The sequence below is a fragment of the Lactuca sativa genome, chromosome 1, assembly GCF_002870075.4.
Source record: "Lactuca sativa cultivar Salinas chromosome 1, Lsat_Salinas_v11, whole genome shotgun sequence".
NCBI lineage: Eukaryota > Viridiplantae > Streptophyta > Magnoliopsida > Asterales > Asteraceae > Lactuca > Lactuca sativa.
The window spans coordinates 85387409-85458717 of record NC_056623.2 but is presented as its reverse complement, the minus strand read 5'-3'; the positions used below and the strand labels follow the sequence as shown (position 1 = coordinate 85458717).

The 71309-nt window shown below is 39.1% G+C and overlaps 5 protein-coding genes and 1 long non-coding RNA gene across 6 annotated transcripts; 2 read left to right on the top strand and 4 right to left on the bottom strand.

Annotated features, from left to right (window-relative positions):
* Positions 1–21234: 21234 nt before the first annotated feature.
* LOC111887866 (casein kinase 1-like protein HD16) lies at positions 21235–26026 on the top strand. The gene is made up of 16 exons (XM_052771463.1): positions 21235–21953; positions 22021–22149; positions 22245–22318; positions 22418–22487; positions 22563–22618; positions 22760–22831; positions 22909–23003; positions 23101–23167; positions 23273–23402; positions 23555–23773; positions 23864–24006; positions 24743–24917; positions 25026–25116; positions 25205–25362; positions 25425–25613; positions 25682–26026. The coding sequence occupies exons 1-16, from the start codon at positions 21570–21572 to the stop codon at positions 25739–25741; spliced, it is 2112 nt and encodes a 703-aa protein (XP_052627423.1). The 5' UTR covers positions 21235–21569; the 3' UTR covers positions 25742–26026.
* A 1539-nt stretch (positions 26027–27565) lies between these two features.
* On the bottom strand, positions 27566–28609 carry LOC122197544 (uncharacterized). Its single transcript, XR_006191158.1, has 2 exons — positions 27919–28609; positions 27566–27811 (listed from the first exon to the last, which is right to left on the bottom strand). It is a non-coding gene; the product is annotated as an uncharacterized LOC122197544 (long non-coding RNA).
* A 26242-nt stretch (positions 28610–54851) lies between these two features.
* LOC111887878 (protein PHOTOSYSTEM I ASSEMBLY 2, chloroplastic) lies at positions 54852–56555 on the top strand. The gene is made up of 6 exons (XM_023884017.3): positions 54852–55009; positions 55307–55407; positions 55523–55676; positions 55811–55903; positions 55993–56124; positions 56237–56555. Exons 1-5 carry the CDS (start codon positions 54928–54930, stop codon positions 56121–56123), a joined length of 561 nt encoding a protein of 186 aa, XP_023739785.1. The 5' UTR covers positions 54852–54927; the 3' UTR covers position 56124; positions 56237–56555.
* Positions 56556–57691: 1136 nt separating this feature from the next.
* Positions 57692–59807, bottom strand: LOC111887881 (GTP-binding protein BRASSINAZOLE INSENSITIVE PALE GREEN 2, chloroplastic). Its single transcript, XM_023884019.3, has 3 exons — positions 58526–59807; positions 58289–58456; positions 57692–58155 (listed from the first exon to the last, which is right to left on the bottom strand). The coding sequence occupies exons 1-3, from the start codon at positions 59750–59752 to the stop codon at positions 57787–57789; spliced, it is 1764 nt and encodes a 587-aa protein (XP_023739787.1). The 5' UTR covers positions 59753–59807; the 3' UTR covers positions 57692–57786.
* A 1447-nt stretch (positions 59808–61254) lies between these two features.
* LOC111887874 (E3 ubiquitin-protein ligase SINAT2) lies at positions 61255–63750 on the bottom strand. The gene is made up of 4 exons (XM_023884013.3): positions 63331–63750; positions 62705–62947; positions 62056–62442; positions 61255–61880 (listed from the first exon to the last, which is right to left on the bottom strand). The coding sequence occupies exons 2-4, from the start codon at positions 62906–62908 to the stop codon at positions 61557–61559; spliced, it is 915 nt and encodes a 304-aa protein (XP_023739781.1). The 5' UTR covers positions 62909–62947; positions 63331–63750; the 3' UTR covers positions 61255–61556.
* Positions 63751–67413: 3663 nt separating this feature from the next.
* LOC111887886 (uncharacterized) lies at positions 67414–69824 on the bottom strand. The gene is made up of 5 exons (XM_023884025.3): positions 69458–69824; positions 68727–68923; positions 68291–68584; positions 68032–68109; positions 67414–67956 (listed from the first exon to the last, which is right to left on the bottom strand). Exons 1-5 carry the CDS (start codon positions 69570–69572, stop codon positions 67642–67644), a joined length of 999 nt encoding a protein of 332 aa, XP_023739793.1. The 5' UTR covers positions 69573–69824; the 3' UTR covers positions 67414–67641.
* Positions 69825–71309: the final 1485 nt, after the last annotated feature.

The window sequence follows — 71309 nt, the reverse complement described above, 5'->3', positions numbered from 1 at the left end:
ACGATTTTGGCAACCTCCATCCTCCCTCCTCTTCATCCTCTTGCTTATGGTGTTTGTGAACCATTAGAGGAGTGACACTTGTGACTCTAAGCCTTCCAAAGTCAATACAAGGAGATTTGGGACTGTTATTGCTACATAACAATCAAGGTAAAATTATAAACCTATTCTCATGTTAATATGATTATTTGAATGCTAGAATTAGGGTTTATAGTCTTGGATAACATGCATGTACAATAGAGAAACCTAGATCCAAGCATTAGGGTTTGTATGAGCACATAGGATGTTCTTAGGACCAAAACCCATCACCAGGCACATACATGCATCACACAGACAACAAGTATACTCTAACATGCAAACCATTCCTTGGGCACCCGCCCGACATCGGACCTTGGTTCGGAATATCATACTAGCAAACAGTGCCTAGGGCTAACCCCCGGGTCTTCCTACTCATAACTACATGGTCCGACATTGTGGCCTTAGACCCATTCACACAAAGGGAAACTCACATGCACTACTGAACTTGCTGATAACCCTCTTGTTGCTGACCGACAATTCTCTGAACCGCTGCTCCACTAGCTCCCCGAGCTACCAATATCAATACATATAACATTTAGATCCAAACATAACTCTAGAAGCCAACTAAGTCCATTCTTGACAAAGTCAAAGTCCTGGTCAAAGTCAACCTTCCTGGCTGACCCTACTCGCCGAGTCAGCCCGTTGACTCGTCGAGTCCTTATACTCAGAAACTCACCCAATACGCCTCAACTCGCCGAGTCACCCCGACGACTCGTCGAGTTCCACGATCTCCGAGTCCCATCCTGCCCAACTCACTGAGTCCCCACTAAACTCACCAATCTAAGTCTTAACCAGAATGGGGGGTTAGTGCTTCGCGACCTGACTCGCCGAGTCTATGGCAATCATCAACAGACTCGCCGAGTTGTTCTTCCAACTCGTCGAGTCCATGCCCATCTTCATCCAAATCGCCGAGTCCACCCATGTGACTCGTCGAGTCGTTTCAGTCCTTAATCCATACAGTGGCTTTTCGAGCCATGTAGGGGCTCCAACTCATAGATCCACTCTTCCCAAGTCTATTCCCCACATAAAGTTGCAAACTTTACGTGAAACCAAAGAGATATGTGCTTAAAACACTATAGGGCTAGGTTTTGTGACCAAGGGGCTTCACCAACAACTTATTGGCATAAACTTTATGGCTTTCTGGATCCTTAATTGCCTAGATCTGAGGTAGCAACCTCAGATCAACTCCAAACTCGAAATAAACCTCCTCCGTACTCAAAATGCCCAAATCTCAATCATAAGATATATCTAAATGCAATAAGGTCGGCTTATTACCTCATAGGATTCTGAAAAGCCACACCAACTCTGGATCTAAAGCCAATCCTTGAACCACCAAAGTTTCCCTTCCTCCTTCTTCCTTCAAATCACCCAAAATGGCAAGAAAGCTTGAATGTGCTTAAATGGGGGCTTAGGGTTTCGTGTTCTAGATAAGAGAGGCTATAGAGACCCTTAATGGAGAGAATGAGATGTTTATATTGATGGGTTTTGAGCATTCTAACACTTCCTAAGTGTACATGCAACCCTAATAACCTTGAATCTATGTTTTCTCTATATACATGCAAATTTCTTTTTCAAGGTTATTTCCTAACTAGCATGGCATGGGGAATATATGAAACATAAAAACTAGTGGAAATACATACCTTGTTGTTGCTTGGATTCCTTCAAGACTTTGTGAGCCTAGCACCCCAAATGTTGTGCCTCAAATGCTTCACACAACACCACAAAACTTGGAATAACTTGAGAGAATACTTCTAGCACTCAAAATCGGTTATGCCCTCTCTAGTAACCTTACTGGGTCCGATTTCACTAGCCAAAGGGTCCCCTTTATAGTGGTGTCACAATTTAGGGTTTTCACATGAATACTCTTAATTGTCATGACTCTTCATTTCTCATGACCCATGGGTTTGTAACTCCCATGGACTATCCATGGAGCTCCAAATGGTTACATCCATAACCCATAAACCATGGATCATTAATCCACCATAAAAGATTTGATGCTTGTCATAATCAACCCTATATATTTAATTAGTCTCACTTTGATCACCAAATTAATACTAGATTAATACTTGATCAAATACTAATTAAACAATACTATTATTAATATATTAGAACTTATAATATATTAATAACCATAAGTGCCATATTATCTCATTTAGTCTATCCAAGTATTGCAATGCCATGCAACCCAAATGCGCCTTGCATGCTTTAAATGCTTAACCCTGCTCAGTCCCTTCGTGAGGGGATCTGCTGGGTTCTCATCTGATGATACCCTCTTTGCCACGAGGAGTCCTTCTTCTATTCTATGTCTGATGAAATGGTATTTTTTGTTAATGTGCCTAGATCTCCCGTGATCTCTTGGTTCTTTCGCCAAAGCAACCGCACTTTCACTGTCACAGAAAATTTCCATTGGCTCCTTTATAGCTGGTACAACTCCAAGGTCTCCGATGAAGTTCTTCATCCATATCGCCTCTTCTGCTGCCTCGCTTGCTGCTATGTACTCTGATTCACAAGTCGAATCAACTACTGTCTCCTGCTTGGAACTTTTCCAAGTAATGGCTCATCCATTTAGGATAAAGACCCAGCCTGACTGAGAGCGGAAATTATCCCTATCAGTTTGAAAGCTAGCATCACTATATCCTTCCACTCGCAAGTTATCATTGCCTCCGAGGGTAAGGACCCAGTCCTTAGTCCTCCGCAAATACTTGAGAATGTTCTTTACCGCTGTCCAGTGTGTCTTGCCAGGGTTCCCTTGATATCTACTGACCATGCTCAAAGCAAAGGCTACATCAGGGCGAGTACAAGTCATAACATACATGATCGAGCCCACAGCGGAAGCATATGGTATCTGACTCATTTAAGCTATCTCAGCCTCTGTACTCGGACTCTGAGTCTTACTTAGCTTGACATTACTCTAGATTGGTAATTCTCCTTTCTTGGAATCTTGCATACTGAACCTCTTCAGTACCTTATCCACATAAGTACTTTGACTAAGTCCAATTAGTCTCTTACTCCGATCTCTCAATATCCTTATCCCTAGGATATAGGCAGCTTCCCCAAGGTCCTTCATAGCAAAACACTTCACAAGCCAGGCCTTAACCTCCTGCAAAGTTGGGATGTCGTTTCCTATGAGAAGTATGTCATCCACATACAACACCAAGAAGCTAACTATGCTCCCACTAGCCCTGACATACACACAAGACTCATCCTCACTCCTAGAAAAGCCAAACTCTTTGACTTTCTCATCAAAACAAAGATTCCACCTACGAGATGCTTTTTTCAATCCATAAATGGATTTTTCAAGCTTACACACTCTATTAGGGTATTTTGGATCGACAAAACCCTCTGGATGTGTAACAGCCCGAAATCTCAGGTATTGTTTAATTATGTTTTTGGGGTGGTTTAAGAGGGGACTCGGCGAGTTGGAGCCTAGACTCGCCGAGTAGGATCGCAGACTTGGTCGCAGGTCCGCGACTGGACTCGACGAGTCCAGATATGGACTCGGCGAGTCGACGCTGTTCAGCAGAAACCCTAACCGTTCAGTTTGAATCGTATATAACGCCTCTTAGGCCGTCATTTTCTGTCTTTTGATCGATTGAAAGGAACCCTAATCGTTGTGGACGTCTAGAGCAGGAGAGAAAGCTATTGGAACTTGGAGGAACTTGTTAGACAAGAAGAAGAAGAAATTGGCCAAAGGAATATCAAGGAGGATCGAGTCCTGAGGTTTGGGGGACACAGAGGGAACGTTCTCAGGTAATACTCGGATCAATTCTGTTAGTTAATGTGTTTATGAACCTAGGGTTTATGAAAAACCCATTTAGTGAGTAGATGGGTTATTATGTTATTACCCAGATGTTATACCCACAGTAATGGGATGTTTAGAAGTCCAGAGAGTCCCATGGTTGTATATCTTGGGACCATACGTAATTCAGGAAGCAGTTGCTCGTCTGCATGGCATGGACTCGCCGAGTTGTTCTTCAGACTCGGCGAGTAGCTTGAAGATTTACTGGGACTCGCCGAGTTGTTCTTCAGACTCGGCGAGTGGAGTCGGGGTGGCCCCGCGATTCTTCCAGGAGTAACTCGTCGGGTCGAGGAGGGTACTCGACGAGTAGATAAGGAATCTCATAAAGTTGGAGGACGTCTAGACTCGCCGAGTCGCCATGGTACTCGCCGAGTCCGGTCGAGTTGACCGTTGACCGTTGACCAGAGTTGACCTAAGTCTGACTTCTTACGGATAGTCACACTTAGAAGAGATGAGTGCTAATGAGATATGTGATGTTATAGGAGGGTTGTAGCTCGTTGGATTGTGCACGAGTGATTTCAGGAGTTGCTAACTTTCGGCATTTACGAGGTGAGTCTTCTCACTATAATGTACCCGGAAGGGTTTGACTGTGTGACCGGAAGGTCGGATATGATATGTGATATGTACGCTATATGTGATAAGTTATTTGTTATATGTGCTATGTATGTTATGGGCCGGAAGGCGATTATATTATGGGCCGGAAGGCAATACGTTATGGGCCGGAAGGCGATATGTTGTGTGATGGACCGGAAGGTCGGCGTGGGTAAGGCCGGAAGGTTTACCCAGCAGGGACGGAAGTCCCCTGAGACACATGGACCGGAAGGTCGGGCCTGGAAAGGCGTATGTGCGTAAGTTGTATATTGGGGAACTCACTAAGCATTTATGCTTACAGTTGTTGTGCATGTATTTCAGGTACTAGCGAGGACCGTGGGAAGGCGCCGGCATGATCGATACACACTGAAGATTGTCTTTATGATCTTGGGATTTTGAATATATGTATTTGACAGAATACTTAACTACTTATGCCTTGTTTTAAATGGAATTAATTATGTTTTAAAAATGAAAAATTTGTTTGAAAAATTCGAGTTGTTACAATTGGTATCAGAGCCTTGGTTTGAGAGATTTGGGTGCACCTTCGGGGGTAACTGAATTCAAACCGAGGATTTGAGGAAACTTTTCAAATAAAGGCATAAACGTTTGTAAATGGTTTTGTGGTAAGCAAGAAAGAAGCAGTGTGTACGATCAGTCAGCGCCCGAACGGTAAAGATCCCCAAAATACCTTACAATATTATATGATGTGAATTGTTATGCATGCTAGAAGACTAGGTATTCATGATAGGACTAGAGTGGCCTGATTTGTGATGCCTTAGTCTAGGGAAGTTTGCTTATATGAGATGCTTTGCTAGTATGCGGGTAGATAGTGCATATCAGAAGTAGAGTACTCACTATCCGAAGTTTGGGGAGGAGGACTTGGGATGAACACTGATGCGGTGTGGTCGGTAGTATTGGGCCCGTACTACCGAGGACACCGGGTCAGTGGGAGACCCAAGTAAGAATCCCTGGATATCGGGGACGGGGTAGGGTTGCGTTATCAAGTGCAATTACACTTGATGGAGTCTCTGATAGTTTTATGTTGTATTTCAGAGACATCATGGTTAGACCACGCCACGGAACGAGTACGAGCGGTGTGAGTGACGAGGATATTCGTCAGATGATTCACGAGGAGGTGGCGGCGGTGATCCGGGCTGAGATCCCGGAGATGTTTGGGTCTATCAAGACCACCCTGATGGAGACGTTCGACGAGCGGTACGCCGCATTGACTGAGGCTGCAACCGCTACAGCTACCGCAGCTGTGGCCGCCGCTAGGCCACAGGGGGGCGACTCATTGCTGTTCCGAGAGTTCAGCAACACGAAGCCACCAGAGTTCGATGGGACGCAGGATCCGATTGCTGCGATGAGGTGGATCGCAGATATAGAGGGGTGCTTCTACACTTGTTCATGCCCGGAGCACCTGAGGGTACGGTTCGCTTTGAACCAGCTCCGTCTGGGAGCAAAGGACTGGTGGAAGTTCGTGACGGCGAACTTCACTTTGGCAGAGACTGCGGCAGTGACATGGGAGGGGTTTACTGCCATGTTCAGGGATGAGTACGTTCCCCCGGTGGAGAGGGAACGATTGGTGCAGGAGTTCTTAACCCTCAAGCAGGGTACCGATCCTGTTGCGGTGATTACACGGAAGTTTCATGAGAGGGCGATGTTTTGCCCTGAGCTGGTGTCCTCAGAACAGGCTCGGATGAGCCGATACTTGGGTGTCTTGAGGAGGGATATTCGGGAGTTTGTATCAAACTCCACTTACCATACTTTTGCTGAGCTTCAGGCGAATGCCAGGAAGCGTGAGATCGAGTTGGAGACCCAGGCTAGGGAGGAGGCCGAGTCTCAGCGGGTGGACCGGCGGCCGGCTCAGTTCCAGCCGGCAGCCAAGCGGACCAAGTCCGCTGATTCGAGGACAGGAGGTTCGAAGAGTCGCACTTGCGGGAAGTGCGGCAAGAGTCATGATGGAGTATGTCGATCTGGTGCTTGCTACAAGTGTGGCAAGGAGGGGCACATTGCTAGGGAGTGTCCCAAGGGATTTACGGTTTGCTTTCGTTGCAACCAGACTGGCCATAGGAAGGCCGAGTGCCCTCAGCTTCTTCAGGGATCTGCACCTGCTGCCGGAGTTACTGCGACTCGACCGGTGAAGGCCGAGGCCCCGAGGGCTCGGGGAAGAGCCTTTCAGCTGACTGCGGAAGAGGTCCGCGCCGCGCCCGATGTTGTGGCAGGTATGTTGTAATTCATGTAATTATTTTAATGTCGATATGTTATGCTTATGTTATTATGCGCGTAGGTACTTTCCTTGTGAACTCTGTGCCTGCCTTAGTGTTATTTGACTCGGGTGCGAGTAGGTCCTTTGTGTCCTTAGCCTTTAGTCAGCATATCGGCGTTAGTGGTGAGTCGTTGAGTCGACCTTTGAGAGTTTCTATAGCTGACGAGAAGGTGATTTGTGCTACGGAGGTTCTTCGGGGATGTGTACTAGAGATTTTCGGGGTTGGATTCCCGATTGATCTGATTCCTATCGCGATGGGGGATGTCTGTGTCATCGTGGGCATGGACTGGCTGAGCCGATTCGGCGCTGTCATCGACTGTGAGCGTCAGTTGGTGACTATACGAGACCCTAGAGGGGGAGTTCTTTCGGTGTACGGCGAGGGTACCCGTTCGGGATCAGCTTTTTGTTCGGCCGCTAGGGCGAGGCAGTGTCTACAGCAGGGCTGTAAGGGTTTTGTGGCGTATGTGTTGGATATGCGGGAGATCGCCGAGAGACCGAAATCAGTGGAGGAAGTTCCTGTGGTGTGCGAGTTTTCAGATGTTTTTCCCGAGGAGTTGCCGGGAGTACCTCCTGTGAGGCAAGTAGAGTTTAGTATCGATCTGGTTCCGGGGGCCGCGCCTATTGCTAAAGTGCCCTATCGTCTTGCACCTCCAGAGATGCAAGAGTTGTCCTCGCAACTCCAGGAGTTGCTGGGGAAGGGATTCATTCGGCCGAGCAGCTCGCCATGGGGAGCACCTATTCTGTTCGTCAAGAAGAAGGATGGTTCACACCGGATGTGCATTGATTATCGGGAGTTGAACAAGCTAACGGTCAAGAACCGTTACCCGTTGCCGAGGATCGATGATTTATTCGATCAGTTGCAGGGAACATCTTGGTTTTCCAAGATCGATCTGAGGTCAGGATACCATCAGGTGAGAGTACGGGATGAAGACGTCCAGAAGGCAGCGTTTAGGACGCGATATGGGCATTATGAGTTTGTGGTGATGCCTTTTGGACTCACCAATGCCCCGGCTGTGTTCATGGATCTCATGAACAGGGTATGCAGGCCGATGTTGGATCGGTCAGTGATTGTATTTATCGACGACATTCTGGTGTATTCGAGATCTAGAGAGCAACATGAGGAGCATTTGAGGGAGGTCCTGGAGGTATTGAGGTCGGAGAAGCTTTATGCAAAGTTCTCCAAATGTGACTTCTGGTTGCGGGAGGTCCAGTTTCTAGGACATGTGGTTAATCAGAAAGGGATATTGGTCGATCCGGCCAAGGTTGAGGCGGTGATGAGTTGGGAGGTGCCGAAGTCACCCTCTGAGATCAGAAGTTTCCTTGGGTTGGCAGGGTATTATCGGAGATTTATCAAGGATTTCTCCAAGATCGCAGTGCCACTCACCAGATTGACCCGGAAGGGTGTTACGTTCTCATGGGGCCCGAGCAGCAGACCTCCTTTGAGACACTTCGCCAGAGATTGTGCGAAGCCCCGGTATTAGCTCTCCCAGAAGGGATGGAAGATTTCGTGGTATATTGCGACGCATCGATTTCGGGATTGGGTGCAGTGTTGATGCAGAGGGGTCATGTGATAGCTTATGCGTCGAGGCAGCTGAAGCCTCATGAGACGAGATATCCCACGCATGATTTAGAGTTGGGGGCAGTAGTGTTCGCTCTCAAAATTTGGCGTCACTACTTGTATGGGGTTCGATGTACGATATACACGGACCATAAGAGTTTGAAGTATTTGATGGATCAACCCAACCTAAATATGCGTCAGAGGAGGTGGTTGGATGTGGTCAAGGATTATGATTGTGAGATCCTGTACCACCCAGGCAAGGCTAATGTGGTAGCCGATGCATTGAGCCGCAGGGCGGAGAGCACTCCATTGCGAGATGTATGCTTGAGACTGACTGTGATGACCCCAGTATTGGACGCTATTCGTGGGGCCCAGACTGAGGCTGTACGACCAGAAATGCAGAAGAAAGAGCGGGTTGTGGGGTTAATCTCAGAGTTTGTTAAGGATAGTCGAGGGCTTATGACGTTTCAGGGTCGGATCTGGGTACCGTTCACGGGCGGTACGCGTACTACTTTGATGGAAGAGGCTCATAGATCGAAATTCTCGATTCATCCCGGTGCTACAAAGATGTATTTGGATTTGAGGAAAGAATATTGGTGGCCCTGTATGAAGAGGGACGTGGCATGGTTTGTTGAGAGGTGCTTGACCTGCCGTAGGGTTAAGGCTGAGCACCAGAGACCGCATGGCAAGTTACAGCCATTGGAGATCCCCGAGTGGAAGTGGGAACAGATCACTATGGATTTTATCACCAAATTGCCAAGGACTGCTAGGGGAGTTGACGCAATTTGGGTGATTGTGGATAGGTTGACGAAGAGTGCACACTTACTTGCCATCAGTGAGAGTTCTTCAGCGGAAAAGTTGGCGGAGATATACGTGAAAGAGGTGGTATCTCGGCACGGGGTGCCGATCTCGATTGTGTCAGACCGCGATGTGCGCTTCACTTCCAGGTTCTGGAAGAAATTCCATGGGGAGCTGGGTACTAAATTGCATTTTAGTACCGCATACCATCCCCAGACAGATGGTCAGAGCGAGCGGACGATTCAGACGCTGGAGGACATGCTCCGAGCGTGTGTGTTAGACTTCGGGGGTAGCTGGGATGCGTATTTACCATTGGCAGAGTTTTCCTACAACAACAGCCATCATTCGAGCATTGGTATGCCACCTTTTGAGCTGTTGTATGGTAGGAGGTGTCGGACCCCCATTTGCTGGGGAGAGGTGGGACAAAGAGTGATGGGCAGCACGGAGATCGTGCTCCGGACGACAGAGCAGATTCAGCAAGTGAGACAGAGGTTATTGACTGCCCAAAGCCGACAGAAGAGTTATGCAGACAGGCGCCGATCCGAGCTTGAATTTCAGGTCGGCGACTTCGTTCTCCTGAAGGTCTCTCCTTGGAAAGGAGTGATTCGATTCAGGAAGAGGGGCAAATTGGGGCCCCGGTACATTGGACCATTTCGTGTGATTGCAAGGATAGGCCGGGTAGCCTATCGGTTGGAGTTACCAGCGGAGTTGGGTCAGATCCATGACACTTTTCATGTGTCGCAGTTGAGGAAGTGCATAGCCGATGAGTCGGCAGTGGTTCCATTGGAGGATATTCAGGTGGATGCGAGCCTGAATTACGCGGAGAGACCAGTGGCGATCAGGGATCGGAAGATCAAGGTTCTGAGGAACAAGGAAGTACCTCTGGTGTTGGTTCAATGGCAACACCGTAAGGGATCAGAAATGACTTGGGAGCCGGAACGTGAGATGCGGGAGCAGCATCCGGAACTATTTGCAGAGTGAGACTTCGAGGGCGAAGTCTAATCCAAGTGGGGGAGAGTTGTAACAGCCCGAAATCTCAGGTATTGTTTAATTATGTTTTTGGGGTGGTTTAAGAGGGGACTCGGCGAGTCCAGATATGGACTCGGCGAGTCGACGCTGTTCAGCAGAAACCCTAACCGTTCAGTTTGAATCGTATATAACGCCTCTTAGGCCGTCATTTTCTGTCTTTTGATCGATTGAAAGGAACCCTAATCGTTGTGGACGTCTAGAGCAGGAGAGAAAGCTATTGGAACTTGGAGGAACTTGTTAGACAAGAAGAAGAAGAAATTGGCCAAAGGAATATCAAGGAGGATCGAGTCCTGAGGTTTGGGGGACACAGAGGGAACGTTCTCAGGTAATACTCGGATCAATTCTGTTAGTTAATGTGTTTATGAACCTAGGGTTTATGAAAAACCCATTTAGTGAGTAGATGGGTTATTATGTTATTACCCAGATGTTATACCCACAGTAATGGGATGTTTAGAAGTCCAGAGAGTCCCATGGTTGTATATCTTGGGACCATACGTAATTCAGGAAGCAGTTGCTCGTCTGCATGGCATGGACTCGCCGAGTTGTTCTTCAGACTCGGCGAGTAGCTTGAAGATTTACTGGGACTCGCCGAGTTGTTCTTCAGACTCGGCGAGTGGAGTCGGGGTGGCCCCGCGATTCTTCCAGGAGTAACTCGTCGGGTCGAGGAGGGTACTCGACGAGTAGATAAGGAATCTCATAAAGTTGGAGGACGTCTAGACTCGCCGAGTCGCCATGGTACTCGCCGAGTCCGGTCGAGTTGACCGTTGACCGTTGACCAGAGTTGACCTAAGTCTGACTTCTTACGGATAGTCACACTTAGAAGAGATGAGTGCTAATGAGATATGTGATGTTATAGGAGGGTTGTAGCTCGTTGGATTGTGCACGAGTGATTTCAGGAGTTGCTAACTTTCGGCATTTACGAGGTGAGTCTTCTCACTATAATGTACCCGGAAGGGTTTGACTGTGTGACCGGAAGGTCGGATATGATATGTGATATGTATGCTATATGTGATAAGTTATTTGTTATATGTGCTATGTATGTTATGGGCCGGAAGGCGATTATATTATGGGCCGGAAGGCAATACGTTATGGGCCGGAAGGCGATATGTTGTGTGATGGACCGGAAGGTCGGCGTGGGTAAGGCCGGAAGGTTTACCCAGCAGGGACGGAAGTCCCCTGAGACACATGGACCGGAAGGTCGGGCCTGGAAAGACGTATGTGCGTAAGTTGTATATTGGGGAACTCACTAAGCATTTATGCTTACAGTTGTTGTGCATGTATTTCAGGTACTAGCGAGGACCGTGGGAAGGCGCCGGCATGATCGATACACACTGAAGATTGTCTTTATGATCTTGGGATTTTGAATATATGTATTTGACAGAATACTTAACTACTTATGCCTTGTTTTAAATGGAATTAATTATGTTTTAAAAATGAAAAATTTGTTTGAAAAATTCGAGTTGTTACAGGCTGAGTCATGTAAACATCCTCAGCCAACTTCCCATTAAGGAAAGCGGTTCTGACATCCATTTGCCATATTTCATAGTCATGAAATGCAGCTATGGCTAACAACACTCTAATAGACTTAATCTTAGCTAATGGTGAGAAGGTCTCATCATAGTCAACTCCCGGAGTTTGAGTAAAGCCCTTCGCAACCAGTCGCACTTTATAAGTGTGTACTTTCCCATCCATGTCGGTCTTCTTCTTGAAGATCCATTTGCACCCAACTGTCTTACGACCTGATACATTGTCAACCAAGTTCCAAACTTGATTGTATTACATGGACTGAATCTCGTTGTCCATAGCCTCCTTCCATTTCGCAGACTCAGGGCCTACCATGGCTTCCTTATAATTATTAGGTTCATCCAAATCTATAGTGTACTATCACTGATAAATGTATCACCTTCAGTGGTGATGTGATAACCATAATAAAATTCAGGTGTGTTCCTCACCCTAGTGGAACGTCTTGGAGGTACAGACTCGTCTATCGGCTCAACAGGAGTTTCCTCCTCAGGTTGGCTGACAGCATTTGAGGTTCCTTCACCACTTGACTCTTGAAGCTCTTCAAGGTCAATTTGCCTCCCACTGTCCCCTTGGCTTACGAATTCTCTCTCACGAAAGACTCCTCTTCTTGCTACAAAGACCAGATTGTCACCGGGTCTGTAGAAGAGGTAACCAAAGGATCTCTGTGGGTAACCGATGAAAATACACCTCTCGCTTCGGGGTTCAAGCTTGTCATGAGTCTCACGCCTCACAAAAGCTTCACAACCCCAAATCTTGATGTGGTCCAAATTGGGCACTTTCCCAGTCCACATCTCGTGATGTGTTTTGGAAACCTTTTTAGTAGGGAATAGATTAAGGATATGGGCGGCAGTCTCTAAGGCATACCCCCAGAAAGAGATTGGTAACGAAGCTCGACTCATCATGGAACGAACCATATCCAACAAGGTTCGATTGCGCCTCTCTGCCACACCATTCAACTGTGGTGTCCTGGGAGGTGTCAATTGTGAGACAATCCCACATTCCTTAAGATAGTCAAGGAACTCAATGCTAAGATACTCTCCTCCCCAATCGGATCAGAGCATCTTGATGTTCCTGCCCAATTGATTCTCAACTTCCTGCTTAAACTCTTTGAACTTTTCAAAGGTTTCTGACTTATGCTTGATTAAGTAAATATATCCATATCTACTGTAATCATCAGTAAAAGTCACATAATAACGATTAGCATCCCTTGTAGCAACTCTGAAGGGCCCACACACATCCGTGTGTACAAGGTCCAACAAACCTTCACCCCTATCACAAGTACCTGTGAAGGGCGACTTTGTCATTTTTCCAAGTAAACAAGACTCGCAACTATCATCTGACTTGAGGTCAAATGATTCCAAGACTCCAGCCTTTTGGAGTTGACCTATGCGGTTCTTGCTAACATGTCCAAGACGACAATGCCACAAGGATGCTTTATCCAAGCTACCAGAAGAATCAATATACAACACATTATTTCCTAGATTGTCTACAACATTCACGGCTTCATATACACCATCACAAGGTATTGCTTTAAAGTAAAATACATCATTGTAATAAACATTAATAGCACCATTTTATTATCAAATGAAAATGTAAAACCTTGTTTGTACAAGTCATGAAAAGAAATAATATTTCTCGCCATTTCGGGAGAGTAACAACACTTATTCAAATTGTAACGACCGAAAAATTTCAACCAATTTAAATTTTTCAAAAACAATCCGATTTCATTAAAATCATTACAAAAAGGTTTTCAATACAAATTATTTAAAGTATTCCCAGAATCACATCGCGACCAAAAACATGAGGAGCGGTACGATCACGCCTTCGCCTTGCCACGGTCTCCTGAAGAACCTGAAAAACATTTAAACCACAACTGTAAGCCCGAAAGCTTAGTGAGATACCCCCAAGATACCAACCACATATACGCCCTTCCAGGCTACGACCTTTCGGTCCATAACATATTACCTTCCGGCCCATAACATGAATAACACACATAACATAACAAAACATAGAACAACCATGCATATCGGGTCTACTGTGTGACTGGCCCGCCGTATCGGCCTTCAATCCACCCTCCGTGTCTAGCCATATACATCGAGTCTGCAGTGTGATTGGTCCGCCCGCACCAGGCCTTCAATCCACCTGGTCCACTCTCTGAGTCTACAGTGTGACTGGTCCGCCCGCACCGGGCCTTCAGTTTATCTGGTCCACTCTCCGAGCCTCGGCACGTCTGGTCCGCCCTCTTGGGGCCTACAACCTATCCGGACCACTCGCTGGGCCTTCGGGACAACCGGTCCGCCCTGGGTATCTTGGCCTACAGCACAAAGCAGGACCCGCCTCAACCCGTCTCCAGTCCAAACAAACATGTGCACATAATCATACAATAACAGTTCGCAATCAACAAGTCGATCAAACAGATCACATATCATATCATCATCCTAACCAGAATACCGACCTAACAGGTCACTAGCATAGCATCTCCCTATCTCTAGGAATACCGACCTCAATCAGGTCTCTAACATATACCATCCTAACTCTCAGGATGCAAACATATCACAGTAACAACATAACAACAACTACCAGGATCTCAATCCGATAAGGGCCGGCCTTGGTGCCTTAGACCCTGTTGATATAGTGAGGATAACTCACCTCGCACTGCCGAAACTCTGAACTGAAGAAGCAGACTCTCGAACCACCAACTCACCGCAAATCCCGAACTAACCAACATAACAAGCATAAGCATAAGGTCAAACATACTACCACAAATCAGGCCAAGACCAAAGTCCAAAACTCACACAAAGTCCAACATTGGCCCAATTTACCAAATTGGGCCCACCTTACCAAATGGACCTAGATCCAATATCCATAATATTAATTGGACCCACAATACTCTATTCATAGTTTCCAGACTTGGCCCAAACACCAACAACCGACAAATGGCCCAACACAAAAGCCCAAAAGGAAGTCCACAGGAGGAGTACGTTGGGCGGGGCGTACTGCAATGATCGCCAAAAGAAAACGGGACATTGGCCCGCTACGCGGGGCGTAACTGCGAGATCCATTAAGTCCTTTAACATCTTAATGGCTTAAGCTCTTAAGCCCAAACTCCAGATCCATAGGCCAAATATGATTGGAAATCATAAAGTCTCAGACTTTATCACTTGGGACGTCCTTAAGCTCCAAATCCAAGGTCTTAATCCATTAAGACCTATATAACTCTTACAAGAAACAACTACAGCCCTTGGGACCTCATTTTTATCATTCAAGACCTCTCCAAAGGTCTGAAAGGACATATAATCTTGACCAAATCGAACTATGCAACAAGATGAGGACTTTTGGGACAAGAATGATAACAAAGCTTCAAAATACAAAGATCTATGCAATATGAAGGTCAAGCAAGAAGCTTTATACCTTAAACCAGCTCCAAAGGGTGTTATTACTTCAGATCTACAAGCTCCACACGTTCTTCTTCTTCCTTGACAACTTCCCTTTTCTCCTTCAAGCTTTTCTTTTGCCAACAAGATCTTCCCAAGGTCAAACACTCTCAACTATGGAGGGAATACGAGTTTTAGGGTTCTCTAAGGTTGAAGATGAGTATAAGGAGGCTGAGGGGTGAACCAACATGTTCCTTATATAGTGGCTGACCCAAAATTAGGGTTTGGAGTTTCTGAGAGTACGCTGGGCGTACCTCTAGTACGTCGGGCGTACTAACCCGGCCAACGCGCATCACTCATACACTTATGCTGGGCGTACGTCCAGCTTACGCTGGGCGTACGTCCAGCTTACGCTGGGCGTACCCAGCCACCTTCAAAACCAAAAGCATGCATGCATGCCATGCATGCATGGGACCATCTCCTTCTCATTACACAAAGGGCTATGAACAACGATCAACTTCAAAACACCTCAACTCCTCTAATCTAAGCCTGCTCCCAAATAATGTTACATTCATGCGAGGGCAACGAGAAGCCCAATACCACTAACACACATACCAGCCCGAAACCTACTCGGATGAAACTCATTTCTCGCAAAAGGACCAGAATTAACCTTCCTCTAAATTCTTGGGGACTCATAGTCACACACTTAAAGAACGGGGTGTTACACAAATCTAACATTAACCCATTATTAAGCAATAAAGAATAAACTCCTATCTTGGTAACATGTGATGCTTTCCTATTGCCCATGACTAAGTTTATCTTCCCGTGCTCTACTTGCTCACTTCTTCTTAGTGCCTGCAAATCAGTACAAATGTGAATACCACACCCTGTATCAAGCACCCAAGAATTAGCATTAGATGAGTTGTTAGACAATATTGTGTAAATACCTGCATGGGTGGGTTTAACCTTCCCATCCTTTACATCTTGTAAATATTTGGCACAGCTTCGCTTGAAGTGTCCCTTATCTTGGCAATAGAAGCACTGTGATTCCTTTGGGTTCGAAGAAGGAGTAATGGGACCTTTCTTTGTCCCACTTGAAGAGGAACCATCAAGAGTCTTACCCTTGGTACCCTTTGAAGGGCTTTTCCTCTTCTTACCCTTCCCTTGCCCAATTGCAAGAACAGGGGCTGTTAAAGGAGTAGAAGTAGCAACCGCTTTACCCTTAAGGCCATTTTCAGTTGTCCTTAAGAGTCCTTGAAGTTTGCTAAGTGTGACTTCCTCCTTATTCATATGATAAGTCATACGAAACTAATCATAACTTGAAGGTAAGGAATGGAGAATGATGTCAATCGCCAATTCCTCAGGGAAGTCAACATTGAGCTTTAGCAACCGGTCAACGAACCTCTGCATCTTCTGCAAGTGACCGGTGATGGGTTCACCATCCTTCATCCTTGCGGTTATCATGGAGGAAATGATTTCATACCTCTCTTGACGCGCGCTCTGATGGTACCTTTCCATCAGATCTAGGTGCATCTCATAGGGGTAGAAATCTTCATAAGATTTTTGGAGTTCCGAAGTCATTGTGGCCATCATGATGCAGGACACCTTGGTGGCATCCTTTTCATGTGCAATGAACTCCGCAAGCTCTTCTGGAGTAGCAGTGGCTTCATTAACAACCTTAAGCTCCCTATTAAGGACGTATTCTTTGTCCTCATAGCGGGTAATCATCCTGATGTTTCTGATCCACTCATTAAAGTTGGATCCATCAAAGATGACCTTACCACACAAGTTCATTAGGGAAAATGAGCCTGTAGGGTTTGAGCCAGCAACGTTATTGGAAGACATCTGGAATAAAAGGAAGATAAATTTCATTAGATTAAGAATCCTTAATAAGTCACCTAAATGAAATATTAAGGCTAGGATCCAACAAACTATTTATAGGTGGAAGAGGGATGCCGTAATCCACACTATAAAATATTTGAAGGTAGGTAAATGACGATTTACCAATTTCCACCATAAGAACGAAATATTTTATTATTAGGCTTTATTGGTTTTGAAACTCCTAGATCTTTTGAGATACATTGAACTTTTCAATGGCATGTTTGAATCTCGAATGTGCCCTCTCAAGTTTGTGACTGGGATGCCGAGGATCACAAACAAGGTGTGAATAACCATACAAATTGACTTGGTACCCTTAACAATATTACCTAATCGATGTGCCGGTTAACCACACACGCTCCACCGATCTATAATAAAGTCAAGTTACCCTTTGCCACTCTTACTAGTCCATGTTAGTGTGCCGGTTAACCACACACGCTCCACTAACGACTTGGTAAGGTACAAAGTGTAATTTTATGGGCTAGCACCAAATTCACATTTTCCTAAAGTAACTAAGATTAAGAATTTATAATGTATAGTTACTTTATAATTCATTATACTTTTAATGATAATTTAAAGTCATACCCTACCTGTTCGGCTAACGACCCTCCACCGATCAAGGAAGCGGTGGGTAAGAGTGGACACCCATTAAGTCACCATTTTATAGGCAACAACCTTATACCCCCCTTATAGACCGACTTCGTGAATGAGGCCTACTAACAGTAAGAACGACATATTCTTATACATATCTATATAATAAAATTATAATAATAGTATAAGTGTTGATTTTTAAACTTTTTAAAAATCCAAGGTTTAATTTGGAATTAAATTATTAGAGGGTAAGACTTTTCAAATTCCAAAACTTGAATGCAAGAATTGAAACTATTCCAAGTCTCTTCAATTTGTAACTTAGGAGTTTTAATGGTTCATAAAAATGAAGACTCTTCATTTTATGAAACCTCTTTAGTTCTTTAAACACAAATTAAAGAAGTGACTTTTGGTTATCCATAAATTGAGGACAAGTTATGAACATCATCATTGTCATTAAGATCATGAATTAAACACACATGGAGGTTACACATAATTCCTATGATCTTCTAAAATCTCATAAGAACACAAATTCATGTCAAGCAATTTCAAGAATCATATTAACATATACAATACTTGAAAATTGATAAAAGTCATGCAAAATGGATTAACATAATCATTATCATTTTGAAAAACAGATTTTACAAGTCCAAAACAGATTGGGATAATGATTTTAATCCATTTCCAACAACAAAACACGAAAAGACTGCCCAGCACGCACCTACTCGTCGAGTGCATGATCCTACTCGACGAGTAGGATGAATTTGTACATGGAATCGGCGAGTCCTCCCCATGAACTCGGCGAGTCCAGTCGACAGTGAGCAGAATTTTCGATTTTCAAGCAGTTTTGCATCAAGTATACAGAAAACAATCATAGTCTCTGATACCACTGATGTGTTTTGAGCATTCTAACACTTCCTAAGTGTACATGCAACCCTAATAACCTTAAATCTATGTTTTCTCTATATACATGCAAATTTCTTTTTCAAAGTTATTTCCTAACTAGCATGGCATGGGGAATATATGAAACATAAAAACTAGTAGAAATACATACCTTGTTGTTGCTTGGATTCCTTCAAGACTTTGTGAGCCTAGCACCCCAAATGTTGTGCCTTAAATGCTTCACACAACACCACAAAACTTGGAATAACTTGAGAGAATACTTCTAGCACTCAAAATCGGTTATGCCCTCTCTAGTAACCTTACTAGGTCCGATTTCACTAGCCAAAGGGTCCCCTTTATAGTGGTGTCACAATTTAGGGTTTTCACATGAATACTCTTAATTGTCATGACTCTTCATTTCTCATGACCCATGGGTTTGTAACTCCCATGGACTATCCATGGAACTCCAAATGGTTACATCCATAACCCATAAACCATGGATCATTAATCCACCATAAAAGATTTGATGCTTGTCATAATCAACCCTATATATTTAATTAGTCTCACTTTGATCACCAAATTAATACTAGATTAATACTTGATCAAATACTAATTAAATAATACTATTATTAATATATTAGAACTTATAATATATTAATAACCATAAGTGCCATATTCTCTCATTTAGTCTATCCAAGTATTGCAATGCCATGCAACCCAAATGGACCATGCCGGGTCGGATCAAGTACATACCAAATAAAGTTATGGACTTAGACACTATATCCAACATATATAGTGCACAAAGTCCCGGATTTAGGGTTTTCCTCTTCGGACCGGACTCACCGAGTTCTCTTGCCGACTCGTCAAGTCGGTACCTTACTCCTTGACCCGGATCCTGCTCGGACTCGTCGAGTTCCACCCTGGACTCGACGAGTCAACCCCCTTGACTTAGGGTTTTCCTTTCCTTTCTTGGTCTTTCTGATTATGGGTGTTACACTTACTGAAGTAATTCAAACCATCAGACATGCATGTGTCTTTGCTCTTCTCCATTGACTTAAACTAACCTGTATTCCAAACTTCCTGATGACCTCCAATTTCAATTGTCTAATTGTTAACTTTTGTCTATGCAAAATTTCCTTAATCTAAAGTTTTCCTATCCAAGAGTATGTAACAATTGATCCTAGTTTGTAGTTTCTAGCACAATTATGCTCAATCTTCAATTACTTGATTTGAAATGACACCTCCTGCCTCATCCATGTAGCCCATAACCTGAATGGGCAAGCTCCTTTGCAACACACCACCAACAACCTTTTATGATCATTCTTCTTGAAGCCTAGTTGGTATCCATTTGCCACGACATTGTTACATAACATATTTTTCAGCTGCTTTGGACTTTCAAATTTCATCCCAATAACAGGTACTTGTCTCTTCCATTGTAAATCAGTGTCGAAAATGGAATGGATCTCAACATCTTCTTCTTCAACTTCATTGTCACCAGTATCACATTTTGGAGGACATAACTTACTAAGAAACTCATCCCCAATCGTCTTGTTCAAAGGTATTTTGTCAATGTCAATTACTTCATCTTCAAGACCTACTTTGGGATTGGTTTCATCAGGGGTAGTGTTTCCTTCATTTCTAGGTACACCATCATCTTCAAGGCCACTTTAATTACCTTTACTAATAACTAGATTCATGTCATCATCCCACCATTCTTCCAACCCATTCCCATTACGATCAACATAAACATAAATGTCCACGTATTCAAACCCGATATCTATAAACTGGGCAAAATCCAAATCATCTACAATGGGACGAATCCCTCTAGATAAAAGTCCCTTACATCCATAGTATCCCAATAGCTCTATCAATAAAATCAAAAAAGTCCCTTACATCCATACTTGCCCAATCAACATCAGTGAAGAGGAAGTGATTCCCACCAACATATCTAGAAGGATGTCGAACAAATACACCATTGCAGTGTAGATGAACTCTCGGATATACAACTTTGTTATCGTTCTCAGCCATGCAATAGCGAAACAATCATTAAAGAGTAGAATACCTTCGACAACAACAATGTAATCTCGATAGTGGCTAAGATGGTTAAAAACCCTAGTTCAAATCTTCATTCATCTTCTTATAAAACGTACGACTAAGGAAAATAAATAATGTTTTATCCGTCTTTACACTCTGGAATAACACACTTGGCACAATTAATAATTGACCATCTAAGTCAACGGCCACGACACCTATTTTACCGGCTAAATAAATTCGAAAATGAATAAGGGTATGAGAGACAAATAATTTTCGAGTTCGAGGGTCCATAAAGGCAAATAATAAAAAAAACAATATTTGTCTTTTAAAACCAAATGTAAAAGGTTGTTGGGTCTCCGAGACAAAAACCCAACTTCTTACAAGATAAATACAAGATAAATAATGTACTTCGAACCAAAAAACATCTAGTTCAACAGTATCAGTTGATGTCTTTTCTTCTTGAGATTGAATGTTCAAAACTCTTTAGAAATATATGTGAATTTAGAAGTAGTTTACAGAGAAATTAAATATCCTCCTAAACATATCAAATGACGACATATGTCATATTTAGTTTTTCTTAATAAAATTTTAATCTACTTGTCACCATAAGATGATATTTAAATTTATTTTATAAGATTAAATTAGTTTGCGTTAAAAAAATATATTTCGAATTGAATGAAAAATAAATGTTTGTAATATTCTTACAAGATAAATAATGTATTTGGAATTAAATAAAATTAAATGTTTGTAAGAAGTTCTTACAAGATAAATAAATCGGAAAATCTACGGTACTATTTTGAAAAAAAAGAGGGGGTATATCTTATCAAAAAATTCAAAGCCAAAATATCTCACGAATTTAGGGAACCCACGCGCCCCTCCACCTTCTCTTTCCTCCAATGGCTTCTCGAATTTGACCTAGCTCATACATGCAAAAACTTCTATCTTTTTCAGAGACCATCTCAAATCAATCACAAATAGTTTTGTGTTCTTCTTCATCATCATCCGTCAATCTTATCTGAACCCCTCTGCGGAAATCGGTTGTTTTTATTTCTGTTTAGGTTAATTTATCGAGGGCCAAGTGATTATGCTTAGGGTTTCAGCATAGATGATGGTAGATTCAGTAATTAGTAGGTTTTTGTTATTATTATGTATCAATTGTATGGATAGAGAATGCCGGAGGTGCGCAATGGAGTACGCCGTGCACGTGCTCCTGTAGTCGAGAAGAATAAGAGAGAAGGTAGGCCCAATAAGCGATCGGAGCATTTGGTGGGTAATCACGTTAAGACTCGAGCGGCTGCAGCTAGGGAAGCGGCGGCGGTTGGTGTTGAACCGAAGCAACAAAAGAAGCCGCGGCTGCCGACTAAGAAGAAAAAAGAGGGTTTAGCAAAAAAGCCGGTGGTTGTCATTTCTGAAGCAGAGGAGGATAAAAAACGAACAGAGGAAACAGGAGAAGAGACATTCAAAGTAGCAATGGCGGATGGAAGCGGTGGCTTGAGCGCTAACAAGGTTACAGGCCAGGAAGAAGAAGGGAATACCGCCCCTTTTCCTGAAAGGGTATGTTCTCTATTGTTCCTTCGATTTTTACAATGCTTCTTTACTTATAAAACGCCTTGATTTTCAGGTTCAAGTAGGTGGATCACCTCAATATAAGGTCGAAAGAAAATTAGGGAAAGGTGGATTTGGTCAGGTATTTGTTGGTCGTCGTGTATCTGGTGGAACTGACCGCATATCAGGTCCTGGTGCTACAGAGGTAATGTTATTCCATCAAGCAATCAAGCTTACATTTTATATGAAATCTGATTTCTGCAATTCATTTTCTTTAATTTTGGTTATGACTTGTGACAGGTTGCTCTTAAGTTTGAGCATAGAAACAGCAAAGGCTGCAGTTATGGTCCTCCATACGAGTGGCAAGTTTACAAGTATGTGCATATTGTATTTTAGTGATTAGTAAAAACAGATTAACATTGTTCTTTTTTTGAATTTAAAGAAGTGGATTTGTGTTTATTTTGGTGAAACAGTACTCTGGGTGGGAGTCATGGAGTGCCTAAAGTTCATTATAAAGGAAAACAAGGAGATTACTATGTTATGGTATATGCTAATACTTAATAAGTTTTTAGTTTATTTAAATTATGAACTACATAACATTTCTTTTCTCCATTTTAGGTCATGGACATGTTGGGGCCTAGTTTGTGGGATGTTTGGAATTCTTCTGGACAAACGTGAGTTCTCCATAAACCTATGAACATCAAATGATTCTTTCCTCTTTTTTTTTTTTTTTTTTTTCTTGTGGTTTACTGCATTTTGATTTAACCCTTCAAAAATTGGTAACTTGTTTACTATTGTTGTATTTTGTTTTCCAGGATGTCATCAGAAATGGTGGCTTGTATAGCTGTGGAATCTTTATCAATTTTGGAAAAGATGCATTCAAGAGGGTATATATACATTCCACTATATAAGATGTTTTCCCTTTTTCTTATATTCATTACAAGAGTTATGTTTGTATTTATAGTTATGTTCATGGAGATGTAAAGCCAGAGAATTTTTTACTTGGTCAACCATCAACATCTCAAGAAAAGAAACTATTTCTTGTTGACTTAGGGCTAGGTAAGTCATTTCATCCAATTCCCTTCATGGGTTTTCCATTATATATATACATTTCCATTAACACATTCATTGACATGATGATATCTATCAAATGCAGCAACAAAGTGGAGAGAAAGTACAAATGGTCAACATGTTGACTACGATCAAAGGCCTGACATGTTTAGGTGAAATCTCATTCTCCTAACTACTTCATTTGATCATTTCATATTATATTGTCTTTTTTTTTTTTTTTTTTTTAATAAATAAATAATTTTGGTATGTTGTAACAGGGGAACAGTTAGATATGCTAGTGTGCATGCACATTTAGGAAGAACAGCAAGTAGAAGAGATGATTTAGAGTCTCTTGCATATACACTTGTATTTCTACACCGTGGTAGACTTCCATGGCAAGGGTATCAGGTATATTTTCCTTAATTACACCAAAATCTCCTTTTCAACAATATATTTACATTTCTTCACCTCTTATAGCAACATACCTACATTTCTTTAACAATAATAATGAGAATATGTAACATAATCTGATACTAAAGAAAGTTTTTGTATATTTTTAGGGTGACAATAAATCATTTCTAGTTTGCAAGAAGAAAATGGCGACATCTCCAGAAATGTTATGTGTGTTTTGCCCTGCTCCTTTAAGGCAATTTCTTGAGATAGTTGTGAACATGAAGTTTGATGAAGAGCCTAATTATTCAAAGTTAATATCTTTATTTGAGGGACTTTTAGGTCCAAATCCTGCAATTAGGCCAATAAACACAGATGGAGCTCAAAAGGTGATTGCTTTTTGTGAAAAAACGCTTCTTTTGTCTTTTTCTGAAAAGGGTATTTACTATCTATCTTTTTTTAAAATTTTTGTTTTTTAGATTATAATCCAAGTTGGGCAAAAAAGAGGCAGATTGAATCTTGATGAAGAAGATGATGGGCAGCCTAAAAAGAAGGTCAGAATGGGTGTTCCTGCAACTCAATGGATTTCAGTTTATAATGCCAGACAACCAATGAAACAAAGGTATAATTTATAAATTATAATATATATATTTATTTGGGTTAATCTTGTAAAAGACCTTATATTTTGTCTTTTCTGGATTAAACCTCAATTTATTTTTTGTCTGAAAAAGATCTTTAATTTTTAATTTTTTTTGAAAAAAATCCTCAACCTTCTATATGCTCTCAAATAAACCCTCAACTTTTTTAGTTTTTCTTGAAAAAAGCCTCACATTTTACAATTTTTTTGGGTTAGTCTCATAAAAGACCTTATATTTTGTGTTTTTTTTTTTTTCGGATTAAACCTCAAATTTAATTTTTGCCTGAAAAAAGACCTTGTATTTTTTCATTTTGGGGCCATTTTAGTCATTTTTTCCAAACAAATTGTAAAATGTGATGGGTTTTTTGAGGAAAACTAAAAAAAATTAGGGTTTATTAGGAAGCATTTAGAAATTTGAGGGTTTCTTTCAAAAAAAAAAACAAAACAAAGTTGGCTTTTTCGGAATAAAATTAAAAATTAAAGGTGGTCTTTTTCAGGCAAGAAATAACGTTGAGGTTTAATCTGTTAAAAACACAAAATATAAGGTCTTTTTATGAGATTAACCCTATATATTTTAGGGTAGGAAATAACAATGTACTTTTATTCCCAATAAAACCAATATCTACTTACATTTATTTACCCATATATACTTACAATTCTTCACTTATAATATCAATATATTACAATTTAAGTAAATAATTGTAAAAAATTCTTTATTTAGGTATCATTACAATGTTGCTGATGCAAGATTAGCACAACATGTTGAGAGAGGAAATGCAGATGGATTACTTATAAGCTCTGTGGCTTCTTGTTCTAACTTGTGGGCCCTTATAATGGATGCTGGAACAGGGTTTTCAAGTCAAGTTTATGAGTTGTCTCCTTTTTTCTTACACAAGGTAATTAAATAAATAAAAAATGATCCACCTTTTTTTTTTTAATTATTATTATTATTCTTATTATTGTTTTGTGATTGTTATTGTTTGGATTTGTTTGTGTTATTGTAGGAATGGATTATGGAACAATGGGAGAAGAACTATTATATTAGCTCAATTGCAGGTGCTAATAATGGAAGCTCTCTTGTAGTCATGTCAAAAGGTTTGTAAACTAAGTGTTTGGTATGTTGGAATCAAATTTCAAAATGAATTAATTATATAATAATTAATTAATTAATAACAATGTGTAGGGACACAATACTCTCAACAATCCTACAAAGTAAGCGACTCCTTCCCTTTCAAATGGATAAACAAGAAATGGAGAGAAGGCTTCCATGTCACCTCCATGGCCACCGCCGGGACCCGCTGGGGTGTTGTCATGTCCCGCAATGCTGGATTTAGTGATCAGGTAAAATTAATTTATTCATTTTTTTAAAAAAATGATATATTTAAATTAAATTTGTTTTGTAGGTGGTGGAGTTGGACTTTCTTTATCCAAGCGAAGGCATCCACAGGCGGTGGGACAACGGCTACCGCATCACTTCAACCGCCGCCACGTGGGACCAGGCGGCGTTGATCTTGAGCGTCCCCCGCCGTAAGCCCGGGGACGAAACTCAGGAAACTTTAAGGACTTCTCAGTTTCCAAGCACACATGTCAAGGTTGGTTTTGATATTAAAATGACGATTTTGGCCTTGATGAATTTTAATTATTGTTGTGGTGGTTGCAGGAGAAGTGGGCGAAGAATTTGTATCTTGCTTGTGTATGTTATGGAAGAACTGTGTCTTGATATAATACACTATGTTATGATGATAGAGGATGATGATGACTGTATGATGGAGGAAGCCATTTGTCTTTTTGTTATATATTTTTTTTAATATTATTAAAAGAAGGTGTTGTTTGTTGACTTGTTTTAAAATGGTAAAAGAAGTGATCGATGGATGTAATGTTAGGAGTTTGGAATTTGGGAAAGTAGACTAGAGTGATTGATGATGATGTCATCTCATGTGTTGTAAAACGATTGTTATATTTAATTTTGAAGCTGTATAGTTGGCTGACTCCTCCCTAAACTAAACCTATTGTTACTTATTTATATGTTTGATAATACTCCCATCATTTGTATTTTGTAACACCCAAATTTCTCAAATACAAAAGATAATAAAATACATTTTAACATCGGCTTTAACTGTAGCGGAACCAATAAAAAGTTAAAGTAATTTCTAGGAGTGTTACGTCTCTCTGGAACTGCTGTTGTCCTTCTCTATTTTATTTTGACTGCCGCTTGCAACAAGATTCATTGGGTTCTGTACATTTAAAGTTCTAAATGGATAAGTTGAGGGTGACGTTAAGAGGTAAAACAATGCAACAACATTATCAAATATAATTATTTTTCCTTTTTCTTTCTTTTCCACTACGAGTGACACATATTAGGGAACTAATATATCATGTTCAAAGAACAAGAGAACAAAATAAAAGAAAAACAAAAACGGGTTCGTGAAACCCAATTCTCTCCACATGACACAACAAATATGCTCGTGGCTAAATAAACCAAAGGCTCTCCACCAAATAAACCAGAAGCTCTCCACTAGGTACTTACACAATGTTAAACGACTAATCATTCAAGGCCATGTAGTAAGTCATTACACCTATTCCCTAAGTATGTGACACTCTAAAGCTTCCACATTTTACCAAAAATAGTTCATACAATCAACATCAAAACACTATAGCAATAACAATAAAATGTAATCACAAATAAGGTAAGAAAAAAAAATTCATGAATTTCTTAGTTCATTCTAAGCATTGCCTAATAAGATATTTCAAGACATTTGATTTGGTGTTTTACTTACATTTGATGTATGAAATTTTACACCTCATGAACATATTGTCAAAGCATTTTCAAAAAAAAGATTAAGACATTCTAGAAGCGGTTTTTTTGGTTAGAGGGATAATGGATGTATTGAAATCTTTAAGAGACACACGGTTTGCTAAACTTTTTTCGAAAGTATTCTCTTTTTGTCGAAAACATAATATTAATATTGTGGAAATGACGGGAAATTATGTCACATCGAGGGGCCGTAATACTAAAGTTACTAATCAGTTTCATTTTGAAGTTGAAATTTTCAACACGGTTATAGATATGCAAATTATAGAATTCGATGACCGATTTAGTGAACTTAGTACCCAATTAATAGAATACATGAGAGCTTTGAGTCATTGTGACAAAGTTAAAGTTGTACAAAAAATATTTTGATGATGCGGAAAGGATGCAACTTGACAGTGAACTTTGCATAAAGATGATCAATTCACTAGTTTATAAAAATTTTCTGAACTTTCTTGTTTGATGGTGGAAACAAAGAAACTTCAATCTTATCTTATGGTTTATAGGTTGTTGTAGTTGGTTTTGCTTTTCCCCGTCATTACTGCGACAGTCAAAAGATGTTTTTCTGCGATCGAAGTTTTCGAAGTTTAATGTAATAGTACTTTTCAATTTTTTTATATATATTCTTTATGTTATTATATTTGGAGAAAAAAATAATAATTTATGCCATTGCTATCGTACTGCCTATCAAGCATAGGACGCATCTATAATTGCCTCCCACTCTGAACGAATATATTTTTAGAGTAAATTATAGTTTATTTTCATCATTTAACTCTTAGTATAATGACCTTTATGCCCTCATATGACATTTTTCCTATTTGGTCCCTCCGGTCCTCTCACCAAAGCAGACACCCTCCCCTTAAGTCACTCCCAAAGCCTCGTCCTAGATTTCCACCACCACATCACCTCCCATAACCGCCGTCAGCCTCCCCCTACCCCCCCTCCGGTCACCGGCTGCCATGTTAAGACCTCACTTTCAACCTAGTGAATCGAAATCACAGCCTGAGAAGGATCCAGTTCAACATATTCTATCGAATTTTTCATTGACCATTTCGAGTAAAGACCAAGGCCTTGCATTTCTATCTCACCTGGTTTATAAATTTACTAAATCGAGTCTTGAAGCAAGGATCATAAAATCGATTCAACTGAATACATGAACTTCGATTCAAAACCGCTTGATCATTACAAATCATATAGAGTTCAACTGCATATAGAAAAAAATCAAAAACAAAAGACATCGCATCCTATACACAAGAAAAAGAAACTTCACAAACATTTACACTAACCCTACACAGATTAATTTCAATTTTCAAGTATCAAGCAGAGAAGAAACCATTAATAGTTGCAATCCCGATCTTCGATTTAGGCTCATGAACCAATTTATTCATACGAGGCTTCTTCTTCATCCACCATACTCCAGAACCCACAGTAGATAAAGGAAGCAACTCCAGATCTTCATGATCACTCGACATCTTCTTCATCATCATCATCTTCTCGTATTCTTCCGCCATTAACATCGCTACATCCGTCATTCTCTCTCAATTAATTTGGTGTGATTGATGTAAAAGTGTGGGTTTTATTATTTATAGGGGGCGGGAGTAGTTAAATGGGGGAATGGATATGGATGAGGATTCGGTTTTTCTGTGGATTTGTTTAGTGAGTGTTATTGTTGTGGTTTTGGAATATTGCCCATAGGATTCTTACTTGCAATTCTTGGGTTGTTGACTTGTTGTATTGAATATTGATAGTGGTCTCCTTTTCATCCAACTGATTTCCTATTTTTCGCCTGAGTCATTTTTATTGGTATTATTTGAGATTAATATTTTTTTAATATATAGTTGCCTGTTTAAAAAAATTGAGATTAATATTAACGAGCTTTTTTGGTGCAAATAACTAGAAAAAAATTCTAGTGGCTTCATTTTTTTGCCCTGTCTGTATAGCATAATAGAGGTTTTAACGATATATTAACTAGTTAGTACGAGGGACGATCTCCATAACGAATCCAAACATAAGGATGTAATTGTTAGATTTTTTTTGAAATGACAGGGGCAATTTTTGAACAACCATTGGGCCATTTTTGTAATTTACTTTTTTAATAATAATAATAATAATAATAATAAAAAAAGAACTACTTAAAGCTATAAACTATAATTTGCTTTTTAATAATAATAATAATTTAAAAAAAACTACAAATTAAGGCTATAAATCTATAACTATTTACAAATTACAATGATAAAAGAAATACAAAATATCAAGTAGTTATACATTTGTATATAAATAAGCATCAAGTTGTCAAATATAACATTAGATTGGAGGAAGTAGTGATACATTGTTTTTTGGTTTTTTGTGTGATATATCACCATCATATTCGTTTTGCAAAACAACATGTTCAACTTGTCATGTAGAAAGGATGTTAACATGAAGGTTATTTTTATTTATTTTATTTTATTTTATTTATTTATTTATTTATTTTTGTAAATTTGAACAACTAAATTTTGTAAAAAAAACATTTCATTAATTGAATGAAAAATTACACCATTTGAAACATAACCTATGACTTAAAATACAACTTTTTTGCAATTCAACATTCATTCTCGGACAAGTGAGGAACGTATTTTATTAAGAGTTCATAATCACAAGTATTTTCTTTTTCATATGCAATCATCAACAATTTTTCGATATTCCTATTTAATTTGTCGATCCCCAATTTTAGATCATCACTTTACCTTGAATCATCTTCGACACATTTTTGCTTTTTTTCTTGATCTATTCCCATTTGACGATCAGGCCTTGAAATCTATTTTGGTTTAATGTGACCATCAAAAACTATGGGTGGTTTAAGAGGTTTTGGTTATTTTAGAACCACTCGTAGTGAAATTTTCCGATGTATTTACTTGAAGACATTTTTTGAATCCTTCACAACATTCTAAAAATCACCATGTTTGAAAAATAATCTTATCTTTTCTGTAACATCCCGGAATACCAAGAGTAGAGTTGAAGTAGGGGCTAAAAGTGTAAATGGGAAAGGGAAACTCGGCGAGTCCACGAGTGGGCTCGGCGAGTAGGGTCGCGACTCTGGTCACGTGTTAAGTGGCCAACTCGGCGAGTCGCAGGATGGACTCGGCGAGTAGGCGCTGAGTAGAGAAAACCCTAATTTCGGAGGATGAGCCCTATATAAAGGACATTATACCCTCTCCCCAGCCTCTTTACCCTCTCTTGAAGTCCAGAAAACCCTAAGACGCGATTGTGAGGGATTTGAGTGCATTTGAGCCTTGGAGAAGAGATTTTGGAAGAGATCTTGGAGAGTTAGGAGGCTTGGAGCAAGGGGCTTTGCTAAGATTCAGATTTCTCTTCTGTTGGGGCTTCCTTTTGAGGTATTACTTCGTTTCTTGGGCTGTTATTCTTCTAGATTCATCCTTTTGGAGTGTGTGGAAAGTTTAGCTTGTGGTATTTCGAGTTTGAAGGTTAGATCTGAGGTTGCTACCTCAGATCTGGAATGGAGAAGGTCTAGAGTGCATTAAAGTCCCTGTTCTTGAGTGTTTGGTGAAGCCATCTTGTCCCAAACCCTAGCCCTAAAGTGTAAAATGCCTAGATCTCTTTGGATTCACGTAAAGTTTGCCACTTTACGTGATGGATGGGTTGTAGAAGGGTAGATCTACGTTTTGGATCAATTGCATGGCCTGGAAGGCTTCTGTATGGATTCAGATCTAGAGATACTCGACGAGTCACATGGGTGTACTCGGCGAGTTGCTTGAAGATAGGCTGGAACTCGGCGAGTTGGAAGAACAACTCGGCGAGTTGGATGAACATGGTCAGGAACTCGGCGAGTTGGAAGAACAACTCGGCGAGTTGGTTGCAGATAGCCTTGGACTCGGCGAGTCTGTTCTTGGACTCGGTGAGTTTGGTCGTGAGGTCCTAACCTTTCTTCTGGTTGAGCTGTGAACCGGTGAGTCAAGGGATGACTCGGTGAGTCGAGTGTGAAAGGACTCAGAGTTGTTGGACTCGTCGAGTCTCGGGGTGACTCGGCGAGTTGAGTCGCGGATTGGGGAAGTTTTGTGCATGGGGACTCGGCGAGTCATCGGGTTGACTCGGCGAGTAGAGTCAGTCAGGGGTTGACTTTGACTTTGACTTTGACTTTGACCAAGGGTTGACCAGTTGACTTCCAGGGGTATTTTGGTAATTGTTGGCATTTGTTTTGAGTTTAGTGTTTTGGTGATTGGTCAGTGGTGGAGATCGTATCAGCGGTCGGAGCAGCTTGGGTTATTCTGTTCAATCTGCAGTTGCGAGGTGAGTTATCCTCACTATATCAATAGGGTCTACGGCACCAAGGCCGACCCTTTTATCAGATTGTGATCCGGGTATCGTTGTTATGTTTTGTTTGTTGTGATTTCATCCTGGTAGTTAGGATGATATATGTTAGAGACCTGGTTAAGGTCGGTATCCTGGTATATAGGATGATGCTATGCTAGTGACCGGTTAGGTCGGTATCCTGGTTAGGATGATGTTATGCTATGTGATCTATTAGATCAATTCAATTGGATGTGGTGTGCAATATGATTGAATGTTTATGTGCACATGGTTGTTGGACTGGGGTTGGGTTGAGGCGGAACCTGCTTTGTGCTGTCGGCCAACATACCCAGGGCGGACCGGTTATCCCGAAGGCCCAGCGAGCGGTCCGGATAGGCTGTAGGCCCCAAGAGGGCGGACCAGACGTGCCGAGGCTCGGAGAGTGGACCAGGCCGACTGAAGGCCCAATGCGGGCGAACCAGTCATACTGTAGACTTAGAGAGTGGACCAGGTGGATTGAAGGCCCGGTGCGGGCGGACCAATCACACTGTAGACTCGATGTATGTGGCTAGACTCGGAGGGTGGACCAGGTGGACTGTTGGCCGGTGCGGCGGACCAGTCACACAGTAGACCCGAAGTGCACGGTTGTTCTGTGTTCTGTTATGATATGACATGTTATGCGTGTATGGTATATGTGGTTGGTATTTTGGGGGTATCTCACTAAGCTTTCAGGCTTACAGTTGTGGTTTAATGTTTTTCAGGTTCTTCAGGAGACCGTGGCAAGGCAAAGGCGTGATCGTACCGATCCTCATGATTATGTTTTATGATATGTTTCTGGGAAGACTCTGATAATAATTGTATTGAAAACCTTTTTGTAATAACTTTGTGAAACCGGATTGTTTTTGAAAAGTTTAAATTGGCTTAAATTTTTAGAGTGTTACAAGTTGGTATCAGAACCTTGGTTTGAGCGAATTGGAGGAACATTCGTGTGAATCCAGTCTTAAATCGAGGAGGATTTTCAAAAGAGAATTTAAAATGGTTTTCAAAATGAGTAAAGGAGGACGCGGAGGTACGATCAGCCGGAGCCAGTAAGTAACCCCAAAATACCATACATGATATTTGTTTTGAGCTTTGATAGAACAACATGCTAGTACTAGGCTAGGGATCTTCAGGATTTCATGATAATGTTGCTTGATTTATGATGCCTGTTAGCCTAGGGTTTCCTATGTGGGAGATTTCCAGTGTTCCTCTTGGAGTGAGGGTTGAGTGCTTGTTATGCATGTTTTTCGCTAGGGTGTTGTGGTAGTACTTAATACAAATATGGGTAGGTGTGGAAGGTAGTATGAGCCCGTACTACTGAAAGCACAGGACCCATACACATATCAGGGAAACCATGACCCTAGGGTTGGATTGGGAGTAGGTTCCCGGGATAGCGGGAAGTATCTGAGATCTTGTCGTGTTTTCAGTATGGAGATTCCGAGGCATGCTGGGAGTGGATCCGGGTCAGGATCGGGAGCAGGAGAGGGAGTTCAGGGCGGGTCAGTACCGCTCGAGGTTATTGGTCAGATGAGCACGTGCGAGTTGGATGCGAGGATTCGTGAGATCCTGCATGATGAGGTTGCTACGTTGTTCCGGGCTGAGTTGCCGGAACTGTTTGGGTCGATCAAGACCGCTATGGTTGAGTATTTTGATGAGCGCTATGCGGCCCTGATAGAGACGGCTGCCGCGGCGGCTACAGCGGCTGTAGCAGCGGCAGGGGGAGGAGCTGGTCGGGGTTTTAAGTATCGAGACTTCGATAATACGAAGCCTCCTACCTTCGACGGGGTTCAGGACCCGATTGTTGCTATGAGATGGTTGTTGGACGTGGAAGGGTGTTTCTTCACGTGTTCGTGCCCTGCTAATCAGAGGGTGAGGTGAGCTCTGAACCTGTTAAGGCTCGGGGCGAAGGATTGGTGGAGATTGACCACGGGGTCGTATTCGGATGCGCAAATAGCTGCGGTTTCATGGGATCAGTTCCGGGAGATGTTCAATACTGGTTATGTTCCGCGGGTTGAGAGAGAGAGGTTGGCTCAGGAGTTCCTGGAGCTGAAGCAGGATTCGGAGTCGGTGACGGAGATCACCAGGATGTTCATTGAGAGGGCGATGTTTTGCCCTGAGTTCGCTTCGGAGCAGGCTCAGATGTCCCGATATCTAAGTATGCTCAAGAGGGATATCAGGCAGCTTGTGTCTATGCAGAGGTGTGAGACTTTGTTGGAGTTGCAGGAGGCCGCCAGGCGGCGTGGGTTGGAGATTGAGTTGCAGTTGCGAGAGCTGAGGCAGGCTCCGGTGCAGTCGCAGCCGGCGCTGAAACGGTCTAAGACCGTTGATTCTAGATTGGGAGATCAGAGCAATCACACTTGTGGAAATTGTGGGAAGGGTCACACCGGGGTCTGTAGGTCCGGTGGTGCATGCCGCAAGTGCGGAAAGGAGGGGCACTACGTGAGGGATTGTCGGCAGGCAGCCCCGGGTCGGGATTTGAAGATTTGTTATCATTGTCATCAGGTTGGACACTTGAGGGACAACTGTCCACAACTAGCTGCACGACCGATGCAGGCTCCAGCACCGACCACATTGAGGATCACGGGCAGAGGTCAGGGTGGAGTGGAGCCCCAAGGGCTCAGAGTCGTGCTTTTCAACTTATAGCAGAGGAGGTCAGGGCAGTGCCGGATGCAGCTGCGGGTATGTTCCTTTCTTGATGTCTTGTTATCTTATGATTATTGTGGAGTATTGTATATTTGCTAGTCTTGTTGTGTGATTTCTGGTATTGTATTCGTTGTTCCTTGCGGGTTATGATATGGTTAAGGGTTTGGTGTTGGGAATTTCATTGGTTATCGTTCATGAGGGTTATTAGTGGGAATTTGGCTTTTAGTCCAAATGTCGGGTATCATCTGTAATCTGAGGAGTGGTTGCGGAAGGTCGGGCTTCTTTTGAGCCAAGATGATTTGTGTTGATATGTGATTTTGTGAAGGTTGCTCGTTCTAGTGGGAATCAGTTCGCGTGTAAGTGTTTGTGTTGTGTAGGGTTGTTGAGGGAGGTCGGTGATGGCGACCGGTGGTTGATAGTCAGTGCTCTAAGTGGGGGAGAATTGGAAAATTCTCCGGAAGGTCGATGGGCATGGGAGGTTGCTTAGCTGCTTGGGATTCAGCAATGGTTCTGTCAGCCAAGAGTATAGGCTGGTATGAGTAAGTGACAGGTATGCGGGGCGGGATACAGACCAAAGGTGATTGATTGTGGAAGGCCTGGGATCAGGCCGGGGTGGAGATAGAGTTCGGAACCCCTAGAGGGCTAGAACAATATGCATGAGAGAGTTTTCCCGGAGGAATAATTCGGGATGTTGGATGCTGGTTGAGCGGTCCGGATAGACTGAAGGCCGGTGGGCGTACCAGTCAGGCCGAAGGCTCGGAGAACGGTCCAGACAGGCTGAAGGCCCTGGAGGGCGGTCCAGACCTGCTGTAGGTTCCAAGAGTGGTCCAGATGGGCTGAAGGCCTGGAAAGGCGGTCCAGTTATGCTGAAGATTCTGCTTGTGTTGAGAGATCGGTATGAGGATATGGATTGAGTATGTCGCGATGTGTTAGCGTCAGAAGGTCTGGCCCCGGGTATTGATCATGGTGAGTGGAAGGTAGAGCATGGACTTGAGAGTCCTTGCGAGTGAATCTAGAGTATGTGTGGTGCATGAGATAGTGGTTATGCTATAAGAGAATGGTGTAGTATTGGGTGAGCGTCGTGGCACTTGTCATAGTGACAAGGCGGCCAGGTGGATTTCCTTGCTAAGGAAAGCGAAAGGAATGTAGCTCCGAGAGGGAGTGTAAGTTCACGGAGGGGAAAGCAGTAGTGCAGAGTTATGATTGGGGTGTTCCAATCACGGTTGATGAGCAGTGTGTCTGTGGCTGTGGTATGGAATCACATCCGGGTTGGATGTTTGCTGAGGCTTGGAAGAAATGCAGGAATGGTATCTTGGATTTCCAGTTTGGTTTCGATCAAGGATTTATGTATATGATGGAAATTCATCCTGGGGGATGTTTGGAGGTGCTGTCAGTATATCGGGTTTTCCTAACCCGAAGATGCTAGAGCCAGTCCAGCATGGGTATGAGATAGCAGTGGAAAACTCATGGGAGTTGCTCTGAGGCTGAAGGATGTGTCATCCTGTTAGCATGGAATGGATAAAGTTGGGCTCAGACTGGGAATTTCAGTGGTTCATGGTTATTTCTAGCTCGTTGAGTCGAGTGATTGTTGTGAGTTGGAGCGGGTGAAGTATCATGGAATGATACTCAATTGATAAGTTGGTAAGTGTCGTTGTCAGAGGGCGAGGCCAGTGGCCGGCTTGAAGCGGTGGTCAGAACACCGCGGGAAGGAAAATTGGGTTTTTGAGTTTCGGTGGTTGTGCTTTGAGGAACCTGGTCTGGTTAATGCCAGGTGGTGCAGTGCGAGAGTAGTTCTGGAGTTGTGTTGCCGCAGGCTTCGATGACGAAGCCTAATTTAAGTGGGGGAGAATTGTAACATCCCGGAATACCAAGAGTAGAGTTTAAGGGGCTAAAAGTGTAAATGGGAAAGGGAAACTCGGCGAGTCCATGAGTGGGCTCGACGAGTAGGTTCGCGACTTTGGTCGCGTGTTAAGTGGCCAACTCGACGAGTCGCAGGATGGACTCGGCGAGTAGGCGCTGAGTAGAGAAAATCCTAATTTCGGAGGATGAGCCCTATATAAAGGACATTATACCCTCTCCCCAGCCTCTTTACCCTCTCTTGAAGTCCAGAAAACCCTAAGACGCGATTGTGAGGGATTCGAGTGCATTTGAGCCTTGGAGAAGAGATTTTGGAAGAGATCTTGGAGAGTTAGGAGGCTTGGAGCAAGGGGCTTTGCTAAGATTCAGATTTCTCTTCTGTTGGGGCTTCCTTTTGAGGTATTACTTCGTTTCTTGGGCTGTTATTCTTCTAGATTCATCATTTTGGAGTGTGTAGAAAGTTTAGCTTGTGGTATTTCGAGTTTGAAGGTTAGATCTGAGGTTGCTACCTCAGATCTGGAATGGAGAAGGTCTAAAGTGCATTAAAGTCCCTGTTCTTGAGTGTTTGGTGAAGCCATCTTGTCCCAAACCCTAGCCCTAGAGTGTAAAATGCCTAGATCTCTTTGGATTCACGTAAAGTTTGCCACTTTACGTGATGGATGGGTTGTAGAAGGGTAGATCTACGTTTTGGATCAATTGCATGGCCTGGAAGGCTTCTGTATGGATTCAGATATAGAGATACTCGGCGAGTCACACGGGTGTACTCGGCGAGTTGCTTGAAGATAGACTGGAACTCGGCGAGTTGGATGAACATGGTCAGGAACTCGACGAGTTGGAAGAACAACTCGGCGAGTTGGTTGCAGATAGCCTTGGACTCGGTGAGTCTGTTCTTGGACTCGGTGAGTCTGGTCGTGCGGTCCTAACCTTTCTTATGGTTGAGCTGTGAACCGGTGAGTCAAGGGATGACTCGGTGAGTCGAGTGTGAAAGGACTCAGAGTTGTTGGACTCGGCGAGTCTCGGGGTGACTCGGCGAGTTGAGTCGTGGATTGGGGAAGTTTTGTGCATGGGGACTCAACGAGTCATCGGGTTGACTCGGTAAGTAGAGTCAGTCAGGGGTTGACTTTGACTTTGACTTTGACCAAGGGTTGACCAGTTGACTTCCAGGGGTATTTTGGTAATTGTTGGCATTTGTTTTGAGTTTAGTGTTTTGGTGATTGGCCAGTGGTGGAGATCGTATCAATGGTCGGAGCAGCTTTGTAACAACCCAAAAATACGACCCAAAAATTTCATTTTTTTTTATATAACCAAAACCATAATCTGAGTGTCATATCATAAAAACCATAAGTGATGTATCCCAAACAAAATAAAAACAACACTGTGCGGAAACTGTATCATATCCATGTCATATAAAAATCAAAAACTAAATCAACTCCCAGGCTAAAAGCTGAAGCTGTGGTGTGTGTGATGCCATCACCCCGAGCTCTTCCCTCTGCTAGCGGAAGTACCTAAAACCAAAACTAAAACTGTAAGCACGAAGCTTAGTGAGCTCCCCCAAACTACCACATACCATACAATACACATAAGCACATACTGGGCCTTGCCCACTGCATCAGACCGAAGTCTGGAACTAGCTGCATCGGACCGAAGTCCGGAACTGACTGGGACCTTGTCCCCTGCATCGGACCAGAGTCCGGAACTGACTGCATCGGACCGAAGTCCGGAACTAACTGCATCGGACCGAAGTCCGGAACTGACTGATCATGGCATAGCATAAAACATAACAACTATTATAAACACATAAACTGCATACTGCTTCGGAACAGAGTCCGGAACACATAACACAAACATGCTTGAATCACAAATACATCAAGCACTATAGCTACTGCATCAGACCCAAAGTCGGGGACTACTGATAATTAAACGGGCCGGCATTGTGGCCGTAGACCCGTTCCTACTGAAGGGAAACTCACCTCGTGAACTGGCTGCTGAGTGAATAACTCTGAGGGCTAACTGCTGCTGCTCCGGTATCTCCCCGACTGCAAGTCCATAAATACACTCAATCAAATACTAAACACTGCACTGGGTAAAAATGACTCTTTTACCCTTGGTCAAAGTCAACTGTTGGTCAAGGTCAACTCTCAGTCAAAGTCAACCCACAGTTGACCTGACTCGCCGAGTTGGGCCGCCAACTCGCCGAGTCCTTATTCTCACTCCTCGACTCTACTCGCTGCTACTCGTCGAGTATGGCATCGACTCGACGAGTACTCTCCCGATCCAAGAATTCAGACAATCTTCATCCGACTCGCCGAGTCCTATGAACAACTCGACGAGTTGTTCTTGAGCTTAAGAAGATTGCCTTGGACTCGCCGAGTTGTATGAACAACTCGCCGAGTTCCTCCATTACTGAGTCTACCCTCAAACTCGCTGAGTCCACTCCACTACTCACCGGTCCCACTCGACACCGCTCAAAAGGAAGAAATCGGGGACTCGCGACTAGACTCGCCGAGTCGTTCTTCCGACTCGCCGAGTCACCGCTATGCAACTATTCTACACTCGATTCTGCTCGAATCCAATACATACAAATGATAGATCTGAGTCCAATAAGCTGATTTACCATGTAAAGTTTCCAACTTTACGTGTACAAACGCATGAACAAGGGAATAAAGGCTAAAAGATGCTTAAAAGGGGTAGATCTAGGGTTAATATGCAAAATAGCTCCATAAAGGCAATAGATCTGGGCTCTACAACTCCTAAATGAACAGATCTAAGGTTATCTCGGCATAAGAGAGCTTCCATATCAACATAAAGCTTTGAGAAAGGCATTAACAAGATCTAGAAAGGGTTTTAAGGCATAAAAGAGAGGGAAAACTAAAGAATACCTCAAAGAGCTCTTGCTTTCCCTTGAATCTCTGTTCTGAAATCCTTTTCCTTGCTCCTTTCTTCTTCTCCTTCTTCAAGCCTTCACAATAGCACACAAAATCACTTAGAATCACTCAAGAACGAATTAGGGTTTTCTCACAGCTTTTGAGGGTGAAGGAGGCGAGATTAGGGGCTATAAGGTGGCTTAAATAGTGGGCAACCCGGGGATTTAGGGTTTCTCCCAGACGGACAGACTCGCCGAGTCCGGAATATGGACTCGCTGAGTCGCCAGCTAACACGTGCTCGAAATCCCGACCCTACTCGGCGAGTCAGGCTATGAACTCGCCGAGTCCCTCTTGCAAAACTTCAAAATAAATACCAAGGAATTATCATACCGGAGACGGGTCGTTACAAGTTTGGGTTATTCTGTTTAGTCGGCAGTTGCGAGGTGAGTTATCCTCACTATATCAACAGGGTCTACGGCACCAAGGCCGACCCTTTTATCGGATTGTGATCCGGGTATCGTTGTTATGTTTTGTTTGTTGTGATTGCATCCTGGTAGTTAGGATGGTATATGTTAGAGACCTGGTTAAGGTCGGTATCCTGGTATATAGGATGAAGCTATGCTAGTGACCGGTTAGGTCGGTATCCTGGTTAGGATGATGTTATGCTTATATGCTATGTGATCTGTTAGATCAATTTGATTGGATGTGGTATGCTATATGATTGAATGTTTATGTGCACATGGTTGTTGGACTGGGGTTGGGTTGAGGTGGGACCTGCTTTGTGCTGTAGGCCAACATACCCAGGGCGGATCGGTTATCCCGAAGGCCCAACGAGCGGTCCGGATAGGCTGTAGGCCCCAAGAGGGCGGACCAGACGTGCCGAGGCTCGGAGAGTGGACCAGGCCGACTGAAGGCCCAGTGCGGGCGGACCAGTCATACTGTAGACTCAGAGAGTGGACCAGGTGGATTGAAGGCCCGATGCGGGCGGACCAATCACATTGTAGACTCGATGTATGTGGCTAGACTCGAAGGGTGGACCAGGTGGACTGTTGGCCGGTGCGGCGGACCAGTCACACAGTAGACCCGAAGTGCACGACTGTTCTGTGTTCTGTTATGATATGACATGTTATGCGTGTATGGTATATGTGGTTGGTATTTTGGGGGTATCTCACTAAGCTTTCGGGCTTACAGTTGTGGTTTAATGTTTTTTAGGTTCTTCAGGAGACCGTGGCAAGGCAAAGGCGTGATCGTACCGGTCCTCATGATTATGTTTTATGATATGTTTCTGGGAAGACTCTGATAATAATTGTATTGAAAACCTTTTTGTAATAACTTTGCGAAACCGGATTGTTTTTGAAAAGTTTAAATTAGCTTAAATTTTTAGAGTGTTACATTTTCGGTAAAGTTCTTAAGTCTTGGTTATAATGATTGCATCATTTTCACCGCTCGGTTATTGTCGCTTCATGTTGATAAACAAAACCATTAAACTTTTGTTGGTGTTCCTCCACTTCAAGTATATTTGATGGTGTGTTCGATAGTTGCCTTTCTTCATTTGGGCAATGAAACATTTTCATACTTTCTTATAAAGAATCATCCCACTTGGTCTTCTGAAACGTCAATTCATGATTATGTCGATGTCTTTTGTCTCTTCTATACGTCCAGGTCCACAATATATTTAGGGCCTTTTTTTTGTTCCAGTTAGGTTGACCATCAGAATCGGCTGATGAACCGATTTAGGGTTGAGGTTGGGGTTAGATTGAGATTGGAATTGAGTTTTTTGAATTGTCTCAAATGGATTAAAATCGGATAGGGATTAAGATGGGAATTAGTTTTGGTTCAGATGGATTATAAAATAGACCATTTTGGCATAATGAAACATTGTTGGTGAATAAACTTGACGATCCAATTGAGGTTGGTACCACCAGGGTGATGAAGGGTTTGGAGAACAAGGGTTTGTAGTTTTTTTTTTCTTGTTTCTCCTTCTAGTTTTTTAGTTGCTTGCAGAAGACATTTGAAGCTTGAGTATGGAGGGTTTTAGAGAAATAATTGAAATTTTGAAGGTTAAAATGTTGTAGGAAATGGATGTTGATGTTAGTATTTATATTGGTTAATAATTATAATTTTTTGATTAAAAATGGCTAGTTTTTTTTATTGGACATGGATAAAAAAAAGTATTTTTTTTCTTTTATCTTCAAGTTGGTGCTGTTGGGAGATGCCGATCTTGACATGGTGCAAGTATGGGATGGTGTTTACCTAAACCACCTTAATAATGTCGAGGCCACAACCCTAGTCTTATAACCTAAGAAGATATTTTTTGATAAAACTGCAAGAATGGTCATTGTGGTATGTCACAACTCGCAATTTTGGTCCAAAAAGATTTGGACTCGTGTCAGTGGTCCAAAAGTTTGATTTTGTTGCGAGTTTGTTCCAGTTTGTTTTGAATTTTTTTTAAATGCCGTTTTTGCCCTTTTTATTTTCTTTTTTCATTTTTTTATTATAGAAATAACAAAAAATGAATACCCACCTTTCTTTCTCTCTCTCTCTCTCTCTATCTCTCTCTCTCCCTTACATCCACATATATTCAAAACACTTTAACATTTAAATCATACACATATTCATATAAACACTCAAGAACACCATCGTTGGCCACCAGTTTCCGTGGAAAAAATAAGAACGTCACCACCGACATTGTGTCTCTCCTTTTCCGGCGACATTGTCTCTCTCCTTCACCTTTCGCCTTGTTGCCCTTCTAATTTTACGAAACCCTAGCGTCGCCACCTTTCTCATCCGAAACTAGGGTTTTCATCTTCTAGATCTGATGAACATCAAGGGTGACAACGAGAAAACAAATGTTCAGATCTCAAAGATGGTTGAGGGTGTTCCTTCTTCTCCTACGTCAATGTAAGATCTGAGAAAGGGGGCTGACGGCGTAGATCTGAGAAATGAGTGACGTAGATAGGATTATTTTCCGTTCCAACTTCTTTTTGTTGTCAGATCTGCTTTAGATATGTTCATCGATTGGTATATTTTCTGTCTGTTTGTCACCGGAGTTCAGACCGCCCTTTTCTGTCTTTCTAGATTCGAAATAAAAACTTGCCAGAGAGAGAGAGAGAGAAAGAGGTTCTGGTTTGGTTAGGGTGTGTGTTCCTCAGATTTCGTGTATATGTTTATCTAATTTTGTGTGTGTGTTCATCAGATTTCATGTGTGTGTGTTCATCTGATCTCATTGTGTGTGTGTTCATCATATCTGATTTTTATGTGTATGTATTCATCAGATGCGGGCGAACTAAAAAAAACCCATATTTTATGTATGGTTATTGTTTTTAGGATGATTTTTTGATGGAGATGGAGGTGGCAGACGGTGGTGGTGGAGGAAGATGTTCTTGAGTGTTTTTGAAGCTATGAATATGTTCTTTGTTGTTTATCAAACACAAACCCGAAGAGAGAGAGAGAGGGTGGGTATTTTTTCTTTTTCTTTTTTTTATTTCTGTAATACAAAATATTGAAAAAGGTAAAATAACAAAAGGGCAAATATGTCTTTATAAAAGAAATTTAAAATTTAGACCAAACTCACTACAAAATCAAACTTTTGGATCAAACTTGCGAGTTGTGACATAACATAGAGATTATTCTTGCAATTGACTTTTTTTTCTCTGTAGGATCCCAATTGGCTTCCATGTAGATAAAAAGCTATAAAATTGATTCTAACCTATTACAAATACCTACTACATGTATCATATAAACTTAATTGGATTATGCATACCAAAAGAAATCCTAATTGGTATCTTTTTAGTCAATATTATCAATATGAATTACTAACATTTGAATAAAAAATACATGAATAAATATTGTAGTTTAGAGAAATTTTAATGTTTCATTTACATCTTTCATCTTTCTTGGGTACCATTTTTGTGGTATTTTCTAGTGTGGTTTTCGTCACTGACAGATAAAAAAGGACTATACTAACTTTACTTTTTAAAAAAAATTAGGTTGATTTTGAGGTTTGAATTTCAAGTTTGGTTTGGATTTCATGCTTAAGGTTTGATTTTGGTTTAGTTTTATTATATTTTGTGTCAGTGATGAGTGTTAGTGGTTGTTGGAGGTGAAAATGGTGTCGTTGATGGTTGCTTGAATAAAGAATGACGAAGTTAGTGTAAGCTTTGTGGGTCCAATAAAAAACACAAAATAATATTTAGAAATGGCAATACGTTAATTAATATGTAACATGGATGAAAACTTGATGTAATAATACTACATAAACAATCTAAAAAATAGAGACAACTTGTTAGATGCATTTCATGCATCCATTTTGTAGTTTTACTCCATGAAAGTGCATTGCATATAGGCTTATACTCATGCATTTTGCATGTTTTTCGGGATTTTTTATGAGGCAATTTTATTCACACATTTTTGTGATATTTCAGGGACTTTTGGAGGTTGGATCTTACTTGAGGAGATAAATAAGAGGTAAATGATGTTTTGGGATTTGCGGAGCACCAAGGAGGAAGATGTCACACCCCCAAACCAGAACGGCGGAAACGTTCGGGGGCGGATGACTTCATGTGGTAGCATAACAAATGAATACATAGTAAAGAAAGCAATACAACCATCATATATATAATTGAAAGTTTACATTGTTTAAAAAGTACATGTTCAAAACCAATTACAATATGATGCCAAAATATGAAGTTAAACTGACGACGCAACGTCCCTTCTTCAAAAGCTGTTTGATACCTGTAATTACTGAATCCCTGGGACATACAAGTAGTTTTGAAAGAGTAGATCAACATTTAAGCTGGTGAGTTTCATAAGTATTAAATGACAATGTTTGTATGAAATGAAATGTTTTGTTTTTATTTGTTTGTTCCTAGAAAATCCCATATTTTCTACTAGTATAAATGTAGCCTTCTATCAAGACTAATGTTTGTTTCTAGAAAATGTATGTACGTATAAAATATCCAATATGTTTGAAAAACCTCGTAAATCAATGTATGTTTAATACCCCATGTGAGTTTTATAACCATGCTATTGACTCGGATTGCCTATACACAACGTTCTTCAGGCATTGGAATGTTCTGACGTTTGTCACCCCAAACGGTGGACTGTAGCTAACAGTCAGGGCGCGGGTTGTCAAGCCCGTATAGATCTATACACAAACACCATGCTCCCCCTCCAAGGGATTCTGGTATATAATACAGGACTTGAAATGTGTACTCGAACGTACGTGAAGTTAATGTCTCACAAAACTTAGTATAAAAACATATTTACGTGTTAAAATGCTCGTTTGTTCTTGTATGTGAAAGTGACTTCTTGAAAATCGCGTTTCTAGTATGTAAAAGTTAGTAATGTTCTCGTAAAACTATACCTATTATAGCTTTCTAAAAGTGTGTCTCATTTGTTTAGAAATCCCTAGAAAATGAATCCCTTGTTATGAAAGTATAGATTTTTATAGTGTCTAAGTTGGACGCATATACATGCAATCTAAAACAGAGTGTTTAAACTATACCTATATAACAACATTTTTCGTTTCAAAAGATATAATGTTATCGTGATATATTTTACATACGAAAGTTCCCTATAAAGTTTATAAATCACATATGATTCTGTTGAATAAAAATGTATAATAAAACTTTATATAACACACGATAATAATCTGGTGTTTTACTTGTATTCCCCCCCCCCCTTGAAAGCATATAAAAGCATTTATAGAATATTTAAAAGGGTTAATTAAGGGGTATGAACTCACTTGAAAGATCGAAGAAAGGCGAGATGAAAACCGGGCAGAATTTCTTCTCGAGAAAACGGATTTTCTCGGGAATATCGGAAGTACAAACGACCTTCGGGACTTAAGCAAAGTGACCGGGGCTTCGGGTTAGCACGGGCACGGAAAACGAGGCAACAACGCAAGAGAAATGGGAGAGAATGGCCCTTTTCTTTGGAACCCTCGCATCCCTTTTATAGGGGGTGGGAACCGCCTCGGTACGCTGGGCGTACGCGTGCGTCAAGCATGACCGGATCCTCGACTGCCTCGGAGTTCGGATGGGACGGGTGCTAGCTTCGCATAGGGCCAGACGTGGACGATCCGAGGCCTAGGCCTTGAGTACGCTGGGCGTAACTCGGCCCTATCTGATGACTCGCCTTCGGATAATACCAAGATTAAATAATAAAATTTATATTTTATTTATTTAATAAACTTCTAAAATTCATATCTTCTTCATACGAACTCCGTTTTCGATGTTCTTTATATCCACGCGTAGGTGAGACTACGCTCTACAACTTTCGTTTAGATTCCGTCGGCAAATTTTGAAATTATTTTTATTATTTATTTTTAAAAGGTCGCGTTAAGAGAATTTCGTTAGAAATTCATAACTTCTTTATCTGACGTCTGTTTTTGCCAGACTTTTTACCGTTGAAATACCATTGTCGAGACCTTTGATTCTCGTTTAGGGCAATCCGGTCAAAAGTCGTTCGATCTCCGATTCGAGTTTTTAGCTGTCTGTCGCTAAGCCGAACTTGTAAAAATCATAACTTCAATATACGAAGTCGGATTTGGGCGTTCTTTTTACGTACGATCATGGTTTAATGACATCAAACATAGTAGATAATTAAATAGAAACTTTTTGGACCTTTTATTTTCGAAGCTAATTTCATTATCACAAAAGTGGTTACAACACTTGACTTTTAGGTCATTACATAGAGTTGAAATATCGGGTTGTCACATCATCCCCCCGTTAGAGGGAATTTCGTCCCAAAATTTAAAGTAGTAAAGATACCAGTGAATCAGAGAAAAAGATGAGGGTACTTTTCTTTCATCTGATCTTCGCGTTCCCATGTGAATCCAGGTCCCCGCTTGGCGTTCCAGCGAACCTTCACGATGGGTATGCGACTTTGTTTCGTTTGTTTGACCTCTTGGTCCATGATTTCTACCGGTTCTTCCACAAAGTTGAGGCTCTCATTGATCTCGATCTCGTCGAGTGGAATAACAAGAGTCTCATCGGAAAGACACTTTTTAAAGTTCGAGACATGGAAGGTTGGATGTATGTTACTAAGTTCACGCGGTAGATTAAGCTTGTAAGCCACAGGGCTGATTCTAGCAAGAATCTCGAAAGGCCCTACGTATCTTGGATTTAGTTTCCCACACTTTCAAAGCGTATTAAGCCCTTCCACGGTGAGACCTTTAATAAAACATGGTCTCCTACCTGGAATTCCAAAGGTTTCCTCCTTTGGTCAGCGTAGCTTTTCTGTCGGTCTCTAGAGGCTTTCAATCATTCACGAATTTGAACGATCTTCTCTGTCGTTTCTCGTATGATTTCCAGACTGGTGAGAGTGCTTTCAAGAACTCGTCCTTTAGCTAACTGGGTGTCGCCAAATTCCGTCCAACACAGAGGGGACCTGCACTTTCGACCATAGAGGGCTTCAAACGGAGCAGCCTTTATGCTTGTATGATAACTATTGTTGTATGAAAATTCGACAAGGGGTAAATGGACATTCCATGCTTTTCCAAAGTCAATCACACAGGCTCTCAACATATCTTCCAAAGTTTGTATTGTTCTCTCACTTTGCCCGTCTATTTGTGGGTGGTAGGCTGTACTCATGTCTAGCCTAGTCCCCAGGGAACTTTGTAGTGACTGCCAGAATCTTGAAGTGAATCTACTATCTCTATCGGAGATAATGGATATCGGAACACCATGCAGTCGCACTATTTCCCTTAAATAAGTTCTTGTAAGCTTTTCCATCTTGTCAGTCTCCTTGATTGGTAGGAAATGCGCGGATTTGGTCAATCTGTCGACGATGACCCATATGGTATCGAGTCCACCCGTCGTCTTGGGCAACTTGGTTACGAAGTCCATAGTAATCTGTTCCCATTTCCATTCCGGGATCTCCGGCTGTTGCAGTAATCCTGACGGTTTCTGATACTCGACCTTAACCTTAGCGCAAGTAAGGCATTTACTTACGAAGGTAGCAATTTCTGCTTTCATGTTAGGCCACCAATATAGTTTCTTAAGATCAAGATACATTTTATCTGAACCTGGGTGAACGGAATATCTCATGTTGTGTGCTTCGGTCATGACTACGTCTCTGAAACCACCATGTTTCGGTGTCCAGATTCGATCTATGAGATAATACGCTCCGCCATCCTTGATTTCTAGATTCTTTTCCATTCCTCTCAGGGATTCACCCGCCACATTTTCAGGTTGTAATGCTTGCAGTTGAGCCTCCTTAATTTGTGTGGATAAGTGGGAATGGATAGTCATAGTCAGAGATTTGACTCTCCGCCCAATGTATTCTTTTCGACTAAGGGCGTCAGCTACCACGTTGGCCTTGCCAGGATGATAACGAATTTCACATTCGTAGTCATTGAGTAACTCGACCCATCGTCGTTGTCGCATGTTGAGCTCCTTCTAATCAAAAATGTGTTGAAGGCTCTTGTGATCGGTGAATATAGTACTCTTGGTTCCATACAAGTAGTGCTTGCCAAAATCTCAAATTTTGTTATAAGTTAGGACCTCGGCAAAAAGTTTTTTAAATTTCTTAAACTTTGTAACCGGAGACCCTTATAGGGGTCAAATTTTCGTGATCATTGTATCAACTATTATATTAATATAAGTGGCACTATTATTACTACGTGGGGTATTTCATTCAATCCTGAAAAAAGTTATGGAAAAACCAAATGCTTGTTTCATATTTTCAGTCTTACATATAACTTTCATTCTTCTATTTTGAGACTCGTACTATCATCTGTTGTTAGGCTATAGCAATTTAGTTCATGAGACACATACAATTTCTATGCTATGGAATTCTTATCTTTATCTTTTCAACCTATAGTTGAAGGATGCCTCCGCGTAGGAACCCAAGACGAAACAACGGTGGGGAAGCTCCTATACCACCACCACCTCCACCTCCTCAATTTGATGCTGTCATGTTCCAGGCAGCAGTCACCGTAGCTGTAGCAGCTGCCATGTCACAGATCAATAACTCGAGTACTACTGGCTCGGGAACTGGCACACACCCATCCAACCATGGCGAGAGTCATGGGCAATCCCGAGAATGCACCTATAAGGAATTTACTAATGCCAAACCCCTGATGTTTAATGGAACTGGTGGTGTGATGACTCTGAGGCAGTGGATCGAAAGGACAGAATCAGTCTTTGAAATCTGCTCATGTCCCGAGCACAACAAAGTCAAGTTTGCAACCTTCACACTTACTGATAGGGCTTTAACTTGGTGGAATGGCTACGTTAAGGTACTTACCCTGATAGTGGCAAACTCCATAAGCTGGGAGATCTTAAAAATCATGCTGATGAGAGAATACTGTCCACGAGGAGAGATTCAAAAACTCGAGCACGAACTCTGGACTCTTGGAATGATTTATACCGACATAGCAACTTATACCAACAGATTCTGCGATCTGGCAATCCTTTGCCCAGATATGATTGCTCCTGAGAGCAAGAAAACAGAGAGATACATTTGGGGACTGTCGCCCCAAATTCGATCAAGCGTGTTAGCTTTAAAACCTGACACTTTTGAAAGTGCCAAGGAACTGGCACAATCTCTTGTTGATTACGGAGGTCATCAGAACTCAACGGTTTCTACACCAGAACCACAAAAGGGAAACAACAACAACAATAACATGAAGAGAGTATGGAATAAAGGGAAGGGTGGGTCTTTCCAAGAGTCCGCGAAGAAACAACAACTGGTTTCAGTGAATGCTGCTACTGTACCTACTACCGTTCCTACAAATCCCTAACCAACAAAGCCTTATGGGGGTAAACTTCCAAAGTGCACCAAATGCACTTATCATCATCATGGACCTTGTCGGGAAATGCAGTGCTCCAACTGCAACAGAAAGGGACACACTGTCTGTTTCTGCAAGGATCCCGCGAAGCCGATCACTCAAGTTCCCAGCGCGGGTGTAGGCCAAACTTGCTACGGTTGTGGCGAGGTGGGCCACTACAAGAGAAACTGCCCAAAGGCAGCAAATACCGGTGGGGTGGGACGAGTGTTGGCTATAGGCCACGATGAAGCCGTAGCTGATCCGACTGTAGTTGCTGGTACGTTCCATCTCGATAATTCATATGCATGCATATTATTCGATAGTGGAGCGGAGAGAAGCTTCGTGAGTCAAAACTTTATTCACTTACTTAAACATAAACCTAGCAAGTTAGAAAAATCATTCACTGTAGAGATGGCAAATGGAAAAACGGAAAACACTAACTGCATATACATGGACTGTACGTTAACTTTAGACGGTCATTCTTTCCCAATCAACCTCATGCCGGTCCAAATTAAAAGTTTCGACGTCATAGTCGGCATGGATTGGTTAAGTCTTGTTCGTGCCAACATCATGTGCTTTGAGAAAGCAGTTCGTCTTAGTCTTCTTAATGACGAAACATTAGTGATTTACGGCGACAAATCAAGTACAAACCTTCGCATCATTTCGTGCATCCAAGCTCGAAAGTGTTTGCGGAAGGACTGTCATGCATTTATTGCGCACATCGTCGATACGAGTCATGAATTAAGAGACATCAAGAGCATTCCTGAAGTATGCGACTTTCCCGATATCTTTCTAGAAGAACTACCGGGATTACCACCACAATGCCAAGTCGAATTCAGAATCGACTTAGTTCCAGGGGCTACCCCGGTAGCGAAATCGCCTTATCGCCTAGCACCAGCAGAGATGCACGAACTTTCCAGTCAGCTTAACGAACTCCATCAAAAAGGATTCATTAGACCAATTTTCTCACCTTGGGGAGCACCGGTCCTATTTGTAAAGAAGAAAGGCGGATCGTTCCGCATGTGCATCGACTACAGAGAACTAAACAAACTTACTGTAAAAAATCGTTATCCTCTACCCCGCATTGGTTGCGCTTGGAACTTGACTCCGCATCCGATTGCTTCGATTCCATTAGACGCCTATCAAAGGCGGCTTGTTGTTCCCTTAATTTGGCGAGGGCTGCAATCATTTGTGCTTGGAATGCCTCGGTCTGGAGTTGGGCATTGTCCTGAATCCTGTCCAGCCTACGGATGTCAGAAGTGTGAACCTGTACTTCCACGTTGACATCCCGAATCCGGCTAGCTTGAACTCCGGATTGGTAGGACTGATTGGCTAGTTTGCCCACCATTACTGGGAGTACCCGATCAGCCGAACCTCCGCCGTGGACATCGTAGAAGTCTCGGCACATGCCGTAGGGAGGGCGTAGGTTTTGTTGTTGGCTCCAATGGTGGAGGTGACTTCCCCAGACGGGAGTCGGTCCTTGAAAGTTCCTTACAAAGACAGGAGGTTGTGCGGGTGGTGGGTTGATCACTTCCGGCTCTAAGTCGGTTCCGGAGTCATCATCCAATTCTATGGGTTCTTCGTCCTCCTCGGGATCCTCTTCGATCCATCCCCCGTTGCCTTGGTTGGGATAGTAGGGGTCGCCGGGGTGGTGAAATCCCGCCATTTGACTGTACGAGAATAGGGTTTATAAGAATCGAATAATGTTTGGAACATGTAAGACTAAACAGGTATGTTAAGCTATTCTAAGTAATAAATACTCCTATAGTATTTAAATTCGTGTGTTTGATTCTCGTGATGTTTTGGTAAGTTTTGACTTGTTGTTTACTACGAGCAATCCTCGATATATATTGGTCCGATCTCGGACAAATATAGTTGATCATGCTATATTTGTCCCAAATCCGATTACATATATCGAGTCTTAATCGTAGTGTCCAACTTGTCTAAATACTTCTTGTATAGTTATAATCATGAAAATAAGTTTGTTGTATGCAAGTATTTGTACTTGAATGAACTAACATTATAAGTTAAACGAAACGCGGCTTAGGCGTAAAACAAAAAAAATGTTTTATCAGAGAGTATTAGTCCCTTAAGCATTTATAGTTTGTATATCTTATGTGGTTCGATATACTTAGTTCACTATAAACATTGCTCTGATACCAATTTGTCACACCCCCAAACCAGAACGGCGGAAACGTTCGGGGGCGAATGACTTCATGTGGTAGCATAACAAATGAATACATAGTAAAGAAAGCAATACAACCATCATATATATAATTGAAAGTTTACATTGTTTAAAAAGTACATGTTCAAAACCAATTACAATATGATGCCAAAATATGAAGTTAAACTGACGACGCAACGTCCCTTCTTCAAAAGCTGTTTGATACCTGTAATTACTGAATCCCTGGGACATACAAGTAGTTTTGAAAGAGTAGATCAACATTTAAGCTGGTGAGTTTCATAAGTATTAAATGACAATGTTTGTATGAAATGAAATGTTTTGTTTTTATTTGTTTGTTCCTAGAAAATCCCATATTTTCTACTAGTATAAATGTAGCCTTCTATCAAGACTAATGTTTGTTTCTAGAAAATGTATGTACGTATAAAATATCCAATATGTTTGAAAAACCTCGTAAATCAATGTATTTTTAATACCCCATGTGAGTTTTATAACCATGCTATTGACTCGGATTGCCTATACACAACGTTCTTCAGGCATTGGAATGTTCTGACGTTTGTCACCCCAAACAGTGGACTGTAGCTAACAGTTAGGGCGCGGGTTGTCAACCCGTATAGATCTATACACAAACACCATGCTCCCCCTCCAAGGGATTCTGGTATATAATACAGGACTTGAAATGTGTACTCGAACGTACGTGAAGTTAATGTCTCACAAAACTTAGTATAAAAACATATTTACGTGTTAAAATGCTCGTTTGTTCTTGTATGTGAAAGTGACTTCTTGAAAATCGCGTTTCTAGTATGTAAAAGTTAGTAATGTTCTCGTAAAACTATACCTATTATAGCTTTCTAAAAGTGTGTCTCGTTTGTTTAGAAATCCCTAGAAAATGAAACCCTTGTTATGAAAGTATAGATTTTTATAGTGTCTAAGTTGGAGGCATATACATGCAATCTAAAACAGAGTGTTTAAACTATACCTATATAACAACATTTTTCGTTTCAAAAGATATAATGTTATCGTGATATATTTTACATACGAAAGTTCCCTATAAAGTTTATAAATCACATATGATTCTGTTGAATAAAAATGTATAATAAAACTTTATATAACACACGATAATAATCGGGTGTTTTACTTGTATTTCCCCCCCCCCCCCCCCCTGAAAGCATATAAAAGCATTTATAGAATATTTAAAAGGGTTAATTAAGGGGTATGAACTCACTTGAAAGATCGAAGAAAGGCGAGATGAAAACCGGGCAGAATTTCTTCTCGGGAAAACGGATTTTCTCGGAAATATCGGAAGTACAAACGACCTTCGGGACTTAAGCAAAGTGACCGGGGCTTCGGGTTAGCACGGGCACGGAAAACGAGGCAACAACGCAAGAGAAATGGGAGAGAATGGCCCTTTTCTTTGGAACCCTCGCATCCCTTTTATAGGGGGTGGGAACCGCCTCGGTACGCTGGGCGTACGCGTGCGTCAAGCATGACCGGATCCTCGACTGCCTCGGAGTTCGGATGGGACGGGTGCTAGCTTCGCATAGGGCCAGACGTGGACGATCCGAGGCCTAGGCCTTGAGTACGCTGGGCGTAACTCGGCCCTATCTAATGACTCGCCTTCGGATAATACCAAGATTAAATAATAAAATTTATATTTTATTTATTTAATAAACTTCTAAAATTCATATCTTCTTCATACGAACTCCATTTTCGATGTTCTTTATATCCACGCGTAGGTGAGACTACGCTCTACAACTTTCGTTTAGATTCCGTCGGCAAATTTTGAAATTATTTTTATTATTTATTTTTAAAAGGTCGCGTTAAGAGAATTTCGTTAGAAATTCATAACTTCTTTATCTGACGTTTGTTTTTGCCAGACGTTTTACCGTTGAAATACCATTGTCGAGACCTTCGATTCTCGTTTAGGTCATTCCGATCAAAATTCGTTCGATCTCCGATTCGAGTTTTTAGTTGTCTGTCGCTAAGCTGAACTTGTAAAAATCATAACTTCAATATACGAAGTCGGATTTGGGCGTTCTTTTTACGTACGATCATGGTTTAATGACATCAAAAATAGTAGGTAATTAAATAGAAACTTTTTGGACATTTTATTTTCGAAGCTAATTTCATTATCACAAAAGTGGTTACAACACTTGACTTTTAGGTCATTACATAGAGTTGAAATATCGGGTTGTCACAGAAGATATCAAAGAAATGATGATTTTGGTTTTTCAGAGGTTTACACGGCCGTGTAAACGAAGTCTCTCGAGCATTGTAGTTTGAAAGCCTGGCCAATTTTCGCAGTGTACTTTTTGCATTTACACGACCGTGTAAATGTTTACATGGCCGTGTAAACGTGGTCACGAGTTTAAAATAGGTTTTCTTTTTTCTAAAAAGGGGCAACCGGTTCCAGAAAAATGGGGGTCGATTTTGTGAGTTCTAGAGGCGATTTTGGGGAGCATTTTGAAGGCAATTGTTGCTTGAAAACACTTGGAAACATTTGATTTCATTTTGTAAGAACTTTAATTTCATTTTCTAGATTCTTGATCTTGTTCTAGTCATGAGTGGCTAAAACCCTAGATTCTCCAACTTTATGTCTTGACTTCTAGTTGTGATTTCAATCATATGACTTGATGTTTGCTTTCAATTTTCTATCTAGTGAATTAGCTTTTGTTTCAATTGAATGTTTGATTCTAATTGTGATTCTTATTGGCCATTTGAATTAGGATTAGATCATTCAAGTTATCTAATTGCAAAATCCGTAATTGTTTTGTAAATTGGACTAGGTAACAAGCACTAAACTGATTTCTATTCAATGAATTTAGTGTAAATCTTATTCATGTATTGTTATGCTCTCGAGCTTATGAGGAGTATTGAGTGTTGTTGGGAACATTCACATAAAGTTTAATGCAATCTTTCAACCTAATTCTAAGAGCTTGTTTAGATTAGATTGGTAAGGTTAGGAATAATCAAAGAGCTTATTTTGGTTAATCAATGTGGTGAATGGGAGGTGCTAGAGCTTGTTACCATTTCCATGTACCAACTTAGATAGAATTGAACAAATATCATTTCATCCATGGAATCACATTGCTAATTTGTCTTGCATAGAGTTGGAGTACTTACAAATATTTAATTTATTTCACTTAATCATTTGCTTACTTATTAATTCAGTTCTTTATTTGAATCATTGCATTTAAATCCCCTCTCTTTTGTGATCATATTTGTACCTTACGCAAAAAGGGTATAAACATTTGTTCCGTGTCTCTATGGATCGACCCTACTTAGCTTGTATTACCTTTTTAGTGCAAAGTAGTAGTGTTTTTTGGAGTCATTTGTACCCCTTTATTTGTTGGGTTTGACACGCCTAACACAACTGCATGGAGTGGCTCGGTGCCATCTCTCGGCAAGATGACATGAACTCGGTAGTGTCGAAGGAATCCTGTCACCTGCCTCAACATGATGAACTCAACAATTTCTTACATAAGAGAGAGAAAGTCCAAAATTCAGATATGTTCCCATTTTTTTCCAATAATTAAAAAAAAAAGGCTCAATATGTTATGAGAACACACCCTTTCTAAATGAAAAAATGTTGAAAATGTAAGACAAATATGACATGACACCTACATAACAGAAAAATTAATACGTCAAAAGTAACGTTAATCCTCTAGCTTTAACTCAATGCTCAAATCCATTTGAGCGATTTGTGTAATTTACTTAACTTTTTTGATACAAACGAGTGCAACGAGTCGCGCATTATGATGTTACGACCCAATATCTATGGACATAGTTTTTAGAAGAATTAGTTTTGTAATTCAGTAAATGATGACGTCGTAACTTGTTGTCCATTTTTCTTCCTTCTCACTGTAATTTTATTTTGTTTTCTAGATTTGAACTTTACGGAAAATTTCATATTACATTAGATTGGAAAACTAACTTTTATTATCATTATAACAAATTTAAAGTATAGACATATAACTTAAGGATTCAAAAGATGAAAGGTTTGATTTGAAATTTGCATATTAAATTAAGGGTTTGAATGAAAAATAACAGTATATCAATTTCTAGAGTAATATCATAAAGGCGACGCGAATTTGATGATCATGGATGTCAGGTTGACGAACAATGACATATAAAGACAAATCTTCTTATAAATATTTATTTGATGTATCCTAAAATAATAATTTAACTCTTAACTAGCGGGAAAATGCGGTCTTTGCCCCAGGCCAATTTTTTATGTGTTTTTATGAAAAAATATAAAAGTTTTGGCTATAAGGACTAAAAATGTCAAAACTTCTTTAAAATGTAACAAGTTTCGAGCATTTGTAACGTTTGGTTTGTAAGTTAATTGACGGTTGGTCATAGGCCACGTCACCCCTATCATATCCATCAATAAACGGTCTTCCATAGCTGCTCATCTTCTCCAAACAGAGCCTCTGTCGAGAAGGACGAAATGGCGTTTAACCTTTCTTCTCCTTCTCCCTCCGCAATTACACCTCTATCTGCCCATTCAAACCCTCGACATGCTCTACAATGTAAGTCACTCGCTCTCTTCTTTACCAAATCGAACAACCTAGGGTTTCTGAAAACACTCTTCACCTTTCTTATTCTACTCAGCTTCTGTGATTGTTTGCGATTTCCGCTGCCTGTTTGTGAATAACGTTGATATTTACTCCAACTGAATCAAATTGGAACGTTTTTGAACTCAACTTTTTATTTGATTGAATCAATACAATTTCATCTCATCAGTTTACACATTGAAAAATAGCTAATTTTAAAAGTCGGAATTTCAGTTTCTAGCGTTTACTTACATTTCTACTTTTGGTGATTAGCCAATTTGAAGTCGGTGAGCTATCGCGTGAGATGTAGCTTAGAATCAGAGAGCTCTTCAGCAGATGTTCCAGACACCTCACCAGAACCTATCACGACAAAGGTCTGTACTCTGTAGACTGTATCTATTCATTTTTTTCTTTAGATATTTCCGATTCCAACTATGATTGATTGATTGATTGATTTCTAAATCTAAATCTAAATCATCATCTTCACAGACTCAAAACCATTTGACATCACGAAGAAGATGCCTAGCATGTTTAACTTCATCAATAGCTTTAATAAGCAATTCAAGTAGTCCCCAGGAAAAGGCAATCGCATCTGATATGAAACCAGGGTGTCGGAACTGTGGGGGCAGTGGTGCTATTATATGTAAGTTTTGCTTTTTCTTCACAACAATCAACACTCAATTTTGAAGATGGAAGATTAACTTGATATGATTGAAAGATTATTGTTCTTGATTTTGGGTTTTTACTTGGTATATGAGATGTTGATTTTGTATCTAGGTGAAATGTGTGGTGGAACTGGAAAATGGAAAGCTTTGAATAGAAAACGAGCTAAAGATACATATGAGTTTACTGAATGCCCTAATTGCTATGGTATAATTCTTTTTGCATTCATAATAATTGTATTTAATTCATTGAAATTACAAGTGTTTGAGAATTTATGTTCTTGATTTTGGAAACAGGTAGAGGGAAACTTGTATGTCCTGTTTGTTTGGGTACTGGTTTACCTAACAACAAAGGTCTTCTTAGGAGGCCTGATGCCAAACAATTGCTTGAAAAGATGTATAATGGGCGCCTACTTCCAAACTCTTAAGGTCATTTTCCAAATTTCTATAAAAGTCAACTTTGTATTTGATTTTGACCCTAAAAAGTCAAAATGTAGTATCCCAATCTTAATGTCATATGTTTAATGTTTCTGCTTTTTAGGTGTCATTTGGAATTGGGTTTTGGGGTGATTCTTGAATATGGTAAATAGAGGAGCAAAAACTGTTTGGTATATAGAAGCGGCTTGAGGGCAAAAACGTAATTGTCTTTAAGTTCAAGCTGCTGTTGAGAGGTTGAATACAGGTTTCAGCTTTGTTCATCTATAAAATAAGATGAAACGACTATTTTATTATGTATTATGTATCATGATATGATGAAAGGAAGATAGATTAGCAATCTGCTGAAACCTTCTATAGAATTTAAAATGTAGCTTATTGGATACAAATTTTGCACTAACAAGAATGAAAGTTTATGGTTATTACATGGAGTTTTCCATTTTGGGCAATAATCTTTAATAGAATGGAAATGTACTTCCACTTTGTTAAATTTTATTCCTTAGACAATGTGTGTTTTTTTTCCTTAAAAAATTGTACTATAACCCATTATTATTTATAAAAAATTTAATTACCCCAAAATCCAAATGACACCTAGATACGTGTATACATTTTTTTTAATAAAAATGTATTTGTATACAAATATATTTATTATAAAATAGGTGTTTACATATTTCTTTTTTATAAAATACATGTTTGTATACATTTGTTTTTATAAGAAAACGGATTTATTTATGTACTTAATAAATTTAACGACCCCAACCCAAATGACACCTAAATACTTGTATACATTTTTTTTTATAAAAACGTGTTTGTATACAAATGTATTTATTATAAAATAGGTGTTTACATATTTCTTTTTTATAAAATACATTTTTGTATACATTTGTTTTTATAAGAAAACGGATTTATATTTATGTACTTAATAAATACATACTTTACAATAGATATTTCACATAAAAAATGTTTTTTTTTTTTTTAAGTTTTTATATAGACAAAAGAAGGTTTTTATGTGAAAATATATATATGTTTTTTTGTACAAATGAGATTTTGAAAAAAAAAAGATGTAAAACAAATATTCGAAACAAATTTTTGAAAAAAAAAAGATGTAAAAAAGAACTAAATTTAAAATGAATTTGTAACAAAATTTGAAATCTATGCAAAAAGTGTAAAATTTTAAACTAAATTTGTAATAAAATTTAAAATCTAACTCAAAAGTGTAATTTTTAAAATTTAGATGACATGTGAACCGTAACATGGTTAAAATGAATATTTTTCGGTTTTTATGACTTAATTGACTAAAAAAAGATAAGAACAAAATCGATTATGAGGTCTAAAGACTAAACATAAAACTTTTAAGTAGATTTCTCTGTTAAAAGAAACACCAAAAAATGAGAAACTAAAACATATTGTTCATAACACACCCCATTAAAATAAAAGTATTTTATGAATAAAACATTCAACAACTTACTTTTGATTGCATTTTTTTAAAACCATGGTATACTAAAAAAGAAAACAAATAGTTACTTCCTTAACCTAAAATTCAAATGAACAACTCATTCCATTTACCTAAAACCATTTCATTCCTTTATAATCCCCGTAATCTTTGCATTGTGCATTGAACTTGTTGAGACCATAAACCTCATTACAAATAAATCTTCACTTTATAATAAATAATTCGCATGATAAATCCCCAACTTTCCTCTTCTTCTCATTCTCATTCTCATTTTGCTTTTGCCTTTGCTTATTCAAAGATTTATCGGCTTTTGATACAATTTTTGAAACAGTAAACCCCGTGACTTCAAAGGTATGAGATCGATGAGGAATCAAAGCATTGCGAAGGGTGACATCAACACCATCATATGTCCAAACACCAACAACCGCCTCTCCTTTTAATCCAATCGCAAACCAACCAAGACCACCACATGCAATATCAACGCAACTCGAGTCCCACCAATTCCCACGCACACGAAATTCCTTTCTTACCCATCTTCCAAGCTCCTCCACTCTTTGCTTCCCAATTGGAGGCTGAGGGTATAATCGGAAATTACAACATCTTATTCCCATATGACAATTACCATTACAAATTACGATGACAAAATGACATTTAGATCTAAATTATCATGATTCATGAACACAAAATCTTGAATTATTATTGTACCTGTAATTGACGACCAAAATGATCTTCCACCATTGTTGATGCTTTCTCTGTTTTTCCCATGTGAAGAGGAAGATGAGGAGATGCCCAAACAGTTACATATATAGAATCAACCGATGATTCTTCAATATCAAGCCTCATAAGTCCCCCAATATGCACTGAATGCCCAACCTAATTCATAACAAATTACAACACAAATATCACAAAAACACATAATAAAGGGTATATTTGGAAGATCACCTTGATCCTATAAGTCCTTGGTTTCAACTCTTTGCTGATGTGGACTAACTTCTGTTCCTCCGTAGTCAACCGCGTGGTAATCTGGTGTGGATGTAGTAATCCCGGTGTATCAAACAACTTTGTTCCACCAGGAAGCACACCCTCCACCCGAACAATCCCTAATGTAGTTCCGGGTATTGGAGCCTCGGTCAAAATGGTCATTTTACCACCTATGGATTTCCCCATTGCATTAATAAGTGTTGATTTTCCAGCATTTTGTGCACCAATGACCCAAATATGCCCTCGTGGTCCAGCTAATGACACCATATCATCTGCGAGATTCTTTAATCCCCAGTTTTTTACAGCGCTTACAAGATGAACTTTGGTTAATTTGGTAGCTCCTCCTTCTCTTGCCCTAGTTCTAACCCAGTGTTCGAATCCAGTTGGGGATAAAGATGAAGGGAGAAGATCGATTTTTGTAACGACTAACACAATTCTAGGTAAATTACCTGATTTCCCTTCTTTCCAAGATCTAGAATGAACGTCGATTGTGTTGGAAACTAACTCTGCGACTTTTCTGGGGAATGATCCGTCGAAATCGACGGCGTCTACCACCATTACGACGACAGTTCGTGTACCTGAAACCGAATTCAACCTCTTTCCGACTGTATGATCGAAGTCGAAATCGGGTAGCAGGTTTTCGACGGTTTGATCCTTCACTTTCCCGTAGTTCCTCAAGCTGTGGCACCTCGCGCAAACGACTGGTCTCTCGGGAGATTTGGGGGCAGGGTTTTCGAGGGTTTCATCGGGTTCAATTAAGATTCCTTTTTTGAGAGAATCTGGAATGTGGGTTTCGTCTGCTAAGGGGTTTTTGTCGATTTGTTGTTTGTAAGTTGGATCTTTGACTGAGGGTGTGATGAAGAACCCGGGTTGTTTAGCGTCGGAGTCCTGCATTTGGATTCCACATCCAGGGCAAATTCTGCGGCTTTGGGAGGTTGTTTCATCGTAATTTCCGTCTCTGGAGAGGGTCGGAGGTGGAACCGAAGTGTGATTTGAAGAGAAGAGTCTGAAATGGAGGTTTGGCGTTGCTAGGGTTTTAGCAGGGTTTAAGAGATCTGAAATTTTTGGGGGGTTTATGATGGAGGTGAAACTGGAGTTGGATACAGATTGTGTGTATGCATAGGTAGTGAAGGGAGAGAGGGCAAGAAGGTTCTTGAGCTTTGATTGAGTTAATTTTCGAGAAATCATTTCTGTGTTTGAAGCTCTACTTCCATGGAGGTTTTGGTAGTTAGGGTTTGGCAGACTAGTGAGTAATGAATGATAGTGAATACTTCCAATAAGATCCCTTAAGATTGGGAATAATCCTATAATGGTCCCTCGAGTTATTTTAAATTAAAAAATATTCCCTTTCGGTTCATATTTATTTGGTATTTTGTTAGAAGCAATTAATTTAACTTTAAGAAAACCGTTTTTTTTTTAGAAAATGGAAGGTATTTAGGCCCGTTATCGTATACTTATTAATCCTTGCCTATGTCTCATACTCTAAAGTCATAGACAAACCTCCATTATAGACGAATCTCTATGACCATATGACTTAATAGTGTCAGAAGTTGAACATTAGTTATTAAGTTAATCACCATATCTTTTGACATCTTATAATGTATTAATATATAAAACTCGATAGAAATATGATGTGATTGAAGATCGAGATTTACATTTTGATATTTTATAAGATAACAAAAGGATAACATATACCATCTATGTCGTCATTGACATCATATCTAATCGTCATGTAATTTAAATGAAACCTATTAATAGAGTTGTACTAAAATTTGGATGATATTGATAAATAAAAATTAGTATTTTTTTCTTAACAAAAAAAAAACATATGAGTTCTTTTGGTATATACATACATGTTATGTTTTTTTTTTTTGTATTTTATATTTTACCCGTAATATAATGTTAAAACATTAATTAAGTATGTAATATAATATTATATAATATTTAATAGAAAAATCAAAATAATATAATACTCCTTCCGTCCCAATATTATTGTCCACAGACAAAAAACACACAGATTAAGAAAATCATTAATTACCACTAACTTTATATAATAAAATGACAGTTTTGTCCTTACTTTGCATTTAATGGAACATTAAATGCTTAGTTGTTTAAATAATAATGAGGGAGTATTTTAATAAAACTGTAATTTATTTTTAGAAATGAACTATTATTTTGGGACAAACGAAAAAGAAAAGATGGACTATAATTTTGGGACGAAGGGAGTATTTAATATTTAATATATAATATAATATTTAATTAAGTATGATTTTAATATAAAAAAATATATACGTTACAATTAATTTACTAGTGGTGTTACTATGGTGAAAAACTAATCTCAAATCATTATTATTTTTTTATATATATTTTTATGGCTATGTTATCCCTTAGATAACAAGAAGTTGATTTGGTGCCTCGTGAATTTTTTCTTCTTATCGATTTAGTATTACTTCAAATTTTAATTATTAGGTTGATTATTTAAAAGTCATTGTATTCATAAAACTTTTAACATTTCCGAATGAATTTTACTATTTGAATTCAAGATGTCATGAAAATGATCAAAAGCCTTCAAGTCTTGGCATAGTTGGTTTTTGGCATAGTTGGTTTCTATATGGTATACTTGCATTAAAAAAAATAAAAAAAAAAAGGTCAAAAATATCGCATGAGTTTAAATTTTAATATAGATTAGATTCCTATAACAAACGGTTGTATAACTGATTTAAAGTTGCCAGTAGAATAACCATTTTCACAGAAAAATGATCAAAAAGAAAGCTTACATTCTCTCGCCTTAAGATCATCCACAACGCAAAAATGTTTCAAGTAACAAAACTAACCCTTCAAACCCCAATCTAAACCTTTACATAGATATTGCATATAATTATAAGCCCTAAAAACCACCCTTCTTTCTTTCTATTTCACAAAAACAAAAAAACGAGGTTGTGCGAGGCGGTGTGAGTGGCGGCAAGTGGTGGTGGTGGTTCAACTTCAAGAATCAAGACTGCTCTCTCCAAATCCGTCCGGCCACTTTCAACTTGAGCTCCTTCCTATCACCACCGGAGAAAAACAACCCTATATTTCTTGTTATGATCAACCCATCTAGACTATCTCTAACCGTTTTATGACTATCACGGATACTCCGTGGGACCCCTTGCCATTTTAGCTTTCTTCCATTCCCACCAACCTCCAAACTATAACTGAATTTACTCGCGTCATTTTCATCCCCCATAAAACGCAAAAACGCCATGTAAACGGGTGCCATGCCCAAATGAAATGCCTCAAAGTGCAAACAAAATTGATACCCGAAGCAATTGAAAATCTACATCCAATAAAAAAATCAAGAAACTAGATTTTAGTAAGTCGTTCTTTTTACATTAAGTGAAAAGAAACAATCAAACTTAAAGGAATGGAATGGAATGAACCATTCCATTCCATTCCTTGTCTGATTCCATCATACCAAACACTACCTACACACACATAGAGAAAGATCATACCGTTAACATCCATGTGGCGTTTTCAATTTCATGAGGATTGGGCTTCACATAGCGGTGGTTGAATGTGGACCCATCATGCATGTCAACATTATGATCTGTCTTGAGATGTGCAACAAGGAATGGAATATCACCCGTGACATAGCATTCCGTTCCCGCATATGGACAATTATACCCCCGGTATTTACAATTCTCCTCATGTCTTATCCTACTATGATAAGGAAAAATATCATGGCATCCCAAATAATGGTACTTGCATGGCAACTCTATCGACTCTGCAACTTTCTCCAATGCCAAACACCGAATATTCCCAAGCTCTTGTCGGCATATCGGACAGCTATTTTGCACTTTTGATTTACATACAACACATATTGTGTGGCCATTTGGACACTTCATAAAGTAATAAAAAATACATCAGTAACCAATAACCAGTTACTAACCCAGTAACAGTAACCGTTGTTACTGTTACCTGGTAACCGCTAAAAACAACAGTAACTGATAACTGGTTACTAGTAACCAGTTCTAAACTAATTAGTAACTGGTTACTACTAAGTAGTAACCAGACAGTAACCGGTTATCGGTTACCACTAAACAGTAACCGGTTAGTGTTAGCAAGCGGTTACTGTTAGTAACCAGAGTAAGAAGAACATACTTGATGAATTGGAGGGTGCATTATGCCAAGGCAGACAGGGCACTCGAGTAGATCATGGACAGCACTGTTTGAAGCCAATCCATGCCTTCCACCAGCAGATCCGCATAATCTCAAGCAACTTCTTCCTTCTATATTTGCAGATTTAACACCAAAATCAGCACGCGATTCACTAACATCTTGAAAAATATTACCACCAGGGCCCATAATTAATGGTGTTTATAGTTTCTGTTTGTGATATTCCTCCTGACAAGAACAACCAAACAAAAGTTAACGTCTCATAGTCTCAATTCCACTCGTTTTTCGCATTCTACATAAGGAAAGATGCCCAAATTGTTATCAACTATGTATAGTTAGGTTTAGCTATTACACACAAATCGAAGCATGATCGACACAAAAATGATGTATTTATTCATGAGAAAGTGATCGGTAACTATGGGAGCTAAGATGTCTACAAAACTGCAAATTCAGAAACTCACGACTATGAAAGATGAGTAATTTTTCATCGAACCCTAGAGAAAACTATCGGGTTTCCTCAAATTTGCAGAATTGAAACATACCCAGAAACAAAAACACTTGCAATTGATAAAGGAAGTGGGAGAAAAAAAATTTGGTAAGAAAGAACTGACCTAGAACTGCAAACCCCAGATGAGAAATTCAGCTCGCAGAAGATAAAATCAATCAACCCATCAATAATTAGGGGAATTTTTCTTGTTGTGAAATTGATGTAATGAGCCACGATGAAGGTGTGATGTGGAAGCTAAATTGTGAGAGCAGGAGACTAGATTGACGTGTTGAAACCGGAGTTTGTTTATAAAGAATACTATAATCGGATGAAATGAAGATGTCCAGAAAGTCAAAGATTTCCCGAAATCAATCGCTCTTCTATTCTAATTTCTACCAATGGAACAGTGGAGCTTTTAGGATCGAAATTAAAATTGGGGTTGTTCAATCATAGATGGATGGGTGTACAGCTAAGGATTTGGGGAACTTGTTTCATGTCTCGAAGTTTAATGGTTGTTTTGTGTTGTCATTTTCTTGCGTACAGAGTGTGCAAATGTTGGCTTCTAACAAATTATTGTTTGAATTTATAAACATTATTTTATTATATATTTATATGTGTGTGTATGTATTGTATTTATCATCGTACTATCGGATGGTGTACAAAAACGACATTTTATCAAATTTTTGTATAAAATGTGTTGGAATTATTAAAAAATGTAACAAAGACAGTTGAATTTTGTATCCATTCACATAAAATACAACACCCATAAAACTATCATATAAATCATTGTTAGATTTTATAAAATATCATTATTATAAATGAACAAACTTATAAAGCATCTTATATATTTGATTGGACCAATTCACATGACCCATAAAAAATATATATATTTTTTAATATAATTTAACAAACTTTAAATTTACTTATAAGGAGTTAATAATAACATCTAATAAAAAATGAAACTTAACATATACTTTATGAAACACCGAACCTCAATAATTAACCACTAGCTCGACAAATTATTATTACTAAATTTTCAATTAATTTTTACATCATGTTGATCCATGTTTGTATATAAAAAGTACACCAAAATCATTTACAAAGTAATGACCATGTTACTCATGATTTTTTTTTCTTCCAAATATCTATTTGCTTTTTCCATCGACGTTATTAAACTTTAATATACTTATATTATTGCATATATATTGGAAAATATTATTAAATAATAAGTAAGTTTCAAATTACTCTAAGTTTGTCATATTTTTTAAGAGATATAATCACAGAAGTTTTAATTTGCTTCCTTGTAATGAGGTTTTTTTATACTAGTTAAACTTAGACTATGTGGAGACTATATATATATATATATATATATATATATATATATATATATATATATATATATATATATATATATATATATATATATATATATATATATATATATATATATATATCCGGTAAGAATTTTTTTTTGGTAGGAATGTAAGAAGTTTTTTTTCTATATATTTTTTTGACGAACAAAAGAAATGAATCACTAGATGATTCATTTGTAAGATAATTCACAAGAAAAAATTCCCAAAAAAAACATATTTATGATTCATTTTTAAGTAAACTAAGAAAAAAATCACTTTTGTGACAATTTTAGTAAATAACAACAAAATCATTGTATAAATGAATCATCGAGATGTTTTTTTGAGAATTTTTTCTTATGAATCATCTTACAAATGAATCATCTAATGATTCATTTTGTTTGTTCGCGAAAAAAATATATAGAAAAAAAACTTCTTACCTTCCTACCAAAAATTTCCTTCTTATTTGATCTTGACTATATATATATATATATATATATATATATATATATATATAGAGAGAGAGAGAGAGAGAGTTAGGTTCAAATGTTTTCACTATCTATTGTGTGCATGTATGATTGGTCCATAATCAATCATACATGCACATAATAAATAGTGAAAAACATTTGAACCTAAATCTCTCTCTCTCTCTCTCTCTCTCTCTCTCTCTATATATATATATATATATATATATATATATATATATATATATATATATATATATTGGGAACCACGGTTACAAAATAAATTAAATTTTCATAGTAAAAATTCATAAATTATTTATGAATTACTTTAAATAAATCATTAATTATGAGATATATCAAAAATTTAAAATTATTATAACTTCAAATTTAACATATAATTAGAAAAAGTAAATTTGAATTTTGAAGTGTTGCCTAATATATCTCTTTTGACATGTGGCATGATATTAATGAATAGTTGTATTAGAGTGACACATGTCAAATGAAGATTAAAACTATTCATTTATTAGAATACTAGGTGTGACCCATGTATTACATGGGTTTAATTAAAAAAAATAAATATAAAATTTTAACAATTTGAAAAGTTTAAATTTATAAGAAAAATGAGAAAAATTTGAATTATTAAAATTAATGAGACTTTAATGTATTGAATATATTACATATATAAACTTTTTCTAATAAATACTTTACATATATATTACCTTACACATTAAATGTGGAATTTTAATTTAATAAAATAAAAAATACAATAAAATGACAAGTGAAAATAAAAAATTTAAAAATTCTAGAAAATGTCATGTGTTCAAATGAATGAGAAGAGGACATGTGGCAACAAAACCTTCCTTTATTATGATATATATATATATATATATATATATATATATATATATATATATATATATATATATATATATATATATATATATAAAACCAAATTGTGATTTAGTTATAATTTTAAAGCATTGAAAGCCATTGATGTGGTCATTGAAAGTGAGACTTTTTCCAATTACAAAAAAAGGCATGATCAAACATCAATCGACCATGTAACGATATTTAAATAGGCGTGTTCAATATTGAGTTTATTGAGTTTTTGATGGTTTTAGAAGCTTTTAGTTTTAAGAAAAAAACTTGGAACTTTTTTTTGGTTTCACAATCGAAGCTTTTAACTTTTATTAAACAAAAAATTCGAATCTAACAGTAGTTTTTGCAAGGTTTTAACTTTTTGAAGCTTTTAATTTTTGGTTTTATATAGTTTTATACTTTAAAAGCTAACAATTATTTTTACCAAACTATTATGCACAAATAACAGTTATAATTTTCAACTTCCAACTATCAACTACTATCTACCATTTAGTTTTGCCAAATATGTCCATAATCAAGTGATGCAAAATCTGTGCAATGTTATTAAGGTTAATACTAATATTAATGTTGATTGTCATGAGTATATTATTGATAAACTCTCTACCTATGATGATATTGTTTTAATTACTTTGCGTAATTCCATTTATATTTACTTTACACTTGGACTATAAGCAAAGATTATTAGAATCATTTATTTGATACTCTCTAGTTTGTTTGTTTTGTTTTTTTGTATTATAACAAGTACATTAACTAATCTTTAAGAAAATTATAAATAATATGATTATAAATAACATGGATGGAAGTAACAAAAATACAAATGAATATCACAACAAATATATATGTATTGGTAGTTAATCTCCCTATACTAATAGATATGTATTGGTAGTTAATCTTCCTATAAAATAGTAGTTCTTTTGTCGTATGTCACATCTTTTTTAATTTTTCGACATTAAGAAACAAACCAATTTAGAATCTCTACTTTGGATATTTTCAAGTTTATGATTGGACAAGAATTATTGTTATTTCTTAACAAATACGATACCATTACAAGATAAATTTGATCATTTTAATTTTTAAGGTTTTCTTTTAGGAAACAATTCAGAAAGCAATTTAACAGTTCATAAAATTCAAAAAGATAATCTATTTGTTAAATGAACCGACCATTTTTTGTGATTAATTAATTCCTTTTATAAAAATGCATCTCATTTTAAAGGTAAAGCATTCCATATTTCATGGGTTGTATCATTGACAAAATTTCAATCATCTTGACATTTTTCCTTTATTTACGATGATAAAAAAAAAAAAAAAACAACAAAACTTCCAAAAATGGGTGGAAATAGTTGGTAACCATTATTATATACGACCCATGACATAACTTGTACCATATCTGTAACAAAATTTAAAGTTTGCACCAAAAAATACAAATATGAAATACAAAAAAAAAACATAGATTGTTAACCTTTTTATAACATTCTTTAGGTTTGTTGACAACACGAAGACAATTGAAACAATACATTTCCCAAAAACAATCTTAAACCTTAAATAAAATATACAAAAAAAAAATCCATAGTTGAAGATTAGCTTTGCATATATCCCACTTACTAAAGTATTCACTACAAACATACAGGACATCATTTACCCATTCAACACTTAATCCACACAGCACTTAATAGAGAACAAAAAAAAAGGACCTTAAGCTGACATGGTTTTTTAAGTCTTTCAAAAACTACACATACCAACTAATCACCGATGTAACCGGGCAGAATTTCTGGTTGCCCGTTTTGTCCCGGGCAGCTGAGATGGAACAAACCCATTGTCATCATAATCAACCTTCACAGCCACCTGTCTCCGGGAGGGTTGACCATTTTCAGGTGGTTGACTATTTGACTCTCTCTCTCCCTCTTCAACATGTCTGGAGCTTCTTTGCCTCTTTCGCATGTGGGGCCCACAAGGAGGAGGAGGCTGCTGGACATCTCTCTCCTCTTCTTCAACAACTTCTGCTTTTGCCATTACTACATATGGCCATTGGGTCCCACATCCAGGGCAAACTTTTTCCATCTGAATTAATAATATATATTAATAACTTAATATACCAAACCAATTTTATAAATAAAAATATATACATATAAATACCCTTTGTTGAGAGAATTTTGCTTGTAGACAGTATTTGTGAATTCTAACACTACAGCTCTCATTTGGACACAAATCAGCCTGATGATTAAAAAAATTACATTATGAGAAATATATATATAATGATTCTATAGGAAAGGGAATAAGGGATTATGGAATGGAATCACATTCCGATGTGGAAAACAAACTACATTTTTTGAATTCCATTCCATTCCATTTCTTCTTCAATTACAAACACTACAAAACAGATGAATAAACAAACCTTAATTCCAGATTCATTGCAGACATCACAAGGAGGAACTTGATTGTTATGAAACCAGCTCCTGAGATCCAAAAATGATCTAACACCAAGTCCAATATCACCATCTGACATGGCACATAACCATTGGTCATTCACCAATTCCCGTATAGTTTTTTCCTTTTGTGTCATAGAAAAATTCTTGAAAGCTGTAGGGACTTGAGATGAAGAAGCACCCTGATTTTCTAGCTGAATATTGAGGGCTTTGATATTGGAAATGGTACCCTGAGCTGTGTGATCTAGAACAATGGATTCAATCTGTTTTAAACCAATCGTTACATGTCATTTCACCTCATGATTCATATACAATTCCCAAAGACTATAATTCACAAGATGCATTGAAGTATACATGAGATTCAGCAATGGAAATTGGTGAATTTAGAAGTGAAAGGCGGCTTACAATGGCTTTATAGAAAGCAATTTGAGGAACAGTATATTTTGAACCAAGCTTTGACTGCTCATCTGCAACAGTGTTGACCACTCCATAAAATACACCACTGTCATATTGGTTTCTGCATGCTCGTAGCTCAAACTGGACATAAGATAGCTCCATGTTTATCTTTCGAAGATAATCATTGAACAATTGTTGATGGGAATCTGAAAGAAGAATGAATATGTGATTTATATGTAGCAGATGATTTATTATTCTGTTCCATACACACATCTGAAATTTGAAAATGGGATGATTATAACTCCTGTTATCAACAGAAGAGACAGCAGTTTGATTTTTGAAATCAACCCTAAACTTGGTATGAACTTTGCTGCAAATTCCTAGTCTGTCCTTAAATGTTTGAAGTAGTTGAGAGTCTGTTCTAGAGAGTTAAAAGGCCACAACAGTTTTGAACTTGAACACAAAACATTTCGCAATCAAATGAGAAAGTGTACTATCTGTTTCTGCTAAAGAGAATTTCAATCGTCAATAACGTCTACAGGAAGGTAATACTTTCTTATAAATTTACTTTGTAGGTAGAAGGAAAGTGTTAATTCCGTTTATTTCAGACCGATAAAGTGAGCAAACAAATCAAAAATGACCTCGTACGCACAAGGAAACATACGCGTAAACCTAAGATGGAAATCCCTCAAAAATTAAGTAGAAAAAGAGATCGCATATAGGGGAAACAGGGTAAGAACCTAAGCTTTTGCCGGTGACATCGGAAAATATAGCGTGAAAGTCCTTTTCCTTGAGTGGACCACGGGATAGCAGAGCTTGAATCAGCGTATGCTGTCTCCAGCTTAACGGCGGCATTTCTCCGCAGTAGGAGAACAATTCCTGGAACCCTAATTTGAACAAGAAGAGCACAACGGTGAGGAAAACCCTAGATTTCTTCGTGAACAATCAGGCGAATTTGGGGGAAGTGAAGATTTGGTATTATTGGCGGGAAAATAGGCAATTTACAATGGAGAACTATCTCGCACCTTCTTAGTTTTTGGGGAAACACAAACATTATTTCTATGCGGACAGGTTGGAAGTTAGGTATGAAAAAAAAAAAAAAAAAAAAAAAAAAAAAAAAAAAAAAACCTCATATGTCGGGAATCTGAAACTCGTATCCGTTTTATCGGAGAATTTTCAAGTTGACCGGGGATGAAGACGGGAATAGGGAACCCCCCAAACCCTAATCAATGATCATGGACTTGTCCCCGATATATAAATATATAAAATAATACAAAACATATATTTATAATACAATTTATAATTAATAAAATTTGATAAAAATAATCTAATTCATTAGTAATTACTTGGTTGAAATTATACTTTTTGGTTTATCTATTTACCTCAAATATCAATCTGATAATTTTTTTTATTTGATTTTTATGTATGTACTTAAATTTGGTAGAAAATTCGTTTATATTTGTTTATGTAATCTATGGATATTTTTATATTTTGTAAAATATTTAAACTTATGCCAATAAAATTGAAATTTAGAGTTTTTTTTATGTAAAAATTTTCATAGAAAAAGAAATCTTTGATTCCCCGCTCAAGACCCCAATCCTTGTTAGGATGAGGACGGGGGTTTACTTATATTTTCGGATGAGGATGTGGAATGGAATGAGGATTCGAGAATAAGAATGGGGACTAGGGTCCCTTGTATTCTCCGCCCCCGTTGTCATCTCTAGTTGAAGTATGTATAATAAAAGAACAAATTATTAAAATTGTTTATGTGCTTTGGCAAAATTGTGTCTTTGGTCCCTAACCTTTTTTTTTTTTTTGCATTTGGACCGTCCCTATAGTTTTATTTTGTTGCGTCTTTTGTCCCTGATAGAAGTGAAAAGGCCAAACTACCCTTTCCGTTTTGTTATCATTTTTTATAATTAATTTTATTTTTTTAAATATGAATGGGTGTGACAAAAATATTTAATAGAGTAGGCCCCACCTCACACCCTTTATCATCTTCTCTCGGCGTCCCTCTCTTTATCTCTCCTATTTCTTTATCGCACAAACCTACTATGGCCAAAGCAGTCACCGATCACCATCGTCATACTCGTCGGCGACATCTGTAACAAGCAAGACACTTTCATTCACCACTGTCTAACATCACCGTACCGTCCTTTTCTTCTTCCTCTGTTCTAAGATACAATGTCACCCATGTTAAGATCCATCGTCGTCCCTGTTAAGATCCAACTTCGTCTCTATTAACAACACCATTGCCATCAATCTCAAGTCTGCTTGAAGAAGAACCCAAACATAGCCGACAAAAATAAGCATCGACTACGAAAGTAGGTTTTGATTTTTGATTTCAAAAACCATTGTTTAGAGGGTTTTTTTTTTTTAATTATTTTGGTTTAGTTTGTTTTGTAGATCATCTTTAAATCTAGAACCATTTTTTTGGAAGGGGTTCTAATTTAGGTTACATGTTTTGATTTAGATTACATGGGGTTTGCTTTTTTTTCTATTTTGATTTTATTTGCTTTGTTTTAAAGTTTGGTTATATTTCATTTGATTTAATGGCAACCGACGGTAGTTGGCTGAAGGTGATGAACGGTG

Excerpts from the sequence above, each read along its gene's own strand:
- LOC111887866 (XM_052771463.1), top strand. The coding sequence starts at position 21,570 with ATGCCGGAGGTGCGCAATGGAGTACGCCGTGCACGTGCTCCTGTAGTC. Across the intron at positions 22,319-22,417 it reads TACGAGTGGCAAGTTTACAA|TACTCTGGGTGGGAGTCATG; the intron begins GTATGTGCATAT and ends TTGGTGAAACAG. Across the intron at positions 23,168-23,272 it reads CAAAGGCCTGACATGTTTAG|GGGAACAGTTAGATATGCTA; the intron begins GTGAAATCTCAT and ends ATGTTGTAACAG.
- LOC111887878 (XM_023884017.3), top strand. The coding sequence starts at position 54,928 with ATGGCGTTTAACCTTTCTTCTCCTTCTCCCTCCGCAATTACACCTCTA. Across the intron at positions 55,010-55,306 it reads CCCTCGACATGCTCTACAAT|CCAATTTGAAGTCGGTGAGC; the intron begins GTAAGTCACTCG and ends TTTGGTGATTAG. Across the intron at positions 55,408-55,522 it reads CAGAACCTATCACGACAAAG|ACTCAAAACCATTTGACATC; the intron begins GTCTGTACTCTG and ends TCATCTTCACAG.
- LOC111887881 (XM_023884019.3), bottom strand. The coding sequence starts at position 59,752 with ATGATTTCTCGAAAATTAACTCAATCAAAGCTCAAGAACCTTCTTGCC. Across the intron at positions 58,457-58,525 it reads CAAGGACTTATAGGATCAAG|GTTGGGCATTCAGTGCATAT; the intron begins GTGATCTTCCAA and ends GTTATGAATTAG. Across the intron at positions 58,156-58,288 it reads ATTTTGGTCGTCAATTACAG|CCTCCAATTGGGAAGCAAAG; the intron begins GTACAATAATAA and ends TTATACCCTCAG.
- LOC111887874 (XM_023884013.3), bottom strand. The coding sequence starts at position 62,908 with ATGGGCCCTGGTGGTAATATTTTTCAAGATGTTAGTGAATCGCGTGCT. Across the intron at positions 62,443-62,704 it reads TGCACCCTCCAATTCATCAA|TGTCCAAATGGCCACACAAT; the intron begins GTATGTTCTTCT and ends TACTTTATGAAG. Across the intron at positions 61,881-62,055 it reads ACGCCACATGGATGTTAACG|ATTTTCAATTGCTTCGGGTA; the intron begins GTATGATCTTTC and ends TATTGGATGTAG.
- LOC111887886 (XM_023884025.3), bottom strand. The coding sequence starts at position 69,572 with ATGCCGCCGTTAAGCTGGAGACAGCATACGCTGATTCAAGCTCTGCTA. Across the intron at positions 68,924-69,457 it reads TGTCACCGGCAAAAGCTTAG|ATTCCCATCAACAATTGTTC; the intron begins GTTCTTACCCTG and ends TTCTTCTTTCAG. Across the intron at positions 68,585-68,726 it reads TTGCTTTCTATAAAGCCATT|ATTGAATCCATTGTTCTAGA; the intron begins GTAAGCCGCCTT and ends GGTTTAAAACAG.